At 47.4% G+C, this 72,089-nt stretch overlaps 1 protein-coding gene across 1 annotated transcript; it reads right to left on the bottom strand.

Annotated features, from left to right (window-relative positions):
• Window positions 1–39,188: 39,188 nt before the first annotated feature.
• BMP7 (bone morphogenetic protein 7) lies at window positions 39,189–71,858 on the bottom strand. Its single transcript, XM_069951596.1, has 7 exons — window positions 71,122–71,858; window positions 46,268–46,460; window positions 44,759–44,907; window positions 42,310–42,507; window positions 42,070–42,146; window positions 40,273–40,383; window positions 39,189–39,850 (listed from the first exon to the last, which is right to left on the bottom strand). Exons 1-7 carry the CDS (start codon window positions 71,516–71,518, stop codon window positions 39,701–39,703), a joined length of 1,275 nt encoding a protein of 424 aa, XP_069807697.1. The 5' UTR covers window positions 71,519–71,858; the 3' UTR covers window positions 39,189–39,700.
• Between the last annotated feature and the right edge of the window lie 231 nt (window positions 71,859–72,089).

Below are 72,089 nucleotides of genomic sequence, written 5' to 3'. Positions count from 1 at the left end.
GGCCAGCACCGCCGGCGGAGACGGTCGCCCTCAAGCAGCACAAGTCTGGATGAGGTATTGCGCTCACCATAGCTGCAGCAAACAGAATGGGAAAAAACAGGAGGGATTAAAACCATGTGCACTCAGGTGTCTCCTGCTAATTGCGGTCATGTGGGTCTCACCAGGAGCAGCAATGGTAAGTGTAATACCATATCCATACTTGTGTCGTTTGGGGGCAGCCTTCCCCGCCGGTGGTGCTGGCTGGGCTTTGGTGGGGCTTTTTGGGTCTGGTCCTGTGACATTGGGGTTGCAGAGCCGTTCCATGGCCTCCCTTCCCTGCACGTGCACGCTTTGCGGGGTTGGCGGTCGCTGACCGACACGGTGTGGAGTTAGCGTAGGGACCCGTGTGGACCAGAGGACCTGCGCGGTGGTACACGGGGCAATATGGCTTGATCAATTCATATACAGACACTCTGGTGTTGATTTTTAACATAGGCCTAGCGGCATTAGTATCAGCCATAGATGGGATGTGCAGCCGTTCCATTCTCTCCAGTTCGTGTATAACCACTATAATACTGCTCCTATATACAAGAATATAACTACTATAATACTGCTTCTATATACAGGAATATAACTACTATAATACTGCTCCTATATACAGGAATATACTACTATAATACTGCTCCTATATACAGGAATATAACTACTATAATACTGCTCCTATATACAGGAATATAACTACTATAATACTGCTCCTCTATACAGGAATATAACTACTATAATACTGCTCCTCTATACAGGAATATAACTACTATAATACTGCTCCTATATACAAGAATATAACTACTATAATACTGCTCCTATAAACAGGAATATAACTACTATAATACTGCCACTGTATACAGGAATATAACTACTATAATACTGCTCGTATATACAGGAATATAACTACTATAATACTGCTCCTATATACAAGAATATAACTACTATAATACTGCTCGTATATACAAGAATATAACTACTATAATACTGCTCCTATATACAGGAATATAACTACTATAATACTGCTTCTATATACAGGAATATAACTACTATAATACTGCTCCTATATACAGGAATATAACTACTATAATACTGCTCCTATATACAGGAATATAACTACTATAATACTGCTCCTATATACAGGAATATAACTACTATAATACTGCTCCTATATACAAGAATATAACTACTATAATACTGCTCGTATATACAAGAATATAACTACTATAATACTGCTCCTATATACAGGAATATAACTACTATAATACTGCTTCTATATACAGGAATATAACTACTATAATACTGCTCCTATATACAGGAATATAACTACTATAATACTGCTCCTATATACAGGAATATAACTACTATAATACTGCTCCTATATACAGGAATATAACTACTATAATACTGCCCCTATATACAGGAATATAACTACTATAATACTGCTCCTATATACAGGAATATAACTACTATAATACTGCCCCCTATGGATATACCAGGAGTTGCGTATATCGGGTACACTGTCGCCCCCTGTAGTCTCTGGTCTCTTCCAGGTTGTTGTTTTGCTTTCTTCAGAATGTTAATGTGACAAATCGTCTTCGTAATCAGTTAAGTAAATGTTGTAGATAATTGCCGGGAGGAATTTCTCGTCTTCTCGGTTATGAATGAGACGTCTTTGAGGAGAGAACAATGGTTCGGCTCATACTGGTGAAGTCCCAACAGTCGCCCTTTGTTCCTGCAGGCCCCGGCTTTGTGTCTGCCGCAGAAAGATAGAAAGTTGATCCTCCGCCATCTCTGTGGTCGTCGCTCGGAGTTGGCGCAGAGTCTTTATCGAATTGGCAAATACGAGAATCACCGGCCTGCGGTTATCAGCGTGGCGGGGTGTCAGGTTCACAGGAGGCGAGAGCGTAGAGTTCCGGTAGTGTCACCGAGGTTTCCTCTATGATAACCCGTCATGTGACCTCATCTCCCAGAAATGTCGCCTTCTGTCTATGGGGAAGCTGGGTGGCAGGTGGCTGGGAGCAGTACAGGGGTCTCAGCCAGCTTTCCTGGAATCCTGAATGGTGACTCACTGTATACAGGTAGAACGCAGGGCCATTTTAATACATTGGTGGGCCCGGTGCACAGCCCTCTAGAGTGCCCCCCCCCCCCCCCCCCCCCGACCCAGTGTTATCAGAATGGGAGCTCCACACACAGTATAATGCCCTGAAAATTCCCCCACTCTGTATTAAGAGCCCCAATACATAACGTAGTTACCTTATAACCTTATAAAGATATCACCAATGATACCATTACATAATACCGCCACACCATGACCACTATCACTACAGACCCTATAACAGAGTGCAGTTACATCCATTTACTCACAGGGGGCATCTTCTCTGATCAGAGTCTTTCACCTTTTCTTTCACTCCATCCAGCCTGGGCCACCATGATGTCTCCCCCGGCTGTGAATCTACTCTCCAGAATCTGCCAGAGAAACATTTTAAGCTCCAACACATCCAGTTGTAAGGTCCCCTGTACCCCTGTACAGTAGTTACCCCCCTATGTACCCCTATACAGTAGTTACCCCCCTATGTACCCCTATACAGTAGTTACCCCCCTACAGTGGGGAAAAAAAGTATTTAGTCAGTCACCAATAGTGCAAGTTCTCCCACTTAAAAAGATGAGAGGCGCCTGTAATTTACATCATAGGTAGACCTCAACTATGAGAGACAAAATGAGAAATCAAATCCAGAAAATCACATTGTCTGATTTTGTAAGAATTTATTTGCAAATTATGGTGGAAAATAAGTATTTGGTCACCTACAAACAATTAAGATTTCTGGCTCTCACAGACCTGTAACTTCTTCTTTAAGAGTCTCCTCTTTCCTCCACTCATTTCCTGTAGTAATGGCACCTGTTTAAACTTGTTATCAGTATAAAAAGGCACCTGTGCACACCCTCAAACAGTCAGACTCCAAACTCCACTATGGTGAAGACCAAAGAGCTGTCAAAAGACACCAGAAACAAAATTGTAGCCCTGCACCAGGCTGGGAAGACTGAATCTGCAATAGGCAACCAGCTTGGAGTGAAGAAATCAACTGTGGGAGCAATAATAAGAAAATGGAAGACATACAAGACCTCTGATAATCTCCTTCGATCTGGGGCTCCACGCAAAATCTCACCCCGTGGGGTCAAAATGATCAGTAGAACGGTGAGCGAAAATCCCAGAGCCACGTGGGGGGACCTAGTGAATGAAGTGCAGAGAGCTGGGACCAATGTAACAAAGCCTACCATCAGTAAGACACTACGCCAGTGCCAGGGACTCAGATCCTGCAGTGCCAGACAGGTCCCACTGCTTAAGCCAGTACATGGCCGGGCCCGTCTGAAGTTTGCTAGAGAGCATTTGTATGATCCAGAAGAGTATTGGGAGAATGTCCTATGGTCTGATGAAACCAAAGTGGAACTGTTTGGGAGAAACACAACTTGTCGTGTTTGGAGGAAAAAGAATACTGAGTTGCATCCATCAAACACCATACCTACTGTAAAGCATGGGGGTGGAAACATCAGGCTTGGGGGCTGTTTCTCTGCAAAGGGGCCAGGACGACTGATCCGGTTACATGAAAGAATGAATGGGGCCATGGATCGTGAGATTTTGAGTGCAAACCTCCTTCCATCAGCAAGGGCATTAAAGATGAAATGTGGCTGCTGGGTCTTTCAACATGACAATGATCCAAAGCACACCGCCAGGGCAACAAAGGAGCGGCTTGGTAAGAAGCATTTCAAGGTCCTGGAGTGGCCTAGCCAGTCTCCAGATCTCAACCCTATAGAAAACCTTTGGAGGGAGTTGAAAGTCCGTGTTGCCAAGCGACAGCCCCAACACATCACTGCTCTAGAGGAGATCTGCATGGAGGAATGGGCCAACATACCAACAACAGTGTGTGCCAACCTTGTGAGAACTTACAGAAAACGTTTGACCTCGGTCATTGCCAACAAAGGAGATAGAACAAAGGATTGAGATGAAATTTTGTTACTGACCAAATACTTATTTTCCACCATAATTTGCAAATAAATTCTTACAAAATCAGACAATGTGATTTTTCGGGATTTGTTTTCTCATTTTGTCTCCCATAGTTGAGGTCTAATATGGTGTCAATTACAGACGCCTCTCATCTTTGTAAGTGGTGGAACTTGCACTATTGGTGACTGACTAAATACTTTCTTCCCCACTGTATGTACCCCTATATAGTAGTTACCCCCCTATGTACCCCTATATAGTAGTTACCCCCCCCCCACTGTGCCCCTATATAGTAGTTACCCCCCTCTGTGTTCCCACTTAATAATTAGGTATGCTCTGTGCCCCAATATAGTAGTAAGGTCCATATATAATATAGGCACCTCTGTGCAGCCCCAATGTTAGTATAGACCTGTGTGCTGCCCCCAGTAGTATAGACAGCTATGTGCTGCCCCTGTAGTATAGAAAGCTGTATGCTTCCCCCAGTAGTATAGACAGCTGTGTGCTGCCCCAGTAGTATAAAAAGCTGTGTGCTGCCCCCAGTAGTATAGACAGCTGTGTGCTGCCCCCAGTAATATAGACCCCCTGTGTGCTGCCCCCAGTAGTATAGAAAGCTGTGTGCTGCCCCCAGTAGTATAGACCCCCTGTGTGCTGCCCTCAGTAGTATAGAAATCTGTGTGCTGCCCCCAGTAGTATAGACAGCTGTGTGCTGCACCCAGTAGTATATAGACACTTGTCTGCTATCTCCAGTAGTATATAGACCCCCTGTGTGCTGCCCCCAGTAGTATATAGACCCCCTGTGCACTGCCCCCAGTAGTATATAGACCACTAGGTGCTGCCCCTAGTACTAAAGACCACTAGGTGCTGCCCCCAGTAGAATATATCCCCCTCTGTGCTCCCCCAGTTATATATACTCCCCCTGTGCATCCCCCAGTAGTATATATACCCCCCTGTGCACCCCCCAATATTTATATCCCCTATGCTCCCCAAAGTAGTATATAGTCCCCCTGTGGAACCCCCAGTAGTATATATATCCCCTGTGCACCCCTATATAGCCCCCTGTGTGCTCCCCGACTTATATATACCCCCCTGTGACCCCCCTTTTATATAATCCCCCTGTGCACTCCCCAGTTATATATATACCCCCTGTGTGCCCCCAGTTATATATATACCCCCTGTGTGCCCCCAGTTATATATATATACCGTCTGTGTGCCCCCACCAGTTATATATACCCCCCTGTGTGCTCCCCAAGTTATATATACCCCCCTTTTATATAATCCCCCTGTGCACCCCCCAGTTATATATATACCCCCTGTGTGCCCCCTAGTTATATATACCCCCCTGTGCACCCCCCTTTTATATAATCCCCCTGTCACTGTGTGCTCCCCCAGTTATAAATATACCCCTGTGTGCCACCCCCCCAGTTATATGTTATATATACCCCCCTGTGCGCCCCATCCCCCGCAGTAGTATATAGGCCCCCCGTGGCACCCCTAGTTAAATAGACCCCCCCCCCTTTGTGCCCCCTCCTCCCATATAGCAAGTAACAAAGAAAAACAAACACTTTATACTCACCTGGGACTGCGCATTCCTCTTCTCTTCACCCCATCCTTGTGGCCGCAGGCAGTGCTTTGCCTGCGGTCACAAGAGGCCGATACCACTGCGGGAGAGCGGCCTTTTGTGACCGCAGGCAAAGCACTGCCTGCGGCCACAAGGATGACTCGCAGGGAGGGAGCCAATGGCTCCCGCCCTGTCAGTGCCGCTGCTGCCTGTACCTATGAGCGCTCTATAAGGGGTGGGGGGAGAGGGGGCCATCTATAAGGGGTGGGGGAAGAGGGGGCCATCTATAAGGGGTGGGGGGAGAGGGGGCCACCTATAAGGGATGGGGGAAGAGGGGGCCACCTAAAAGGGGGGGGAGAGAGGGGGCCATCTATAAGGGGTGGGGGGGAGAGGGGGCCATCTATAAGGGGTGGGGGGGGAGAGGGCCATCTATAAGGGGTGGGGGGAGAGGGGGCCATCTATAAGGGGTGGGGGGAGAGGGGGCCATCTATAAGGGGTGGGGGGAGAGGGGGCCATCTATAAGGGGTCGGGGGAGAGGGGGCCATCTATAAGGGGTCGGGGGAGAGGGGGCCACCTATAAGGGGGGAGAGAGGGGGCCATCTATAAGGGGTGGGGGGAGAGGGGGCCATCTATAAGGGGTGGGGGGAGAGGGGGCCATCTATAAGGGGAGAAGAGGGGGCCATCTATAAGGGGTGGGGGGAGAGGGGGCCATCTATAAGGGGTGGGGGGAGGGGTGGCCATCTATAAGGGGTCGGGGGAGAGGGGGCCATCTATAAGGGGTGGGGGGAGAGGGGGCCATCTATAAGGGGTGGGGGGAGAGGGGGCCATCTATAAGGGGTGGGGGGAGAGGGGGCCATCTATAAGGGGTCGGGGGAGAGGGGGCCACCTATAAGGGGGGAGAGAGGGGGCCACCTATAAGGGGGGAGAGAGGGGGCCATCTATAAGGGGTGGGGGGAGAGGGGGCCATCTCTAAGGGGTGGGGGGAGAGGGGGCCATCTATAAGGGGAGAAGAGGGGGCCATCTATAAGGGGTGGGGGGAGAGGGGGCCATCTATAAGGGGTGGGGGGAGAGGGGGCCATCTATAAGGGGTGGGGGAGAGGGGGCCATTTATAAGGGGGGCAACATGCAGTGGGGGCCATCTATATATAGTATAAGGGGGGTCAGATAGCGTCAGGGCTACCCACTAAATGAGGGTGTAAAGGGGACAATACAGATGTGCAGTGTGTAGAGAGATGAGGATGGTGACAGAGCGAGGAGCCTAATATGTCTGTCTGGCAGATTCTGTGGATTCGTGGCTCAAAAAGTTCTTATAATGGCCCAGGGATGATGGAGAAGAAGATGAAATGGGAAGAACTCCGATCAGAGAAGACGTCTCCTGTGGGTCACCTGATGTAACTGCACTGTAATTTATATGGTGTATAGAACCTGTGTGTAGCTGCGTCCACCTCTATATGACTGGATGAGGTGATAGTGATCTGTGTACAGTGGATCTTATTCAGTAGCAGCGGTGGGGTTAGTCAGTATGTGGTGGTATTAATCAGTAGCAGCAGTGGTGTTAGTATGTGGTGGTATTAGTAGCAGTGGTGTTAGTCAGTAGCAGCGGAGGTGTTAGTATGTGGTGGTATTAGTAGCAGTGGTGGTGTTAGTCAGAATGTGGTGGTAATATTTGTTACTTGTTATCTGGTACTGTGTTTTATTGGTCTTAGTATACTGGATTTGGTCAGTAACAATATGGTGGTGATGGTTGTGGTGTGGCGGTAATATTTGCCCCTTGTATACTGGTATTATTGGTAATATTGGACAGGATTTGGTCAGTAACAGTATGGCGATAATATATATGGTGATAATATTTTCTCTTCCTATATGCTGGTGTTATTGGTAATATCAGGGCCCAGGAGACATTAGCTACGCCCCTGGGTGACAGCAAATATATACTGCCTGCCAGAGAGTGCCCAACCTATATACTGCCTGCGCCAGAGAGTGCCCAACCTATATACTGCCTGCCAGAGAATGCCCAACCTATATACTGCCTGCCAGAGTGCCCTACATATATACTGCCAGCCAGAGAGTGCCCAACCTATATACTGCCTGCCAGAGAATGCCCAACCTATATACTGCCTGCCAGAGTGCCAAACATATATACTACCTGTCAGAGAGTGCCCAACCTATATACTGCCTGCCAGAGTGCCCAACATATATACTGCCAGCCAGAGAGTGCCCAACCTATATACTGCCTGCCAGAGAATGCCCAACCTATATACTGCCTGCCAGAGTGCCCAACATATATACTACCTGCCAGAGAGTGCCCAACCTATATACTGCCTGCCAGAGTGCCCAACATATATACTGCCTGCCAGAGAGTGCCCAACATATATACTACCTGCCAGAGAGTGCCCAACCTATATACTGCCTGCCAGAGTGCCCAACATATATACTGCCTGCCAGAGAGTGCCCAACATATATACTGCCTGCCAGAGAGTGCCCGACATATATATACTGCCTGTCACAGAGTGCCCAACCTATATACTGCCTGCCAGAGAGCCCAACCTATATACTGCCTGCCAGAGAGTGCCCGACATATATACGGCCTGCCAGAGAGTGCCTGACATATATACTGCCTGCCAGAGAGTGCCTGACATATATACTGCCTGCCAGAGAGTGCCTGACATATATACTGCCTGCCAGAGAGTGCCCGACATATATACTGCCTGCCAGAGAGTGCCCGACATATATACTGCCTGCCAGAGAGTGCCCAACCAATATACCGCCTGCTAGAGAGTGCCCAACATATATACTGCCTGCCAAAGAGTGCCCAACCTATATACCGCCTGCCAGAGAGTGCCCAACATATATACTGCCAGCCAGAGAGTGCCCACCATATATATTGCCTGCCAGAGTGCCCAACATATATACTGCCTGCCAGAGAGTGCCCAATATATATACTACATGCCAGAGAGTGCCCGACATATATACTGCCTGCCAGAGAGTGCCCAACATATATACTGCCTGCCAGAGAGTGCTCAACATATATATACTGCCTGCCAGAGAGTGCCCGACATATATACTGCCAGAGAGTGCCCAACATATATACTGCCTACCAGAGAGTGCCCAACATATATACATTGCCTGCCAGAGAAAACAGTTTTTTCTAAATTCTCCTAAAAAGAACCAATGAAATGACCTGAAGACACATGACCACCACGCCCCTGCTTAGTACATGAACTCTGACCTTTTCCTCAATTGCAGAAGTCAGGGATAGGTGGTGTGGTGTCACATGACCCCTCTCTGCTCTGCTCATTTGCTGCAGGGGCACCCAGAGGGAGGAGCCTGTCAGTCAATGGATTGTCCCCAAAAAAACAATGTAGCACATTTATTTATCCCATGACCAGATACGCCCCTTTTTTCAATATTAGCATAAGCCACGCCCCTTTTGTAATCACTTGGTAACGATGTATTTAAGCGTGTCTGTAGCCCTGACATACAGTATCCTGTATGTGTCTTTTTCATAGCAATGCTGTAACCTGGGGCAGCTCGATGTTGTGTACCAACAAGGGAGCGGTGTGTGCCCACCCCTGGATGTACTGACACACGGCTTAGAACAGGTGTAGTGCCGGTATAGTGTAGGTATAGGTGGTGCAGGTGTAGTGTAGGTGTAGATAGTACAGGTGCAGGTATAGGTAGTTGCTGAAAAACTACAACTCCCACCATGCATTGCTTGCTGGGCATAATGGGAGTTGTAATTTGGCAACAGCTGAAAAGCCACTGATTGGGAAACAAAGATTTAGGAGGAGAGTTTATTTAGTGCAGTGTTCTCCAACATGTGACTCTCCAGTTGCTGCAAAACTACAACTTCCATCATCCACTGCTGGCAGGACATGATGGGAGTTGTAGTTTGGCAACAACTGTAGAGCCACTGGTTGGTAAAAACTGATTTATGGAGATGATGGCACAATTTATCTAGGGGGGCAGTGGCACAGATTATTGGGGGGCAGTGGCACAGATTATTGGGGGGGCAGTGGCACAGATTATTGGGGGGGCAGTGGCACAGATTATTGGGGGGGCAGTGGCACAGATTATTGGGGGGCAGTGAGAGTTTATTGTGGGGAGGAGGGGCAGTGGCACAGATTATTGGGGGGCAGTGGCACAGATTATTAGGGGGGCAGTGGCACAGATTATTGGGAGGTAGTGGCACAGATTATTGGGGGGCAGTGGCACAGGTTATTGGGGGCAGTGAGAGTTTAGAGGGGGGCAGTGGCACAGGTTATTGGGGGCAGTGAGAGTTTATTGTGGGGAGGGGGGCAGTGGCACAGATTATTGGGGGGGCAGTGGCACAGGTTATTGGGGGCAGTGAGAGTTTATTGTGGGGAGGGGGGCAGTGGCACAGATTATTGGGGGGCAGTGGCACAGATTATTGGGGGGCAGTGGCACAGATTATTGGGGGCAGTGGCACAGATTATTGGGGGCAGTGAGAGTTTATTGTGGGGAGGGGGGCAGTGGCACAGTTTATTGGGGGGCAGTGGCACAGATTATTGGGGGGGCAGTGGCACAGAATATTGGGGGGGGGCAGTAGCACAGATTATTGGGGGGCAGTGGCACAGATTATTGGGGGGCAGTGGCACAGATTATTGGGGGGCAGTGGCACAGGTTATTGGGGGCAGTGAGAGTTTAGAGGGGGGCAGTGGCACAGGTTATTGGGGGCAGTGAGAGTTTATTGTGGGGAGGGGGGCAGTGGCACAGATTATTGGGGGGCAGTGGCACAGATTATTGGGGGGCAGTGGCACAGATTATTGGGGGCAGTGGCACAGATTATTGGGGGCAGTGAGAGTTTATTGTGGGGAGGGGGGCAGTGGCACAGTTTATTGGGGGGCAGTGGCACAGATTATTGGGGGGGCAGTGGCACAGAATATTGGGGGGGGCAGTAGCACAGATTATTGGGGGGCAGTGGCACAGGTTATTGGGGGCAGTGAGAGTTTATTGTGGGGAGGGGGGCAGTGGCACAGTTTATTGGGGGGCAGTGGCACAGATTATTGGGGGCAGTGGCACAGATTATTGGGGGCAGTGAGAGTTTATTGTGGGGAACGGGGCAGTGAAACAGATTATTGGGGGGCAGTGGCACAGTTCATAAGGGCAAAGTTCTTTTTGCACAAAGAGAGGGCCTTATTACAGATTGAAGCCCAAAGGGGCTCACCTACAGATGAGGGGCAGAAAGGAGGCCTGACTACTGATATGCGCACTAAGAGGGGGCACAGCTACAGATAGGGGTGAAGAGAGGAGGCACAACAACAGATGGGATCCCAACCCTAGAATAAGGCATAAAGAAAGGAAATAACTTTAAAGGGGTTATCCAGCACTACAAAAACATGGCCACTTTTCCCCCTACTGTTGTCTCCAGTTCAGGTGTGGTTTGCAATTAAGCTCCATTTACTTCAATGGAACTGAGTTTCAAAACCTGTACCCAAACTGGAGACAACAGTAGGGGGAAAGTGGCCATGTTTTTGTAGTGCTGGATAACCCCTTTAAAGGCACAAAGAGGGTCCCGTTACTGTTGGGAGCTTGTATAGAGGAAGGTGCTGAAGTGCCTAAGATGTTTGTGTAGCAGAGCGGGGCATCTATAAGGGAGCTACACAGAGGGGGACCTACTGTTTTACTGAAGCCACATGAGTGGTCCACAAAGGGGCCCGCTGAGGCTCTGTCGCCCAAGGGCCCACAAAACCCTGGAGCCAGCCCTGATCAGGTGTGCTGGAAAAGGTAAAGTTCTGCATGCACACTCTGATTCAGTGTAGTAGGCAACAAATGGGTCCTGGCCTCCAGGCCAGGCCCTGGACACATCTCCTCAGGAAAACTCTTAATACTCTGTCTGTGGAAAACAAAAACACACACCCATCCAGGAAGGCTAGGATAACCCTCTAGGAAAGGTTGGGGACCACTGAGGTAGCTAACTCAGAAACTGGTTGAGCATAAAATCATCAGACAGTGGCATAAACACATACAGTAAACGCAGTATACAGTTAACCCTTGGCTTGGTTTCTCCTTCAGCCATGAAATATGAAGTGCAAATCACAGTGACATCTGGTGGTGGGAGCAGCATACTACAACTTTCAGTCTCAGAGCATATACACAGACATAGTACCGACCCATACCTGCTCACACAGAAGCACCCGCTCTGGGACACTACAGTTGGGCCTGCACATTGACATTCCTATTGGTTGTCACTAGAGATGAGCGAATTTACAGTAATTGTGGTGATGCCCCGATGTGAGGAGCGACCAGTCACTTGCCAGCTGGTGAAGTGTGACGCCACTCCGGTGGTGATTGGTCGAGGCACAGCTCAGCCAGGTGTTATGTTGTTGGGACGCCAGTGCCGATTGGGCACACAGGTATCCTGGCACACCTGCTTTTATTTTGAGTGGGCTGGCTATACCTTTTCCCCTGTGGACAGTAACCTGCCGGGCTGTTTGGGGGTCCCTTGGGCAATTGTCACGGTGGTCCGGGGTGAAGTAGTGACCCACCCAGACTATTGACACTGCCACCAACAGAAAGGGGAGATAACCCAAGGAAAGTATGATTAATGTGTCGGTGCTTGGTAAAGAACCACCAGAGTCCCGTTAAAAAAAATATACTCTTGTTTACTGTGAACATATTTGATACAGAGAACATATAATACACTTTCGCCTTGATACGTTGCTTTATACTTTAGAGTCCAGATCTGTACTGAGAGTGAAAAGGTGACACAGCCGTGCTGGCTGGGTTGCGTGCTAAGAGATAGACGAGGTTCAGAAGAGTAGAGAGGAGGATGTCGAGAGAGTCCCAACCCAAGTAGTACTGTGCTCTGCTGGAACTTTAGAGGTAGAATAAGTAGAATACTTGAAAGTATAGAGAATACTTGTGCCCGTGTTTTGACTCCTTGATCTTTGCACCACCTATTGCCACCAGTATCGGGTGACCCGTCCTAGAGGGTGAAACAAGCCTTGTAAATATTTCTAACAACGACATCCAGTGGTAAAGCTTTGGTACTGCTACATTACCACTTACTCCTTTAAGTACAAACTGTTGCGCAGGGTGTAACCAATAGCAACACCCGTTGTGGGACACCACATAGTAACTCCGCTCCTCCCTGGGTGCTGGGGAAAGCTGGATACAGTCCTGAGAAACCTCTGCCATATTCCCAGGACTGGATCCAGCTTTTCCCAACCCCCTGGAAGGAGTGGCAGAGCATTATAAGGCAGCAGCTGATGAGCAGCCTGCAGAGATAACGAAGAGCTTCACTTCCTTATTACTGTAACTTCACTCATCTCTAGTTGTCATCCAGCTTTCCCAGTGTCCTGAACAGCGGATGCAGGGATAGAGTGCAGTGACATCTGGGGTTAATAATAGAGGAAGAATGGAAGGGGAGGAGGGGGCTGAGGCTCAGCCGCTATCTTGCCTATTAATTCTTCTTGGGGAATGGCGGACACATCAAACAGCCGGAATGTTTAACAAGCGGAGCGCCTCCCTGTGATCTGTGTGTGACTGGTGTGAGAGCTGGCAGCGCCCAGCCTGTGCGCCTCCCTGTGATCTGTGTGTGACTGGTGTGAGAGCTGGCAGCGCCCGGCCTGGCACACAGCACAAGTCCCCAACACTGCAGCTGGGGATTTTATTGTATTTACATTGCAAAATACTCTGCAAATTAATTAGACCAGATGGTCATCGGCGTAACCATGTACCCATAATAGCAACGGGATCGCCCCGGCCTGTAATATTTACTGCATTATAATGACTGTCAGCACACGGGGGATATTGCCTGCAGAGATGTGGTATCTAAGCTTATCAGGTAGGATACTCCCTGCTGAGACCTACTATCTAAGCTTATCAGGTGTGATACTGCCTGCTGAGACGTAGTATCTAAGCCTGTCAGGTGGGATACTGTCTCAGAGAATCAAGCTACTACCACTATATACAATGTCCTATGTATCCCAGCTGTGCAATATGGCAGCGGCCTGAACCACAGACAGAGCTGTAACTACAAGAACCCTCCTGCAATTTGGACACAACCCCCCACTGATCAGAAAGAGCACGGGCGGGGGGCCTCCTTCCGTCCATTGTAGATAGTGGAGTTTGTGGGGCTGCGGGCGGTGTATGGGCAGCGTTCCTCGCCTGTCTCTCCAGCAGGTGTGAGGAGCAGCGCCAGATTTTGGCTTTTTTTCTGGAGAATATAATAGTTTGCTTTGAAGCTGTGGAGGGGATGATGTCAGCCTCCGAAATGTTCAGCTCATCTGACATGACATCAGAATCTGTGATTCCAGAGCGTTAGACACATAGCAACTCGCCCCGGACCGCTTGCAAATGGCCTCAAAATATTTGTCCTAGAAACTTCCAGCTGTGAAGGCGGCTACGAGTGTCTGCTCTGGGCCACGGTGACTAGATGCTGCACCTCGGGGGCGGGGATGCTGCCCCTCAGGGGCGGGGATGCTGCCGCCTCCTCTCTCACTGGCCTGTAATATGCCTGGGCCCCAGACTGATGTATAATATCTGCACTGACACATTGTAACAAACTGTGGGGAAAGATTTGTCACCCACCTTACCTGAGGGCAATGTCATCTCCCCTAGGGCATCAACAGTAGCTGGATGTTGTCACAGCTAGTGCTATGCAACCCTACACCACCAAGGAAGAGGATATTAACCAAACTACTGCCCTATGGGGGAAGATAGAAAATAACTTATAGTATCTACTGTCCTAGACTACTAGGGAAGAAGACACCAACCCTTCTGCTGTCCTAAACCACTAAGGAAGAAGACACTAATCCCTATGCCGTCCTAAACCAACAGTGAAGTAGACACTAACCCCTCTGCTATCCTAGACCACCAGGGAAGAAGACACTAACCCTTCTGCTGTCCTAGACCACCAGGGAAGAAGACACTAACCCCTCTCCTGTCCTAGACCACCAGTGAAGAAGACACTAACCCCTCGGCTGTCCGGGACCACCAGTGAAGAAGACACTAACCCCGCTGCTGTCCTAGACCACCAGGAAAGGAGACATAAACCCCTCTGCTGTCCTAGACCACCAGGGAAGAGGACACTAACCCCTCCACTGTCCTAGACCACCAGAGAAGAGGACACTAATCCCTCTGCTGTTCTAGACTACTAGGAAAGAAGACACCAACTTATCTGCTGTCCTAAACAACCAAGGAAAAAGACACTAACCCCTCTGCTGTCCTAGACTACCAGTGAAGAAGACACTAACCCCTCTGCTGTCCTAGACTACCAGTGAAGAAGACACTAACCCCTCTGCTGTCCTAGACCACCAGGGGATAGGACACTAACCTCTCCACTGTCCTAGACCACCAGGGAAGAAGACACTAAACCCTCCACTGTCCTAGACCACCAGGGAAGAAGGGACCCCTCTGCTGTCCTAGACCACTAAGGAAGAAGACACCCCTCTGCTGTCCTAGACTACTAATTAAGAAGACACCCCTCTGCTGTCCTAGACCACCAGGGAAGAAGACACTAACCCCTCTCCTGTTCTAGACCACCAGGGAAGACGACACTAACCCCTCTGCTGTCCTAGAGCACCACAGAAGGGGACACTAACCCTTCTGCTGTCCTAGAATACCAGGGAAGAGGACACTAACCCCTCTGCTGTCCTAGACCACCAGGGGATAGGACACTAACCTCTCCACTGTCCTAGACCACCAGGGAAGAAGACACTAAACCCTCTGCTGTCCTAGACCACCAGGGAAGAAGGCACCCCTCTGCTGTCCTAGACCACTAAGGAAGAAGACACCCCTCTGCTGTCCTAGACCACTAAGGAAGAAGACACCCCTCTGCTGTCCTAGACCACCAGGGAAGAAGACACTAACCCCTCTCCTGTTCTAGACCACCAGGGAACAAGACACTAACCCCTCTGCTGTCCTAGAGCACCACAGAAGGGGACACTAACCCTTCTGCTGTCCTAGAATACCAGGGAAGAGGACACTAACCCCTCTGCTGTCCTAGACCACTAGGGAAGAAAACACTAACCCCTCTGCTGTCCTAGAGCAGGCAAAAATACACTAAACCCTCTGCTGTCTTAGACCACTAGGGAAAAAGACACTAAACCCTATGCTGTCCTACACCACCAGGGAAGAAGGCACCCCTCTGCTGTCCTAGACCACCAGGGAAGAAGACACTAACCCCTCTCCTGTCCTAGACCACCAGAGAAGAAGACACTAACCCCTCTGCTGTCCTAGACCACCAGGGAAGAAGACACTAACCCCTCTGCTGTCCTAGAGCACCACAGAAGGGGACACTAACCCTTCTACTGTCCTAGAATACCAGGGAAGAGGACACTAACCCCTCTGCTGTCCTAGACCACTAGGGAAGAAGACACTAATCCCTCTGCTGTCCTAGACCCCCAGGGAAGAATACACTAAACCCTCTGCTGTCTTAGACCACCAGGGAGAAAGACACTAAACCCTCTGCTGTCCTAGACCACCAGGGAAGAAGACACCCCTCTGCTGTCCTAGACCACTAAGGAAGAAGACACCCCTCTGCTGTCCTAGACCACCAGGAAAGAAGACACTAACACCTCTCCTGTCCTAGACCACCAGGGAAGAAGACACTAACCCCTCTGCTGTCCTAGACCACCAGGGAAGAGGACACTAACCTTTCTATTGTCCTAGACCACTAGGGAAGAAGACACTAACCCCTATGCTGTCCTAGACCACGAGGGAAGAAGACACTAACCCCTCTGCTGTTCTAGACTACCAGGGAAGAGAACACTAAACCCTCTGCTGTCCTAGATCACCACGGAAGAAGACACTAAGCCCTCTGCTGTCCTAGACCACCAGGGAAGAAGACACTAACCCCTCTGCTGTCCTAGACTACCAGGAGAGAGGACACTGAACCCTCTGCTGTCCTAGACCACCAGGGAAGAACACACTAACCCCTCTGCTGTCCTAGACTACCAGGAGAGAGGACACTGAACCCTCTGCTGTCCTAGACCACCAGGGAAGAAGACACTAACACCTCTCCTGTCCTAGACCACCAGGGAAGAAGACACTAACCCCTCTGCTGTCCTAGAGCACCACAGAAGGGGACACTAACCCTTCTGCTGTTCTAGAATACCAGGGAAGAGGACACTAACCTTTCTATTGTCCTAGACCACTAGGGAAGAAGACACTAACCCCTCTGCTGTCCTAGACCACCAGGGAAGAAGACACTAACCCCTCTGCTGTCCTAGACTACCAGGAGAGAGGACACTGAACCCTCTGCTGTCCTAGACTACCAGGGAAGAAGACACTAACCCCTCTGCAGTCCTAGACTACCACGGAAGAAGACACTAACCCCTCTGCTGTCCTAGACCACCAGGGAAGAGGACACTAATGCCCCTATTCCACGAGTCGTTTGGAGGAGCAAACGAGCGCTATTAGCGCTCGTTTGCTCCTCGTTCCTCGCTCGCTGCCGCCGCTATTCAACGCGGCTGCAGCGAGCGGGTGAGTGCGGGAGGGGCTGCTCGGAGGATCGCTGATCGTCCGGGCAGCCCATAGGATATAGCAGCATCTGCTGCCGACGCTCCTATTCGACGCTCCTATTCAACAGATCGCTGCTATATCAGTCGCTTGTTTTTCAACATGTTGAAAAACAAGCGACTGCAACGATCAGCCAACATGAACGATGTCGGCTGATCGTTGCACTCTATTCCACAGGACGAATATCGTTCGCAGCGGCCGATATCGGACGAATACGAACCATATTGCACCTTTAAACGACCCGTGGAATAGGGGCTTTACCCCTTTAGTGTTCAGCCAAAGTCAGGACTGGACTATAAACAGAGAACATTCCTGGCTTTGTCTGAAAAAATCTGTTAAATAGTCAGACATCTTTTGGTGTAATAGGGCTTTCACCCCTCTACTGTTCTAGTCCACTAGGGACAAAAGAATAGACAGTGCTCCATAGCATAAATCTGACAAATAATTTAGGTGAGTTAAAAGTTTTGGAGCTTCTCACCTAGTTGAGTTGTGCTAACTGCAAGGCACAACTCTTGTTTGAGCACACAATCCAGACCACTGCCACTCCCATGTAATCCTCATAGGATCAAGCAATAGACGATACACCTCCAGTAGTGTCTGATTCCTCAATGTCTCATGTCTTGACGCCATGACATGATGTCTGACAAACTTGTTGTCAAGTACTTTAATGGACCTGCGCCGGGTTGACCCATATTTAGAAGGGAGGTGTATAGTCCACTAGGGAAGAAGACACTAACCTCTCTGCTGTCCTAGACTACCAGGGAGGGAAATACTAACCCTCCTACTGAACTAGACAACAACCTTCCACTACCCTAGCCCATGAAGGAAGAAGCCATTAACTCTCCGCTATTCTAGATCACCAGGGAAGATGCCATTTACCCCTCCTGTATTCTATAAGAGAAACTAAGGCATAAGCCATTACTACTTCCTGGGTCACCATGAAATCAGTCACTAGCCAGTCCATTTTCCCAGACCACATGGGAAGAAGGTAAAACATTTAGGGGTCATCTATGGTCATCCGAGAACTAGGCATTTTCCCGCTCCTCAGCATATTGCTGTCACTTTTACACGGGCCGATTATTGGTCGTAGGAGCGTTTCTACCAACAATCCTGCCCGATGATCGTCCCGTGTAAAATGCCCTTTAGGTAAATACCTGTGGATCCTGACTGATATATAATGGCTCAGATAATGGAGGGCACAATCCTACAGATAAAACTTAAGTTGAAAGAATTTCTTTTTTTTTTCCTTAAAACTGAAAAATATTTTCAAAATGAAAAACAGAGTAAAAAAATGTAGAGGAGGTGATAAGGAGGGAGCTGTGCGGAATGTTTGGCCACTCCGAACCTGCCCGGTTACTGGCAAAGACATGGAGGTTCTCAGCAGAGCGAGATAAGCGATTAGATAACATGAGCCGTGTATCTGGGGAATGGAGTCTGTGTCCTGAGAGAAGAGGTGATACTGCTGGCAATCTGTCAGTATCTAAACCAAAGCTCTATAGAGGAGTTGGCTCAGAGGCCTTAGGGGGCGCTCTGCCAGGCCTGTAAGGCACTGTTTTGACTAAACCCCTTGGGAACAGCAAATCTGGTAGGTGTCAAGTCATGGAAGGTTTTTGGCCCATTGCCTCCTACTGGCCATCATTGATGGCTATCTCAATGATGACACGACTAGTTTACCTCATGGTGGTTTTATATCTGACATTGTTCTCGTGTCACCTCCTGGAGCCCAATTTCTTCCCTTGCCTTATAAACAAACCTGCTTATTGGCTGCTCATAAAAATGACCCTGCTGGGCATTACTGGGTCCTGGAATGGTGGGCAGTGATGGTTCCTGGCATGGTGAGCAGTGATGGTTCCTGGCATGGTGAGTAGTGATGGTTCCTGGCATGGTGAGTAGTGATGGTTCCTGGCATGGTGGGCAGTGATGGTTCCTGGCATGGTGAGCAGTGATGGTTCCTGGCATGGTGAGTAGTGATGGTTCCTGGCATGGTGAGTAGTGATGGTTCCTGGCATGGTGAGCAGTGATGGTTCCTGGCATGGTGAGTAGTGATGGTTCCTGGCATGGTGAGTAGTGATGGTTCCTGGCATGGTGAGTAGTGATGGTTCCTGGCATGGTGGGCAGTCATGGATCTTTGCACAGTGCACATTGAGAGGACTAGTCATAGTTGTGGCCATTAATGGTCTTGGTACAGTGACTATTGATTGGTCCTGGAATAATCAGCATTGCTAGATTTAGGCAAATCAGCATTTATGAGTACCGGCATAGTGTTCACCTTTGGGTCCTTTAATAGTGGCCACCAATACGTCCTAACAAAGGGTTAATTAATTGGTTCTGGCACAGTGGGAATTGATGGGTAAAGGCATAATGGGACATGGCATGGCAGACATTATTGGATCACGACCTAGTGGACATTGATAGGTTCTGACACAATGAAGATTGATGGGTACTGAAATAATGGGCATCGATATGTATTGAAATAGTAGATATTGATGTATCCTGGCATAGTGGGGCATTATTGGGTCTCTATTTAGTGGTCGTAGAGGGATCCTGGCACAGTAAGCATTCATGGATCCTGGCACAGAGAGCATTGATAGATCCTGGCACAGTTGGCACTCATGATTGATGGCACATTGGGTATTGGTGGATCCTGGCACAGTGAGCATTGATGGATTCTGGCACAGTTGGCACTGATGATTCATGGCACATTGGGTATTAAAAGATCCTGGCACAGTAAGCATTTATGGATCCTTGCAAAGTGGGCATTGATTCATAGCACAGTGGGTATTGATGGACCTGAAAAGATAAAAAGCAAAAAAACACAGAGGACTGTGGTATTTGGTACAGGTCCATGTGAATAAGTAGGACTCTCACAGTGTAGCCACTTGGGCCTTTTGCATATCACCCCAATAAGGGGGTACAGTGATCTTAAGAGGGGTGGCCGGCCGGAAGGTCAGATGTTCGGAAGGCTCCCAAAGCAGATGGGTCCCGTCCAAAGGTCTCTAAATGGAACAATGTGCCCCAATGACCCTTTTTCTACCTTAGAAAGGTGCAGAGGTGTTGACCCTCAACATACAGATGACATTACCGCACATGGGCTGGATAAAAAAGAAGAAAATAAGTCCTCACAGTACTGAAGTCTGCCATAAGTCTCCCATGTGATGGAGCCTTGTACTGTTTTCTACACTTGGCCTCTTGACCTGTAGTAAGGAACAAGGCCAAACATGAGCTATTTTCTTACCAAGCTCTGCTACGACTGGTCCCCCGAGGGCCGGAGCTGGCCGGTGATTAACATGACAAACATGTATGTTCTGACGGAGGAGAAAAAACGTGAGGTGTTTATGGCTCCTCACAATTTGCAGCCTTTTGATCAGTGGCGTCCATTAAGGGAGTTCTACAGCGAGAAGTTGTCAGGCGGGTCACATATCGTCTTAGAAGTTCCATTTAATTTTGCCAAATTTACACTTGTTTATGGCTGCGGCTCGTGACCCGTCATAGATGCTCAGTGCTGGAGCCACTTAATGCAGCTTGTTCTGCACCTTCTCACTTAGAGGAAACATTGGGCAATAGTGCTGAGCGGAACTTCTCCGAACCCGAAGTGTTTGATTCCTGGCACCTGGAGAGGTTGGATGTTGCCCCAGGGCTGCCAGGAAAACATGGATTAGGCCATAGGCTGTATCCATGTTTTATATGACTCCCTAGGGCGACATCCAACCTCTCCAGGTGCCAAGAATCAAATCTCAACACTATTGGGCAACCATTGCATCATCTTTGAGCCACGTCATGATTCGTATAGGATGTATAGTCATTCTATGGCCAGGTCGTCTCTGAGTAAGATACATCCAACTAAGATGTTTCGAAAAGCAGGAATCTTATAATCACTGGAAGTTCAGGGTACCAGACTAACTGCAGGCCTTCCTTTTCCACCAGCTTAGACCTGAAGGTGAAGATGATTGAGCCTCCATTCCTGAAATGGTTCATATAGTTCTCCATGAAGCTCTGAGATGTTTGTTTCAAGTTTGGCTAGCAAATGTCCCTAAATCGTAAGCCCTCGCAGGCAGGGTCCTCTTCCCCATGTACCAGTCTGCCATTTGCCTTCATGTAATGTGTTTTGATCTTGTGTTGTTTCTGCTCGTTACCCCTATCTATTGTATAGCGCTCTGGAATTAAGGGCACTCTATAAATAAATAATAATAATGGAGTAGAGTCCATGCAGAAAGCCATAAAAGTCAGGGGACCAAGAAATTCTTCACTCACTGGAAATCTTTTATAGAGTCCCATTACCGACCACAAGAGATTAGAAACTTAGTTTATCCATTCAGATGTACGGAATGGTAATGTAAAAAGGACTTAGCTGATAAACTGGGCGCTCTATGACTACCTGCTGCTAAGCGATCTGTGAATTGGCAATCTGTCTTGAGCGTTTATGAAACTATGATTGATGGTTGCCATTTGTCATTGCCCCAACTAGCCAGAATCCTGTTCCACACTGATGTTTCCTCATTATATTATCCTGGGTTTTGTAGTTTGTAATTGTTGCTGTTTATCTCGGTTTATTTTTGCTGCACGTTTCTCTATTTTAGTTTACTGTTACAGCCTTGCTTCTGATAGGGTGAATCAGTGACAAGTTTTCCATAGGGACATTGCAGGAACAGCGAGATTAGTTGTATAGAGATCGGATAGAGTTCAGGGTAAGATCTAGGGAAAGATTAGGGACAGTAAGGCTCATTCCTTGTATTTGTTGCTCTTTGTCATTGTTTGCTTGTTGGCTTTTTAAACTATTCTACAATAAGTCCTAGGAGTATCTGAGTACTGGAGGCCACTCTTCGCACCCTGGAAAATCGACTGCTATAGATGAAGTCAGTGATGATTTAGCATTGTTCCACCAAGCAAGTAGCCAATCAATGACGCCTGAGAGTTTAAGGGCTAAGATCGGGGAAATTCCTTAGACTTTGTACCTTAAGTTTGTCAACTCCAAACCAACTGCGTCTCAAGGATCCGCTTCTTCTGTGAGGACCAAAACAGTGGTCACTGAGTGATGTGAAAAATATGTCTAGTGTGGACAGCAGTGGAATGGTGGATGAACCAAGACCAAGCTCGTAAGCCTGGAAGGGCTGGGGCCGCTGAGGGAAGACTAAGCAGTCTCCCAGCCAGTCCTAAGTGTCTGATAGGTTTCAGTTTCCCCATATTCCCAATATTTGTATAAACCTCACGAAACATCAACCACTTCAGACTGGTAGAGGTTAGTTGCACCAAACCATGACCATGTGACCAACTTGGAGATAGTTCAAACCATCGAACATAATCCTGGCTGCTTTCTTTAAAAAAAAAACAGCACCCCACATTTCCAGGGCTGTGACCGGAATTGTAGCTCAGTTCTATAGATGTGGATGGGGCTGAGATGCAATACCACACACAGCCTGCCGACAGGAGTGGCGCTGTTCCCACTTCAGTAGATTCTCCAGCACCAGTACAACTGGTTTTGGTTGTTCCTTTGATCTTTGTATAATTGTGAGATAAATGTAAGACGTCCTGTTTAGCCGAGGTAACAACGTCCGCCCCCGATCCTCCCCTACAACTGTACTAGAGTTGAATAGGAGGTGACTTCCTGTAGGACAGCTGTTGTGTGTTTGACAGACTGCGGGTGGCACAGGATCACTAATGTAAACCAGATTGTACAGGGCGGGTGACACACAAACAAACCTTTAAATAGAATCTGTGACCCAGTCCAGCGCCGCACATGACATAATGGCACAGTTCACGGTGACATCATAGTCCCAGATGTTCAGCTAAGTCAAGGCTGAGACGGCGTTTAATGGGACCGCGCCGGGGTCCTCTCTGGGTTATTTACACAGCGACGCGACATCTGCTTATAGAATAGGTGGAAAAATAAATTGCGCAGTGATTGGGCCATAATAATGGGGAGAATATTGTAATTATAATGTCACATTTCTTAGGCTGCCCCTCTTCATAACCCCTGGATGGGGCCCTAGACAAGCAAAGCAGACCTGTTTAATGGGCCCCGGGAGGACGTAGAATCATTTGAGGGCTGAATAGTGACGCCATGTTCACCAGTTTGTGAAAAGGCTCCATAAAGAACATGTTTTCATGTCCGGGAGCAGCGCCATCTGGTGGTGAAAGTATACTATAGGAATGTCGATCACGGATGGGGAACCTTCGGCCCTCCAGCTGTTGCAAAACTATCATTCCCAACATGCCTGGACAGCCAAATCGAAGCTGGTAGTTCTGCAACAGCTGGAGGGCCGAAGGTTCCCCATCCCTGATGTAGATGATGGGATCTATGGCTTTGCGGGTCTATGTATGAGCAATTATGATGTATGTCTGCATAGTGCTGCTATGCGATTCCAGTGCCCCCTGAGTCTCCTGGCACTCTGGAGAGAGATCTCCATGTAATTACAGAGTCCAGGGAGACGGTTTACTCTGCTGTTTTGTTTCTTTTAAGAACTGTAATTTGCCTGACTCTAAGGCCGTAACCCTGAATGACCTTTACGTCTACACGTCTCATTACATGAAGGTTAAGGAGAACGTTGTCTCTGTCAGTGCCTGGATAGCAATGCGTAAAACAAACCACCAGGTTCCACCATGTAAGAATTAAAGGGATGTTACGGATTCCTTTATCCTGTCCATGTGGAACAGCGTCTGTAGTAAGGCATCATTCACATCAGTTTTCCCTTTCTGTCAGCTGTATACCAACAACAGAAGGCTGCACATGTCCCACTGTAAAGCCATGTAGTGGGATACATTATCTGCACCCAGAAGGGAGCGCACATGGTGTACACTGCATTCAGAAAGTCTTCAGACCCTTTCATTTTTCGGCTACATTTAAAAACCAACGCCAGGATGTTGGTATATAATTTCATCAAACCATATTGCCCATATTGGGGGGGGGGGCACTTTGGGTTTGGTCCTGTGACATTGGGGTTGCAGGGCTATCCCATGGCCTCCCTTCCCTGTTTGTGCACGCTTTGCGGGGTTAGCGGTCGCTGACCGACACAGTGTGGAGTTAGTGTAGGAATCCGTGTGAACCAGGAGACCGGCACGTGGTACATGGGGCAATATGGTTTTAGTTTTGGTTTTAATATTAGTGTCAGCCATAGGTGTGATGTGCTCCTTTTTTCCATGTCGTAACCAGGGAATGAGCCTGTGCTGAACAGTGGTTATCAGAGTAACCATGGAATGAGCCTGTGCTGAACAGTGGTTATCAGAGTAACCATGGAATGAGCCTGTGCTGAACAGTGGTTATCAGAGTAACCATGGAATGAGCCTGTGCTGAACAGTGGTTATCAGAGTAACCATGGAATGAGCCTGTGCTGAACAGTGGTTATCAGAGTAACCATGGAATGAGCCTGTGCTGAACAGTGGTTATCAGGGTAACCATGGAATGAGCCTGTGCTGAACAGTGGTTATCAGAGTAACCATGGAATGAGCCTGTGCTGAACAGTGGTTATCAGAGTAACCATGGAATGAGCCTGTGCTGAACAGTGGTTATCAGAGTAACCATGGAATGAGCCTGTGCTGAACAGTGGTTATCAGGGTAACCATGGAATGAGCCTGTGCTGAACAGTGGTTATCAGGGTAACCATGGAATGAGCCTGTGCTGAACAGTGGTTATCAGGGTAACCATGGAATGAGCCTGTGCTGAACAGTGGTTATCAGAGTAACCATGGAATGAGCCTGTGCTGAACAGTGGTTATCAGGGTAACCATGGAATGAGCCTGTGCTGAACAGTGGTTATCAGGGTAACCATGGAATGAGCCTGTGCTGAACAGTGGTTATCAGAGTAACCATGGAATGAGCCTGTGCTGAACAGTGGTTATCAGAGTAACCATGGAATGAGCCTGTGCTGAACAGTGGTTATCAGAGTAACCATGGAATGAGCCTGTGCTGAACAGTGGTTATCAGAGTAACCATGGAATGAGCCTGTGCTGAACAGTGATTATCAGGGTAACCATGGAATGAGCTATCAGAGTTAGGCCGGGTTCACACTGAGCAAAACTAGCGGAATTCCGCGGAATGCCGTTAGCCTCCCTCTCATAATGGCGCTCTGTCAGCGCTGAAGAATGAACATGTTCATTCTTCAGCGCGGAGAGACGATGTGAGAACAGCAGCGCGCGCCTCCCATAGACTCACATTATGAGAGGGAGGCTAACAGCATTCCACGGTGGACAATTCTGCCGAGGAATTCCGCTAGTTTTGCTCAGTGTGAACCCGGCCTTACCATGGAATTAGCTTGTGCTGCACAGTGGTTATCAGAGTTATTATGGGATGAGCTTGTGCTAAACAGTGTTTATCAGAGTAAGGACCCTGTAACTAGAGATGAGCGAACCCACCGGATTTCTGGTTCGTATGAACCAGAACTCTCAGCATCTGATTCCCGCTGTCTGCAGGCTCCTATGGGAATGCCTGCAGACAGCGGGAATCAGACGCCGAGAGTTCTGGTTCATACGAACCAGAAATCTGGTGGGTTCGCTCATCTCTACCTGTAACATGGCATATTGTGAGGCAGGAAATCAGCGAAATAAGCACTCTTTTGGGCTATAAATTGGGCAATTCAATGCAAAATTCAGATTCCTTTATCATGTCCAATTGTCCATGTGGAACAGCGTCTATATACAGTAAGACTTCACTTACATCACCTTTTCCTTTTCTGATGGCTGTATACCAACAACAGAAGGCTACAGGAATCCCACTGTAAAGCCATGCAGAGTGCATGTAAAGCCATACTGTTTGCACCCAGAAGGGTATATGTAGAGGTCGAAGACGGCACTCTGTCCAGTAGTGGTGCTCGAGGTAGCAGGTACATGGTAGAGGACGCGTTTCAGCCTATAGCCTTCATCAGCTAACTTCATCTCACTTTAATAAAAGAATCATAATTTACTTGCGAGTGCTGGGGTTCTTCTACTGCACCCAGATGGGGGCGCACATGATGTACAGTGCATTCAGAAAGTCTTCAGCCCCTTTAATTTTTTCACTTTTGTTTTGTTGCTGTCTTGAAACAGCGGCTTTCAGAGTTCTTATGAGATGAGTTTGTGCTGAACAGCAGTTATCAGAGTAACCATGGAATGAACCTGTGCTGAACAGTGGTTATCAGTTATTATGCGATGAGCTTGTGCTGACCAGTGGTTATCAGAGTAACCATGGAATAAGTGTGTGCTGAACAGTGGTTATCATAGTAACCATGGAATGAGCCTGAGCTGAACAGTGGTTATGAGACTTACCATGGAATGAGCCTGAGCTGAACAGTGGTTATCATAGTAACCATGGAATGAGCCTGAGCTGAACAGTGGTTATCACTTACCATGGAATAAGCTTGTGCTGAACAGTGGTTGGCAGAGTTATTATTGGATAAGCTTGTGCTGAACAGTGGTTGGCAGAGTTATTATTGGATAAGCTTGTGCTGAACAGTGGTTATCAGAGTAACCATGGAATGAGCCTGAGCTGAACAGTGGTTATCAGACTTACCATGGAATGAACTTGTGCTGCACAGTGGTTATTAGGGCCCTATTACATGGGACGATTATCGTGCGAAAAATCATTATATTGTTTGAATTTAAACGATAATCGTCCTGTGTAATTGCAGGCAACGATCCAAAAATCATTTGTGTGTCATTGATTTAGATCTGACCTTAAAATGATTGCTCGCTAATTATTTGCTGTATTTCCACATTCATTTGCTGTAGTTCCGCATGTGTTCACTAATTGTTCAGTGTAATTGCACATTGTTAATTCTTTTGCTGGGATCAGATAAACAAATCAAAATAATGATCGCAGCAACAATCGTAACTAACGACCATCGTTCTGTGTAATATGGTGAACGATTTCAGGTTAACGATAAACAATCTCATTTGCGATTGTTTCTCGCTGGTCGTTGAAAATCACTTGGTCTAATAGGAGAGTTACTGTCTGATGAGCTTCAGCTAGACAGTGGTTATCAGAGCTACTGTGAGATGAGCTTGTGCAAGACAGTGGTTATCAGGGTTACTGTGAGATGAGCTTGTGCAAGACAGTGGTTATCAGGGTTACTGTGAGGTGAGCTTGTGCAAGACAGTGGTTATCAGGGTTACTGTGAGATGAGCTTGTGCAAGACAGTGGTTATCAGGGTTACTGTGAGGTGAGCTTGTGCAAGACAGTGGTTATCAGGGTTACTGTGAGATGAGCTTGTGCAAGACAGTGGTTATCAGGGTTACTGTGAGGTGAGCTTGTGCTAGACAGTGGTTATCAGGGTTACTGTGAGGTAAGCTTGTGCTAGACAGTGGTTATCAGGGTTACTGTGAGATGAGCTTCAGCTAGACAGTGGTTATCAGAGCTACTGTGAGATGAGCTTGTGCAAAACAGTGGTTTTCAGGGTTACTGTGAGGTGAGCTTGTGCTAGACAGTGGTTATCAGGGTTACTGTGAGTTGAGCTTGTGCTAGACAGTGGTTTTCAGGGTTACTGAGGGTTCTGTGTGTGCAGTGGTTGTGATTTACTATGGGAAAAGCTTATGCTGACCAATGGTTATCAGAGTAAACATGGAATTTGCATTAGATTAACAGAGGCTTTCAGTTATTATAGGATGAGTTTTTGCTGAACAGTGGTTTGCAGAGTTTGGATATGTTCACACCGAGAAATGGGAAAGGAATTTGAAGCAGAATCCGCTCTTAATTTCCGCTTGAAATTCCTCCAGTAAAATATGAACAAAGCAATGTCCCATTGTGTTCAATGGGATTTCCGCTCCGTTGTTCACACACCAGAATTTTCAAGCAGAATTTCCTGCCGCGGTTTCACTTTCCATCCAAAGAATTGACAAGTCAATTCTTTGGGCAGATTCTGCTTGATGAATCCTATAAAAGTCAATGGAGCTTGAATTCCGCTCTAAGGGCCAGTTACACTGAGTAAATTTGGCGGAATTCCACGGCAGAGCTCTCCGCCATGGAATCCCATCTGGCTTAGTGTCAAACAGCATCTCTATGGGAGGGCTTGTGCACCTCCGCTCTCAGAATTGACATGTCAATTCTTTGAGTGGAGGAGAGCGAGCCCTCCCATAGAGTCTCCATTTGACACTGAGGAGAGCTCCGCCGCCGAATGTACTCAGTGTGAACTGGCCCTAAGGGTGCATTCACACTGAGAAAAAGAGGCAGAAATTCAGAGCGGAATTCCCACCGCCAACTAATCATGGAAATCCGCCTGCCTCACTGTCTCATTGTTAAGAATACGGTGATACTCTCCGCTGAAAAAATTGACAGGTCGTTTATTTCAGCAGAGAGCAGTGTGCATGCACCCTAACCATAAAATTAGCTTGTGTTGACCAGTGGTTATCTGGACTCTTTTACTTGCCCAAATATGAGGCAGCAACTCTGCGCCAATCAGCGAGATTGACACTTTACATAGCTCGATTAAATGTGTGGCCAGGCCAAACAAACAGTTGCTAGATTCTGTGTCCAGCCAATGAGCTTGTTCTCTACCTTGTGGCATACTGCTCCCCCCTCAGCCCCTACCAGGCTGCAGCTCCATCTCCATAAGAGGTTAAGTGGTTTCCAGGAGGAGAGTAAAGTATACGATTCTACGAGTCTGGTCCCATGGCCGCGGCCAGAAACCACACGCTGCACAAACATAGCCGGGCCTTTCCCACACCACATCGGGCTACACATGATGGAAGCAGAACCGCAGTGACCTCTGGATGAGGACAGGATCACACCCACAAGAAGCCAATCCTCACTGACCTCCGCAGGACATTATATTATATAATCCTCCAGTCCCCACCAGCACAGAGCAGGCAGAGTCCTGCTCATTGCTCCCAATGATGGGGGATGTAGTGATATAGTGACAGCTCAGCAGCCAGTATCACACATAATAAGCTTAGATACGTGATGTGCTATACTTAGCTCCCATGTATCGCATGCAGCTCTGGAGGCTCGTTTTGTCCAGGGTTAGTTACAGTGTAATATGATAGTGTAATAGATTAATATGTAATGTGTGGCCTAATAATATTCTGTTCCCATATAATCCCTGACCTGTTATTGCATCAGATTCCAGGGCTGTAATGTAAGACATGGGCCGGGGTATCAGATCTGCACCCCAGTATACAGACCTTGCCTTAAAGGGGTACTCCAGCTATGGCTGGGGAGGGGGTGGTTATAGATGGCGGCGGTCACTTACCTCCCCGGTTCCAGCACCGGTCCTGAATCGTGCCGCCCCGAATCAGTTGCTTCCTGGTGTGAGCTGCGGCATGAGACGTGACGTCTCAAGGCAGGTCAGTCATTCAGCGGCCAACGCGGGACTCCACCGCCCTCTATAACCACCCCCTCCCCGGCCATAGCTCAAAAATACCCCTGGGCCAAAGTACCCCTTTAAAGGGGTACTCCATTGGGGAAAACAAATCTTTCAAATCAACTGGTGTCGGAAAGATCCAGAGCTTTGTAAGTTACTTCTATCATAAAATGTCCCTTCTTCAATACTTATCAGCTGCTGTATGTCCTGGAGGAAGGGGTGTATTCTCTTCAGTCTGACACACTGCTCTCTGCTGCCACCTCTGTCCATGTCAGGAACTGTCCAGAGCAAGACAGGTTTTCTATGGGATTTTGCTGCTGCTCTGGACCGTTCCTGACATGGACAAAGGTGGCAGCAGAGAGCACTGTGTCAGACTGCAGAGAATACACCACTTTCTGCAGGACATACAGCAGCTGATAAGTACTGGATGACTGGAGATTTTTTAAACAGAAGTAAATTACAAATCTCTAGCAGCAGCTGTAAAACATGTTGGTGAACACCCCTTTAAGGTTGACCTGTTCTTACTAAAATCCCTGCCAAAACATTGTCTGTATAGTGAACAAGCAGGGACTTGTATACAAACACAAAATCTGCAAAATTTCCCAAGAGAGCAGTGGTCCTACCCAGAGGCTTTGCGGCTGCTCTGAGACCATGCATGCTGGGTGTTGTAGTGATGCAGCATATTTTGTTAGTAATAGAGATAGCAGCATATTTGCATTCTGGGCTATGCACTTTGTACACTAGGCTCTGATATTGTTCAGAAGTCCATGACAAAGCCGTACAGCAGGGTGTCATATTTTATAGCTTCTCTGTTAAAGGGACACTGGTGTCAGAAAGTTATATAGATATGTAATTTGGAAAGCAGCTGTGCTGTGACGTCATGCTTCCAGCGGCAGCGTGACTTGGGATGTCAGCTGGTCCGGAGTAACCCTTTAAGCTTATGTGAAGAGTAACCTTTAAGATGCGTCTGGCTTCCGCATCATGGGGATGTTAGCAGCAGCATCGATGGCACGAATTGTTTCCTTTTATAACTACAAAAATGGAAATGGTATTTCTGACTGACTGTTCTGGCTTCCATGAGTCTAAATATGTCCGAGCTATGCCAAAAATCCGGGGTGCCCCTCTAAATCAAATAAACTGCTGGGTTACACAATGCAGAACATACGTGCTTACAAGTGCGGCCACAAACACCAGTGAGGATCCCACTGTGGAAACCGTACAGACAGGGAGGACCGACTGCACAATGCTGGCACAGATACACATGGTGGGAAAAAGAAACATTTCTTAAAGGGGCAGAGCTAGAAAATTCTCTGCAAACTAAAGCGATGAGTAAGGAAGCCATCTATTTTGGTTACCTTGTATATAACGGGGAAATTAAGTATGCAAATAAGAAGCCCTCTCATCCAATCAGAAGGCTGGAGAGAGATGACAGGATAGTCATTCACTGCTGCAAACATCACAAGAATCCTACACGTCACATTCGGGGGACAAGAAGAACTTTACACTGCAGTTTCACTGCCAAACTCCGTCCTACTGGTTAAAGGGATTGTTCACCAAATTTATTTTCTTTTAAACCAACTGGTGCCAGAGATTTGTAGTTTACTTCTATAGAAAAATCTCCAGACTTCCAGTACTTATCAGCTGCTTTATGTCCTGCAGGACGTGGTGTATTCTCTCCAGTCTGACACAGTGCTCTCTGCTGCCACCTCTGTCCATGTCAGGAACTGTCCAGAGCAGCAGCAAATCCCCATACAAAACCTCTCCTGCTCTGGACAGTTCCTGACATTGGACAGAGGTGGCAGCAGAGAGCACCGTGTCGGACTGCAAAGAATACACAACTTCCTGCAGGACACACAGCAGCTGATGAGTATGGGAAGACTGAAGATTTTTTCAAGAGAAGTAAATTACAAATCCCTGGCACTTTCTGGCGCCAGTTGATTTGAATGAAAAACAAATTTGGTGAATTACCCCTTTAATTCTTGACATAAGGTGGAATACAAATAGCTGGCCTTACCTTCACATCATGTGTTACAATAGTCACAGGCAGAGCTGCAGTCACATGGTACAGGCTGATTATTATGGTGCTTGACAAATCTCTAGACGGTGATCCTTTTTTTTTCTCTTTCTTCTCCTCCTCATTTTCTGCAATTAATACAGCCCAAACCACTTTGCACACAGACTCCGTTCAAACTGCGTTTTGAAGCCCTCAGTGAGGACAGGTGTTTCTGGATTCAATCGGATTTGTCCTTTATAAGAAATATAGGTTTAGAGACTGAAAATTCCCCATGGAAATGAATGGAGGAATGTCTAGGAATTCAACATTAACCAGCCAATCACTGCACTAACCAACCAATCACAAATCACAGCCCTAACCAGCCAATCACAGTCCTAACCATCCAATCACAGCCCTAACCGGCCAATCACAGCCCTAACCGGCCAATCACAGCCCTAACCGGCCAATCACAGTCCTAACCAACTAATCACAAATCACAGCACTAACCAGCCAATCACAAATCACAGTCCTAACCAGCCAATCACAAATCACAGCCCTAACCAGCCAATCACAGCCCTAACCAGCCAATCACAAATCACAGCCCTAACCAGCTAATCACAAATCACAGCCCTAACCAGCCAATCACAGCCCTAACCAGCCAATCACAGCCCTAACCGGCCAATCACAGCCCTAACCGGTCAATCACAGCCCTAACCGGCCAATCACAGCCCTAACCGGCCAATCACAGCCCTAACCAGCCAATCACAAATCACAGCCCTAACCAGCCAATCACAGCCCTAACCAGCCAATCACAGCCCTAACCGGCCAATCACAGCCCTAACCGGCCAATCACAGCCCTAACCGGCCAATCACAGCCCTAACCGGCCAATCACAGCCCTAACCGGCCAATCACAGCCCTAACCAGCCAATCACAAATCACAGCCCTAACCAGTCAATCACAGCCCTAACCAGCCAATCACAAATCACAGCCCTAACCAGCCAATCACAAATCACAGCCCTAACCAGCCAATCACAGCCCTAACCAGCCAATCACAGCCCTAACCGGCCAATCACAGCCCTAACCGGCCAATCACAGTCCTAACCAGCCAATCACGGCCTTAACCAGCCAATCGCAGAACACATGCAAATAGCTGAAATGTAGCAGCCTGTAGAAACTATCAGCTCCTTCACTCAATTCTTGACAACATCCGCGCAGTCACATGTCCCCTATTGGACAATAGAACATGGCAGCTCCATACCATTTTGCCTCACTGATATAAATACAGATTTCACAAGATCACGGTAACCGACCAATTTTCTTTACTATTATAGGACTGCTATGTATGTCATTGTATGGACCAGTATCACAGTCACTCTTAAAGGGCCAGTACTGAATTCACTCTTAAAGGTCTAGTACTGAAATCCCTTTTAAACTGCAGGTTTAAAGGGGTACTCCAGCGTGGGGGCACTTTTGCGCTGGGACCGGGGACGAGGTGGCCGAAGGAAAAGACGACCACTTACCTCCCCAGTTCCAGCGGCGGGTCCCGCATCGCGGCGCTCCGGTTCCCAGCCGCTTCCGGGTTTCTGACGCGGGCCCAAGTGAAGGACGTGGGATCTAAGCGGACTTGAAACGTATCCAGCCTCCTTCACTGACTGGCTGAGCGGACCTGAGACGTCACGTCTCGGGCTCGCTCCAGACACCCGGAAGCGGCCGGGAAGCTGGCACCGGAGTGACGCGATGCGGGACCCGCCGTTGGAACCGGGGAGGTGAGTGGACGTCTTTTCCCTCGGCCACCTCGGCCCCGGTCCCAGCGCAACAGTGCCCCCACGCTGGAGTACCCCTTTAAAGTTTCTATTAAAAGAGCACTCATTTTCTGGAAATGCACACCTAGTCCTATCGGCAATAATACCAATACAAGATCTTAGCAGAGATGCCATAAAGCCTGAGCCTTGGGATCCTCATCAATCTCAGGCTTCTGTCTAATGGCAGGTTTACAGAGTACATATAGCCGAATATGCTCTATGACTGTGATCTCAAACCCACAAAGAATTCCTATACTAAAAACATATGAAAGTCCCAGCGGCTGAATGTCCCTGTTATACAGTGGATGAAGCAATGTGGAGACTTCTCGCTGGATCCTGGGAGGCTGCTATCACCCGTGTTTATAAACAGGATATACGTCCTTGTGAGACGCACTAAGTGCTTAATCTATGTTTAAGGAAATCTTGGCCGTGTGTTTAGAAAGTCTGCAGTGTGAATTCCTGCCTAACTGGGATGGCAGCCACACACTCTCATACCTGGGATACCATTAGAAGAGATAACAGGCCGGCCGAGGAGAACTCTATTATTTTAGGCATTTCTCTGAGAAGCGGATATGGGGCCATTTAGTCATCACTCGCCACTCCGTGTGTCAGCGCCAAACATTTATTCCATTTACCTCCAGATCTGTGATACGTCCAGAGCCGTATTCTGGGTCCCCAGGGACAGAGAGAGAGATGGTGGCCAAATTATTATCAGCTTAGTTTTGCCCCAAGGAAACGAATATATACTGCGCCGCTCACTGCTATCACCGCCTACACAATGTGGTAAAGGGCAACACTGCACACAACTGAGAGTATGAAGACAGGTGCAGGAACAGGAAAGTTATACAAGGCTGAGATTTTATATATATGTTTGTATATGATAGTCATTCTTTCTCCAGTTATCCTTCTAAGATACAGAATTCATATTCTGTCTATTCACCCTGCAGAGCTGATTTATCCAGGAATAATGTACAAATGTACTGCACAACTATTATCTATTACTATACTGCCCCCTATGTACAAGAATCTAACTACTATAATACTGCTCCTATATAAAGGAATATAACTACTATAATACTGCTCCTATATACAGGAATATAACTACTATAATACTGCTCCTATATACAAGAATATAACTACTATAATACTGCCCCCTATATACAGGAATATAACTACTATAATACTGCTCCTATATACAAGAATATAACTACTATAATACTGCTCCCTATATACAGGAATATAACTACTATAATACTTCCCCCTATATACAGGGATATAAGTACTATAATACTGCTCCTATATACAAGGATATAACTACTATAATACTGCTCCTATATACAGGAATATAACTACTATAATACTGCTCCTATATACAGGAATATAACTACTATAATACTGCTCCTATATACAGGAATATAACTACTATAATACTGCTCCTATATACAAGGATATAACTACTATAATACTGCTCCTATATACAGGAATATAACTACTATAATACTGCTCCTATATACAGGAATATAACTACTATAATACTGCTCCCTATATACAGGAATATAAGTACTATAATACTGCCCCTATATACAGGGATATAACTACTATAATACTGCTCCTATACACAGGAATATAACTACTATAATACTGCTCCTATATACAAGAATATAACTACTATAATACTGCCCCCTATATACAGGAATATAACTACTATAATACTGCTCCTATATACAGGAATATAACTACTATAATACTGCTCCTATATACAGGAATATAACTACTATAATACTGCTCCTATATACAGGAATATAACTACTATAATACTGCTCCTATATACAGGAATATAACTACTATAATACTGCTCCTATATACAGGGATATAGCTACTATAATACTGCTCCTATATACAGGAATATAACTACTATAATACTGCTACCTATAGACAGGAGTAGACCTTGTGGTCACTATGGAGGTGCAGTTTCCCCCCATCCTGGTGGGGCAATATCAGAAATACCCTGTGTGTGGCCCCCAACCCCTGGAGCCTGTGATATATTTGCCATGACTGTATCTGAGAAGTATTTGTGCAGTAAACACAGCTCATTTACCCCCCTCGCCTCCTTCTCCTCCAGCAGCTGCTGACATCTGTAATTCAGGAACAATCACTAACTTTCCTTCCCTGCGTCCGGCTGTAAACACATCACAAATCAGCAGCCAGAGACCCCAGGTAGATGCCCCCCCTAACAGTGATATTGGGCAGACATCCCCCCCAACAGTGACACGGGGCAGACATTCCCCCCCCCCAGCAGTGACACGGGGCAGATAATTCCCCCCCCCCAACAGTGACACAGGGCAGATGTCCCCCCTCCACCCAGCAGTGACACGGGGCAGATATCCCCCCCAGCAGTGACACGGGGCAGACATCCCACCCAGCAGTGACACGGGGCAGACATCCCCCCCAGCAGTGACATGGGGCAATGTTACCATTTACATAATTCAATTATTTTTAAAGAGGAACCCCGCCTCCCCCAATCTGCAGTCTATAGCTCCTGTTCTTTCTAATTTCCCGACGCGTTTCACTTGTTTGCATCCTGAAGCTTCTGGGTTTCTTGTGCAACCTCCTGAGACACTGCCTGGGTATTATATGGCTAATATAGCACCAACATATGCTGCAGCGCTGCATGGTATTCTCACAGCCACATCCTCTGCTTCTCAGTCCCGGGCCCCCTCCATCACACCCTGTACACTGCCTCTCAGTCACTTTGGTGCGGCAGTAGCCGGTGGTCAGAGGCGGCCATGCAGCAGAGGAGCTGTCTGAGGGTCCTTGCTCTGCTGCCCCCATGAAGGGGTTAACACAGTATTTCCTGTCATGAGGGGAATCAGTGGTCCGTGGAAGTCGCCTGTGGATAATGTCACTTTGTATTAGTTCCAGAGATGTGGGCTCCCAGCACCGAGAGGGGTCAGAAGGGGGGAAGGGGGCAGAATGGAGGTGCCGGATCCTTCTACATATCTACACAACAGCTGGAGAAGAAATCTGCAGAGGAAAGGCCACATATAATACGGTCAGGGGTAGTGATGTCCAGAGGGCCCCCCAGCAGAAGACGGACCACCATCCTCTACCCCAGCAGAAGACGGACCACCATCCTCTACCCCAGCAGAAGACGGATCACCACCCTCTACCCCAGTAGAAGACGGACCACCATCCTCTACCCCAGCAGAAGACGGACCACCATCCTCTACCCCAGCAGAATACGGATCACCACCCTCTACCCCAGCAGAATACGGACCACCACCCTCTACCCCAGCAGAAGACTGGTCACTGCCCTCTACCCCAGCAGAAGACTGGTCACCGCCCTCTACCCCAGCAGAAGACGGACCACCATCCTCTACCCCAGCAGAAGACTGGTCACTGCCCTCTACCCCAGCAGAAGACTGGCCACCGCCCTCTACCCCAGCAGAAGACGGACCACCATCCTCTACCCCAGCAGAATACGGATCACCACCCTCTACCCCAGCAGAAGACGGACCACCATCCTCTACCCCAGCAGAAGACTGGTCACTGCCCTCTACCCCAGCAGAAGACGGACCACCATCCTCTACCCCAGCAGAAGACGGATCACCGCCCTCCACCCCAGCAGAAGACGGATCACCACCCTCTACCCCAGCAGAAGACGGATCACCATCCTCTACCCCAGCAGAAGACGGATCACCGCCCTCCACCCCAGCAGAAGACGGATCACCACCCTCTACCCCAGCAGAAGACTGACCACCATCCTCCACCCCAGCAGAAGACGGATCACCACCCTTTACCCCAGGAGAAGACAGATCACCACCCTTTACCCCAGGAGAAGACTGGTCACTATCCTGCACCCCAAGTGTAAGTGCATCATTATCCTGTACCCCACATCTCAGAGTGTCATGGTCCTGTACCCCACACATCTCCTATACCCACAGTACATGATTCTCCTGGTGGTCGGCTATATACTGTGGTGACGTCTGGGCAGTGCAGGAATGGAGTCTTTGAGATGTAACCCTGCCCGGCTGTATAGGCTCCGTCTAGTCCATTGGGGACACAGCAGACTGAGCGCAGTTCTCAGGTCTGAGGGAGGTGAGGGCTCAGGGGTCACATTTTACATTCTTTCCTAAAGCATCTGGTGGAGATTTAGGGGTCACGGAGCAGACGTTATTTCCAGCGTCACCTTACCCCGTCATCCATCATTATTACGTGGCTCCGTGTTGGAGGATTAATCCAGAGGTGGGTAATCTACGCCAATGGGGACCTGCAAGGGTCAGCCCAGCATCTAACCTGCCCATTACTCATGTCAGAAGCGGCAAGTGTAAGGAAATACCTCCTCAACCTTCCTGCATCTGGATTAACCAATGAAGTGCTGCCCCAAGGTACAAGCAAGGCCCTAAAGTGTCCCAAGGACTTTGCATTAGGGAGTGAAGATGGAGACTGACCATGGCAAATGGAGGCCAATCTCGGGGAATGGGGACTGAGCTCAGCCAATGGAGACTGACCTCGGGGAATGGGGCCTGACCTCGGCCAATGGAGATTGACCTCAGGGAATGAGGCCTGAGCTGGGCCAATGGAGACTGACCTCGGGGAATGAGGCCTGAGCTGGGCCAATGGAAACTGACCTCAGGGGATGGGACCTGACCTCAGCCAATGGGGCCTGACCTCGGCCAATGGAGACTGACCTCAGGGGATGGGACCTGACCTCAGCCAATAGGGCCTGACCTCGGCCAATGGAGACTGACCTCGGCCAATGGAGACTGACCTCAGGGGATGGGACCTGACCTCAGCCGATGGGGCCTGACCTCGGCCAATGGAGACTGACCTCAGGGGATGGGACCTGACCTCAGCCAATAGGGCCTGACCTCGGCCAATGGAGACTGACCTCGGCCAATGGAGACTGACCTCGGCCAATGGAGACTGACCTCGGCCAATGGAGACTGACCTCGGCCAATGGAGACTGACCTCGGCAAATGGAGACTGACCTCGGCCAATGGGGCCACACGCCTCTAAAATCACTGCACTGAATGTAAGAAACCACGTGTTTACTTCTGATTCCAGATGTGGATTCTTCATTGTGTAAACAGAACTTTAATAGGGCACTGCCACTGAAAATCAGACATGCCAAAAGTTATGGATCACAGCGGGTCTTGGACTTGTATGAGAAAATATTGATGGAATATTTTGTGGCCGGCTGAAGAGTAGATTGTGCTGCGACCATCTCTCCTGGGCTATATCTTCTGATCAGAGCGGGTGTCAGCAGGGAGATCTGCTGTGATGTCTGATGACATGTCAAAGGTCATTGTTGCTGTCCATGGTGAGACTAACAATTCCTTCCATACTTGTTATTATATATTTAGTCTTCTTCCCCCAGTTCTAAGCTGCTGCTTTCTGCTAAAGACTCAAAAATCTGTGTGTGAGCTTTTTTTCTCCCTCTGCCCCCTTCTGAGACAGCTGATGTAAACAAGTCCCTGGCTGGCTGTATCTGCAACATTGTAGCTTCTTTGTAATACTGGGAGGTTCTGCGGTCAAATACATGACATCACTTTTATGCTGCTTAAAGGGATACTCTGAAGATCTTTTACTTTTAAGAACTATACTATAGTTATGCCAGGCCATCAATAAGATCGGGGGGGTGCTGGCTCCAGACAGCCCTGTAGATGCTACCAGCACAATACGTGAGCTGATCAGCAGGGGGTCCTGGGAGTCAGTAGGCACAATATACACTTACAGGATAAAAGAAACACCCTTGTATCCTGTTTGGCTTCTGCCCTTCCTGGTAAATATCGACTGACTGCAATGCTCCTCTTGCTAGGACACCAACCATGAGCAATACCCTTCATCATGACCCAATGAGCCAATCTCCTAGTTATGTTGTGGAACCTTCCTGGTCTAGAACTAGGACAGGTTCTCGTCTCAGGGACCATCAGCAGTGACACCTTGGGATCCACCACCTCCAGGATGTTATGCCAGCAAGTCTCCCACAGGAATCTTGGTGACACAACTCCCTGCCTGTTGCAGACGTCACCCTTCCCCTGTGATGGTCGGCACATCCACATAATGTAAAGGAGACCGTTTTATTTCCATTCTGTACAAGGAGATAATGTTGCAGATTTGATGGGGGGTTTGCTGTAAAATAGTTTTACTTTATTACTATCTATCCCATCTTAACGACCGCTCCGGGCAGGCAACGGCAACCTGACAGCAGGACCAAAGTCAAACGTCTCCGTCATTGTCCAAATCCATCTTGTGTCGGCAGCTACCGATCCTATATATCCACATATAACATCCAATCCAATATAAAAGCTGACGTTGTAGAATGTTCCACCTCCCGGGCTGTAACCTGCACTGGGTATTGTATAGTACGCAGAAGGCTTAGGGAGCAATGGCGGCACAGTGACAGCAACGCACTGGATCCTCGCCTATAGTGTGATGGATTCCAGGTCCACGATGAGTAATGGGACGTGGGTGGACATGTACTCACATGATGAGTACTGGCCGGAAGAATGCATCATGTGGTCCTTGCCCGACTGGATGGTATATGATTGGGGAACTGGAGGACCATCAGTATTAATGACAGCCGCAGGTCCTGACCACCATGTTCCTGTATTTTTTAAGTATCACATTGGAGCTGTCATCGAAATAGAGAACAGATATGGCGGTGAGCTGGGTGGGGGCGCAGCATGGCTTGGGAACGGTGTCCGGGCTGATAAAGTGGACCTGTATGGAGATGGAAGAGCAAGCTTTGGTTATGAAGGCAGCGTCCATATAGCGAGGCATGTTCTCTACAACAGGACACATCATGGTTATATCATGGGCACAGACGCCTTCTAATTCACTTAGCGGAGTCACAGGTAGGACCTAGGGGAGTCATCAGAAGCTTAGGCTGTCCACCCCCCCATACTTTACACTGCAGAGCTGCCAGCTCAGGAGGGAGTCAGAAAGAAGGTTATGTGACCAATGGGGATTTAGCAGGGATACCTACTAGAAAGTCTTGTTCTCTTGCAGTCACAGTGCCACCCCTGTGCACAGGCTGTATGTAGTACTGCAGCTCAGCCCTCGGCAAGAAACCAGCTATGTTGTCCTAATACAGCCTGCCCCTCTAACGCAGTGACATCATACGGATATAGAAGCTCTCTTACCAGTGTCTGTACGATGGCGTGGTTTGTTGCATTCATGTAGGAATTTAAAGGGAAAGCACATTCTCCTTCACAATAATACGCAGCGTAACCTTCAGGAGCGATGATCCAGTCCTGTGTGACAAGGAGAAGATCATATACACTGAGTAACATGTATTTACAAAGTCAGAGGCTCACTTGGTAAAGTAAAATTCTGTCAGTAGTGAACCATAGTGAAGAGTTGGATTTGGATTAGTCCCACTGATCGGGGTTAGTCCGTGTCCAGGCGACTTGTGCGGATAACTTATCAACGAAACAACACTGACTACAACATGGATTTCTAATCTTCCTCTATGGTTCACATTTATCACCTATTCAGGGTGATATGTGTAATGATCTGGATTGCCAAAGCCGTGCCCCCCCCCCCCCCATTACCCTGGATGAAGGAGGCTTATGAGTGGAGTTGAAAACAACCAAAGAAAAAGATATATGGAATTGACTGGAACAATATTGGAAAATACAAAAAAAAATATATCTATAGTTTATTAGATATACAGAAAAAATCACAATGGTATAAAATGATAAAACAAGCCTTAACCCATAAAAATAATTAAAAGACCCTGAGGAAGTCCAGTAGGTAGACAGAACGCGGGGGGTTCTTACACCCCATCCTGGGTCACTCGGTCTGATTCATTTGGTCATTTCTCGGTTTCCCCCCTTATATAGTTATTTGTACATTTTTTCTTTTTTTGGGGTCATTGATGTATCTTTTGGTGCACATAGTGTTTTTCACTGTGATTCCTTTGGTTTAGGGGGACAGTATACCTTTATTATTTACAGCTAGAGACTGAGTGACTGTTTATACATATTTCTGTTCAGGACGGTATGGGAGAGGGGTTACAGCCTCTACTCCTGTATGAGGGTCTTTTAATTGTTTTTTGGGTTAGGGCTTGTTCTTTCATTTTATACCATTGGGACTTTTTCTGTATATCATATATATATATTATATATATATATTTTTTTGTACTTTCCTATATTGTTGGAGTGCCAGCCAATTCCCTATATCTTTTTCTTTGGTTGTTTTCAAGTGTGTTCTAATATGGGGACTGTGAACCCAATTTTGATTAAAATAGCTGTGCATGCTATATTTTTGTTCTTGCATATGAGTGGAGTTGTATTTATGACGTATCGTGCAGCTCCATTTAAACAGGAACTATCGGCAGGTTAGACGAATCTAACCTGCAGGGTGCCCAATACTGCACATGGGGTGCTGAGGAGGAAGGTGTGTATGTTACCTTCTTCCCCAGAGTTCCTGTGCTGTTAGCAGTGTAATCCTAAGTCTGGATCACCGTTGGGAGCCCTGCCACACCTCGTCGCACGAGCCGGCCCATCCGCTCCATTGATTATCATTAGAAGGAGTGGGGGGCTCAAACGATGAAGGCAGGACAGTGCTCCTAATGGTGCTCCAGACTGAGGTTTACACTGCTAAATGCACGGGAATGGCGCCCAGGAGGAAGGTAGAGACATACTTTCATCCTCAGCACCCCGTGCACAATAGGGGGCTATTAGCAGGTTAGATTCATTTAGCCTGCTGATAGTTACCCTTTAAGGTCTATGGCAATGGCAGAAGCAGAGGAGAGCTGCATGAACTTATCCCCTGTGGCCTGCAAGTCATGTCCCTCCAACAGTTTGGGTCCCAGCATGCTTTGGCAGTCTACAGTCACATGCAGCATAAGGGACTGCCAACACTTGGAGCCCACGAGTCTCTTACTCCCCCCAAAAAATGTAAAATAATGTCAATATTTCTCAATATGATTCTACCTGCCATCCAAGGTCCCGAAAACTGACATATAACTCGTGCTTCTTACAGGCCTGCTTCTGATCCGTGCTGGTGTTCTCTACAGAGGAGGAAGCAAAGGACAAAGGGGATTTTAGGCAGGATTGATGCTCCCCATCTGCTTAATCACCCAATCCCCTTATTCATCACCCAGAACAGGCAAACTCTGCTGGATGAACCCTGAATGGGTCAGAGGGAACATTCTCTGTAGCCGTAGTCTTTACCTGCTACATTCGCCACCCTCAGCGCCTCCTGGTTCTTTGGTGCTTTGGATCGGTTTTGGTTGCGCTGTTTCCCACCCGTTGATCTGATACTACGTAGATGAATCTCTGTAGCTTTAAAGAAGGCCACCATGAAGGGCTGCTTATTGTGGGGTCCATTGGTCCCGACCAAACCAGCCAGCTTAGGGTTAATGCTCTGACCTACAAGAAACACAGTTATTGTTATTGGTAGAACAAAAAAACACAATTTGGATGATAAAGATAGATAGATAGATAGATAGATAGATAGATAGATAGATAGATAAATAGATAATAAGATGTAGATAGATAGATAGATAAATAGATAATAAGATGTAGAGATAATGAGAGATAAGATACATATGAGAGATAGAGGTAGATGATCTCTGCCATATTCCTGTGTGTGTGTGTATATATATATATATATGTATATCTCTGCTCTTAGTATATAGTTGTTACACATCCTCCAGCCCCTGCATGTCAGAGGGATCAGTCACCTCTCCCGGGTCGTGTACGGTTAAGTCAGGTAATAAATAAAGCCCCCCACCATCTCCCCCATCACTCCTTCTTCAGGGTTGTACAGAGTTCACCATCCTTTAACACCAGAGAAACCTTCCAACCCCCGAAAACACTGTAAAACCCAAAAAAAGGGTCGATAGAAGTATACAGTGCGTCCTCAGGAGAATCTTAAATTCCAGCCTCAGGTAATTTATTCAGTGCAGAAAACAAATACGGCCTGTAAAATGTGTTATTAGATTGTGTGAGATAGGCGAGGATAAAGGGGGGCGCTGCGGCTCAGGAGCGGGGTGCAATCACACCAGAGAATGAGGGCACACTGGGCACTGTCATTCCATACAGCTTAGAGAGCCAGGAGAAGAGCTCAGCTAAGCACTTCACTCCCTGGCATTTTCTGTCTCATTGAAGGAGATGGGTTTCTTATATTTACAATGGAGACAGCTACATGTAAAAGATAGAGAGCCAGAGAGTGAAGTGTGCGACCACATGCTTTTCCCAGCCAACAATCTGTCTGTCAGCCCAGACCATCCCATCAAAACCTCTGACGTCTCTAGAAAATGGCAGGTATTTTTAAAGTGACAGGTGCACTATAACCTGTCTGTCAGGGCATGCTGGGAATTGTAGTTTGGTAATAGGTGGAGACCAATCCTCTAGGTATAAGTAATGAGTTACCATTAAGCGGCTATTAACAGAGATTGTATGAATAAATAAAGCTGTCCTGTCCCTTTAAGAGTGCAGCTGATGAGGCTGGTAGTAAAGCGAGTGGGGCTTCCATCCTGTGACATCTGCAGCCCAGAGAGCAGGGGATCGTGCAGTACAGCGTCTGCCCGGGACACCAGGAGGTTAGGACACGCATGGAACATGCCGGCCTCATTATCCCTGTGTTTTTTTTTGCTTTTTTCCTGGCATTTTTTTATGGGTAAACTTCTTCCGGATGCCATTTACTGATACTATCTGCTGCGGTTTCCGTGGGATGATCACAGGGCTCCGGTCAACTGGAATATCCAGAACCTGATGTCTTAAAGGGCCGGTAACCAAAAGAGAGAAGCCACTGATAATATATGGACAGTTTTCAGCACGGACACCAGAGAGGATTCTGGGAGTCCCGTCACTCATCTTATTGAAGAACTTTAGTCAGCTTCTGCCCAGCCTGAGGCAGCCAATAAACATAGGAGTAACAGACGGCATTCACTGTTACCACAGTCAACCTCAGTCTGTCCTCACATAGCTTTATACCAGGGATGGGGAACCTTCGGCCCTCCAGCTGTTGCAAAACTACAACTCCCATCATGCTGTCCAGGCATGATGGGAATTGTAGTTTTCCAACAGCTGGAGGGCTAAATGTTTCCCATCCCTGCTTTATAGCATAAGCCCCTTTTCAGGTTCACGTATTGCACCCCATGGAGACTACTGACCTTAGGCCAGGGCTGCGTAATTTGGGCTGTGTTTGGTAAGACTTCATTGCAGTATATGGTAATAAATGTGGTTGTGATGTGGCCCATGTGATTCGGCAGATTATTGCTCAGTGTAATAGGGCCCTGAGGCTATTGGCTACAACCTGTTTGCAAATTTTGTTCCTTTTTTACCGCCAAATGACAAATGTAAATTGTGGCGCAGACAAATTTCACAATTGTTGTGAGCAAATAATCTGATGTTGGTGCAACCAAAGGCTAGGTCAGGTGGTCTCTTTAAAGGGATTATCCAAGATTAGAAAATAAACAGCTACTTTCTAACAAAAACAGCGCCACCCCTGTTGTGTGCAGTAATACAAATAAGCTCCATGCAATTTAATGGTTATGACCTACAAAACCCTGCACCTAAACTGAGAACAAGAGTGATGCTGTTTCTGGACAAAAGCAGCAATGTTCTTCTAAGCCCAGAGAACCCCTTTAAGAACACGTCTTGCTCTATCACTCACCGTTGTTGCTCTCCACAGACAGCTGCAGGCCCAGATTTTGCTGCGGGATGAGCACCCAGTGATTGCTGGTAGCGGTGATATCGAAGACCAACCAACCTTCTTCAGCTGCCCAGATGGTCCTGGAGTCGAGCAGGAACAGGTCGGAGTCCCTGGGGAGACATGGAAGATTAGGTGATGGGCAGGGTACACAGCAATCATTTTACTGAGAATAAGAATTGGCTTCATATAGTTATTTTTTACTTTTGTTCCAGTAATTTTATATCCGATAATGAAACCTGTTGGAAAATTTTGGAAACAAAAAAAAGCTGTAGGATTTTTGAGCATTTCCACCCCCCTCCCCCCACAGGTCGACTGTGCAGTCCCGTACATCAGACGTGGAGGGCTGAAGGTTCCCCATCCCAGTTTTACATCCTTGTTTATTGAAATTCATTTTGTGCTGGAAAGAAAATAACTCCTTTGCCTTTCTACGTAAAGTTTCCGACCTCTTAAAGTCTTGTCAATCCCTGGAAGAAGTTTTTGGTGTAATGACCTGCACAGGGGCCTGGAGAGAGCCATAAACGCTGCTCATAAATGGGGGATCCAGGGCCGTGGCCGCAGGCGGAGGGGAGCAGCGCAAACATTTATTGAAATTCCTTATGCACACGTGCCCTCTGTGGGAGCCGTAAAACATGGCCGCTGGAGATGGACTGCAATGCTAAGCATCCCGACACCCGCAATGTAACTGGTGAGGGGTCAGGGAGGTGCCGCAAGTAAAGGCAATAAAAGCTGAATTATTCTGAGTGGATCCCAGGAGGAGGCGGCCAATATGTAAGTAACACTGCATCTATCATAGGACGAAGTAAAGACGTATACAACACTCTGAGATACAGGTGGGGGGGAAGAGGACAGAATATATCCAATATATATGCTGCACTGGGGTCACTGTGTACATACATTACTGATCTTTTATTATACTCCAGAGCTGCACTCACTATACTGCCGGTGGAGTCACTGTGTACATACATTACATTACTGATTCTGAGTTACAGCCTGTATTATACTCCAGAGCCGCACTCACTATTCTGCTGGTGGGGTCACTGTGTACATACATTACTGATCCTGGACTGATCCTGAGTTACATCCTGTATTATACTTCAGAGCTGCACTCACTATTTTACTGCAATTTGCGCTGATGAGAGCAGACGTACCGTCCTCCAATAGTCTGAGCCGTCTGCTCTCCTGACCGCACTGTTAAATATCTCTATGACTATCGGTCAGGTGATGTCACAGGGATCTGTAGAGGACATGATGGCGCCCATATTGTTTCCACTGTGCAGACAACTATCAAAGGGATCCTCCCTGTATGATAAGTGCTAGATATCAGTTTTAAAGAACAAATAAAGAACCATCAAACCCAACTAAGGAGGAATTGGTGAGCAACATGGCCCATATGTACCAGGACACTGCAGGGGTCCTAGCTGACAGACCCCACCCCCTATCATGTCACAGGTCTCTCAGGGGTTCACTTACTTTCCTTGATGTTCCTGCAGAACTTGATAGATACTGATCTGGAAGGTCTCATTGTCAAAGCGTTCTCGAATATAATCCTTATATATCCTGAATTCTGCCGCTGTCACCGCTTCGCCTTCTGGGATTTTAGCGAGATCGAAGCGGAACTCCCGGTGGTGACGTCTCCGATGGAAGAATTCCTTATCGTGCTCCACTACAAGAAAAGAGAGAAGACACAATGTCAGGGGGACACCGCATATTCTGGTTATAAGGAACACAGACACAATAAGGGCCACTCATGTCCTCAGGTTGGGTGCAGGGTTCTGCAGCTCAGTTCTATTAAAGTGAATAGAGCTGAATTGTAATACCACACACAACCTGAGGACAGGGGCGGCGCCGTTTTTTCCAAGAAAGTAGCTGTGATTTTTCCCCAATCCTAGATAACCCCTTTAAGGGTGGGATTCAGAGCTCCATATACAACATTGAGGCTAAAGGGTCTCTAGTGTCACAGCCTTCCCTTTCATTGCTTTTATCAGCCTGCTCCGTTGCATTATGGGTAATGTAGTGTTTTCTCTGTCCCAATACAGGGCCCAGCTTAGCTATTAGGGACAGCTCTGTCACCATCAGCACCGGCAGCTTTGAAGTAACAACCATCCAGTCCTCTAGTCCTATAATTCTCAACCTCTGGCTCACTAGCAAAACTACAACTCCCAGCATGCCTCAATGGCTTTTATCATAACATGTTCTAGGATAGATCCCCCAGCGGCTGCAAAACTACAACTCCCAGCATGCTGAGAGTGGGAGGAGCCATAGGTTGGAGAGCCGTGCTCTAGTCCCATGCGAAGCTGCACTCCCCTGACAACCAGGTCTGTTGTCTCTAGGAAGAGACCGCCAACTATGCTCTAGCCAAAATCAGAAATAATGCTGCTTTCTTCCACAAACAGTGCCACCCTTGTCCTCTGGCTGCATGAGGTATTACACCTCAGCTCCATTCACGTCAATGGAGTTGTGCAGCAATACCACACATAACCTGTAGACAGGTGTGGCGCTGTTTTTTGATGAATCAGCCACCTTTTTCTATTCCCAATGGAACCTTTAGGTCTCACAGATACAGGCCAAACTATTTATGGTGTTGTGTTATTTCCAGTGTTCTGTGTTATTGGAGTTCCTGAGCCTGGCACCCCGGTCAGCCTGGCATGGCTGCTCCCCGCCGTCCTGACTGATGGAAGCTCCGATATGACGGCTCTGGCAGGGTCCTTCCTGTAATAATGTTGTGCTGGTGACCTTGGCTGGAGTCCCTGGAGCACATCAAAGCCTCGCACCCCCCGAACAAACAGCTGCCCGGGCCCGCTGCCGCTCTGCCAGTCTCCTGACGTTTACTCATTTATCCATGGCTAGACACAGAAGCCAAGCCCCGAGATCCGCTCCTTATTTATGGAGGGAGTGAGGTGACCTGGAACCCTCCACGTGTGGGCAGCGCAACAAGATCCGCAGCGCAACAAAGAGACGCTCGCATATACCAGAGCAGTTTATTTGGCTGCAGCTCCCCAGCATGCTCAGACAGCCCTGGCATGATGGGTGTTGTAGTTCTGCTCCAGTCAGAGGTACACAGGTTAGGGAACACTGAGGCAGGGTAACAAACACGTGGCAGATGTGCTGCAGGAACCATCATCACATACAACAAAATATATCAGCAAAATCCATAAGGGAAAGACAGTTTTTATAAAGTGTTAATTAAATTGAATCTGTCAGCTGTCATTCCTGCTGACCCAGTCAGATGCGGTCAGGACAAGGAGACATCTGGTACCTCTCATATATCTGTCTGTGCTTCCAGAACATAGAAAAGGCTTTTATTCTATAGTACAAAGTGTCAGAGAGGTGTTCCTGAGCTCCGGATCTGCTGTAACACTCTTTGCTCCCCCTTCCATCCCTGACCCTGCTTGACTGACAGTCAGCTAGGCACCTGCCCACAATGGGGACATTTATCAACACTGGCGTACACGTAAGGCAGTCTTAAATAAAGCCCCACACCCCTTTTCACGGCCGGACATACCAAGAGGCACTCACCTCTTAGTACAGCCTTGCCTTGCTGGGGGATACGGCTGGCGTACATCGGGAAGAGGGGGCAAATCATCTTTTCTGTGGCGTACGCCAAGGGGGGCATGTTCGTAAATGTCACCCAATAGGTGCACAGTGCAGGGATGAGATTTGGAAACAGGACTCCAAGCTGTCAATCAGGGCCAGGGATGAGAGGGGGAGTGAGGAGGCAGTATACCCTCATCACCTCAGGGGCTTGGATACGTCCCTTTGAAACTTTGCACCAGAGAATAGAAGCCTCTCTCTACGTACTCGAAGCACAGATGGATATATAAAGGGCACCATGTGAAGACAGGTATATATAGAACATTTATCACCACACTAGTGACTATATAATGGAAGCTTTGTAAGGCGACTGATGACGTTTCGACCCTAACCAGGGTCTTTCTACACGTCGCAATGTGCTGGGGAACCTCTCCTGCTCTGGACAGTTCCTGACATTGGACAGAGGTGGCAGCAGAGAGCACTGTGTCAGACTGGAGAGAATACACCACTTCCTGCAGGACATACAACAGCTGATAAGTACTGGAAGACTGGAGATTTTTAAATAGAAGTAAATGACACATCTGTATAACTTTCTGACAGCAGCATTTTTTTTGCCAGAGTTCCCCTTTAAGGTGTATAGATCTGCGATGATGAGTCCCAATTTGCAGCAGACAGAATTGTGAATGCAGCTCTGGAGATATCGGGACTGTGATGACTCTAAGATCTTGAACTTTCATCTGGAGATGTAATGTCTCATTCTCTGTCACTGTCCTTTGCCTTTAAACTTCCCTCTCCTAGGGATAGGATGTTATTAGCCGGTTACAATTACCATCAATGCTGTCATCTAAGCGGAGACCGCTAATGACCGCGTGGATTTACGTGGAACGGGTTAGTTGCGCAATCCAGCTCCAAATGACCCTATTAACCCCATGTGCCCATCCCACGTAGCAGCGTATCCATTATGAGTCAGTCGCCCTAATGAGCAGATGTCACAGAGAAGGGCAGCAGAATAGGCTTCAATGTAAATGAAAGGCATAAACCTCCACACATGTGCCGCTCCTAAGCAAACAATCAAAGCTTTGTAAACTGGAAAGAAAAAAAATCCGGGATGGATTCAATTAGCCTGCGGGCCGGAGGATGGGGGGGGTATGACTCCATGTTTACCAGTGCTACCTATTATTGCTGCGATGTAATAAGACATCCCTGACTACAGCAGACCTCACTTCTGGAGATCCGTGCTGATGGATCGGGCTATTCAGGGCACAGATGGTTTCAAGTATTTCAGAAGTAAATGAAATCAAATGAGAATTTATAATCCATCCTGGAGTCTGGATTCCATCATCCTGAAATCATTACACAGCAAAGCGCAGGTGCAGGAGGACGAGAGGTCCCTGCTCTCTACACATAATCCTGCTGATCCCCATCTCTATCAGAGATGTCACAGGTACGGACGTCCCTTAAAGAGGTACACACCACAAAATGTACACAGGATGAAGAGCAAGTATCACTCCTCCTGGGTGAATATATCACTTATATATATAATACTCCAGAGCTGCACTCACTATTCTGCTGGTGGGGTCACTGTGTACATACATTTTATTACTGATCCTCTATTATACCCCAAAGCTGCACTCATTATTCTGCTGGTGGGGTCCTTATGTACCCCCGCCTGGAATCCTGTACTGATCCTGAGTTCCATCCTGTATTATACCCCAGAGCTGCACTCACTATTCTGCTGGTGGGGTCACTGTGTACATACATTACATTACTGATCCTGAGTTCCATCCTGTATTATACTCCAGAGCTGCGTTCACTATTCTGCTGGTGGGGTCACTGTGTTCCTGTAACAATAACGATACATCAGTGAAGGTAAAACACATCAGTCCAGAGTCCAGGCTGTTCAGCTCACAGAGCATTGTTCAGACTGGACGTAACTTGGAGAAAGGTTCTTGTGTGACCAGGAGGGGTCAGATGGGTTTCCATTCTCTAGTGTATTAGAGCTTTATATTATATGATGATCCCCACCAGTCCTGTATATAATGTACCTGTCTATACACATAGGCTGATGGCTGTATTTCAGAGTCCCTTCCTCAGAGCTGAACTCCTCACTGCATGTCCCTACACCTCTCCATGGCTTACAGACAGTGAAGCAGAACATGTACACAGCCGCACCTTCCTCGCTCGGCTGCGCTGAATGTGTGTTACATAAGGTAAGGACCTTATAGCGAGTTTCTCCGGCTCCACATACCAGAGCCATGACGCCCGTCCCGGGTAATTATAGGTAATGTGAACGCCGGCCTTGTTCTGGAGACACAGCTGGTGTCAGCAGTCCGAGCAAAATACAATGCCATACAGCAGTCCGAGCATAATACAATGCCATACAGCAGTCCGAGCAAAATACAATGTCATACAGCAGTAAGAGCATAATACAATGCCGTATAGAAGTCCGAGCATAATACAATGCCATATAGCAGTCCGAGCATAATACAATGTCGTACAGCAGTCCAAGCATAATACAATGTCGTACAGCAGTCCGAGCATAATACAATGCCGTACAGAAGTCCGAGCATAATACAATGCCGTATAGAAGTCCGAGCATAATACAATGCTGTACAGCAGTCCGAGCATAATACAATGCCGTATAGAAGTCCGAGCATAATACAATGTCATACAGCAGTCCGAGCATAATACAATGCCATACAGCAGTCCGAGCATAATACAATGCCATACAGCAGTCCAAGCATAATACAATGCTGTACAGCAGTCCAAGCATAATACAATGCTGTACAGCAGTAAGAGCATAATACAATGCCATACAGCAGTTAGAGCATAATACAATGCCATATAGCAGTCCGAGCATAATACAATGCTGTACAGCAGTCCGAGCATAATACAATGCCATATAGCAGTCCGAGCATAATACAATGCCATATAGCAGTCCGAGCATAATACAATGCTGTACAGCAGTCTGAGCATAATACAATGCCGTACAGCAGTCTGAGCATAATACAATGCCGTATAGAAGTCCGAGCATAATACAATGCCATATAGCAGTCCGAGCATAATACAATGCCGTACAGCAGTCTGAGCATAATACAATGCCGTATAGAAGTCCGAGCATAATACAATGCCATATAGCAGTCCGAGCATAATACAATGCTGTACAGCAGTCTGAGCATAATACAATGCCGTACAGCAGTCTGAGCATAATACAATGCCGTACAGCAGTCTGAGCATAATACAATGCCGTATAGAAGTCCGAGCATAATACAATGCCATACAGCAGTCTTGCAGTCTGCTGATCACTACACTACAAAAAGTATTACAGTCCTATACATTCCCTTTTACTTCCAAACCCCAGGCCATGTGGGGGCTATATGTGCGGGACCCCAGACCATGTGGGGGGCTATATGTGGGGGACCCCAGACTGTGTGGGGGGCTATATGTGCGGGATACATGTGTGTGTGTGTGTGTGGTTGTAGATGTGCAGGACACCAGGCCATGGGGGGGGGGGGGGGGGGAGGGGGGGGAGGGGGGCTATATGTGTGGGATACAGCAGGATACAAGACAATGTGTGTGTGTGTGGGGGGGGGGGGGGGGGGGGGGGGGGGGGGGGGGGGGGGGGAGTGTGTGTGTGTGGGGGGGGGGGGGGGGGTGTAAATGTGCAAGACACCAGATCATGTGAGGGGCTATATGTGTGGGATACCAGACCATGGGGTCAGCATAAATCAAACATGGGCTCCATGAGGGGTGCATTATGTAAAACATATTCAATGTGATGGAATCTGGCTGGCGAAGAGACAAAGCACACCACCGCTACATTCTTCTGATCGCTCGCAGAGAGCGCCCCGCTGAGCCTAAACAAAACTTGCAAAAGGCGTCTTTAAGTGTAAAACCACAAAGACAAAAAGAAAGAAAGCAGCAAAAGACGAGCGGAGGGGGAGAGAGGGGGATAACTAATACACAACTGGATAGGCCTAGTGCTGCTCACACCACTGTACTCCGCTACAGTGTAGGGATCATCATACACAAAACCAAGGTGTCTCATTGCAGAATTAAATCAGTGCCCTGGCGTCCCAACAGGTTTCTGCATAACTGACATGTCTGCATGGGAAAAAGAGATATGTAGGAGGTGATAACCATATCCTCCTGACCGCAGGATATCTACAACATGCTACCCAATAAGTCATTGGAGGTAAAGCCACAAATAAAAGTGGTTCTCTGAAAATCTTATCTGACTGACCCTGGGACCCCCTGGCATTTCCCCTCTCCCTCCACCCACAGAGTTTTGATGACATGAAAATGCCCAACCTGGCTGATAGACAGTCCGCTCAGCCAATCAGTGACTGGAGTGGCGTCCACAGCACCCTGGCAGTCACAGACTGGCGGAGCGGGCTGTCAACTGGCCGAGTTGAGACGTCAGCTGAGAAGATGATCCTGGAGGCTGGCGGGTTTCCCAGAGCGGTGATCCGATGCTGGGGAGGCACAGGGACAGGTGAGTAGAGTTGTTTATTATGTCCCGCCCGCCCATTGTTTTTCCAAAAAATATAGCAGCCCCGGACTACTACTTTAATCAACTACATTGCTTTGTGTAATAGGATGGCTGATGATTTTTCAACTTGTTGAAAGAAAACAGACAGACAACCATGGCTCACTTCTCGGCTGATCGTCATCTTTATTACACAGGGAGATATCTGCCTGATTCGGCAGAGAACCGCCCCATATAATAGGGCATTAAGGGACAATAAAAACCGGCAGAGGGTGCAGGAACATGAAGTATACGTACCTATCCTTGTGTCCCATAACGCTGCTTTGGGTCCAGTTGGTACAGCTTTAATATCATGTACCTGGCTAAGCAATCAGTATAGTCAGAGACTGGCTGAGCAGGCAATTGATCAGCCAGGCCCGTGACCTGGATACAAGGTGAAAATGACAGCCAATGGCCGAGACCCGGGAGTGAGGAACGAGGACGGGTAAGTATACCAGGTTTATTAAGTTCCCCCACCCCCCTGCCTGTTTTAAATTTAACAGGACTTCTCCTTCTCTATTAAGAAAAATCTTATTACTAAGGCCACATTCACACATCCGTAATTTCTGTCAAGACTAAAGGCCCATTCAATTAAATGGCCCCATTCACGCGCCTGTAGGTGTTAGGTGGCAGTGATCTGTACCGCATAAAATGCAGACCGCAACTGCGGAACAGGTCGCCGTTCACCAATGGGGTGTCCGGACAGCCTTACGGACGTGTGAATAAAGCCTAAAGGCTGTATTACATGAAGCGATTATCATTTAAAAATACGCTAAAATGATTGAAATGAACGATTATCTGTCCGTGTTATAACACCCAAAGATGAAACAACAAATAAAAAATTATTTATTCTGGTCTTTCAACATGTTGGAAAAATTATCGTTGGTAGTTTGCCAATCGTTCGCATATTTTTTTAGTGTAATAAGTCGTACGCCGATGAAACATGTTGCGTGGGCTGTCCTGAGGAAAGATTAGTGACCGTATAACGACGTGAAAGCGATTGTTCATAACAATAATACATGACTGTAATAACATCAGAATCATTCGCTAAAAAATTGCTAGTTATCGCTTGCGAACGATCGTTATAGCGAATCTTTGAACGATAACCGCTATGTGTTATACTTCCTGAAATATGGAATCCCGCCAATCAGCTTCTCTTGCCACAGAGCGGTAATCTGAGATAGTCTGGTTGCCAGGGAGACATGTGAGGAAGTCCAGTTGCCAAAGGAACTGCCGAAAAACCACCGTTTTTACAACGTGCTGTCAGGCAGACCACCAGATTTCTTTCACCTTACGTCGGTCTTCTGCCACTGGACAAGGCAAAACCATATTTAACCACTTCTCCCCAATATAATGTATATACATAATCTTTTTTGCCTGAACCTGGGAGAGACCTCTGTGGCCTCCCCGGAGATGTGACCGCGGGCCAAGTGAAGGATTCATTGTAATCACATGCAGATACCGCCATACAGTGCGTGAGGGAACAACGCGGGGAGGAAAAATAATTCCTGGGCCTGGATTTAATGGCTGGCAAGTTAAAGGCAGCCATTGCTATATAAAATCCCCAGCTTGGCAGGCCTCGTCCCTCCATGGGAACAAATTAAAATTGGCATAGCAAGCACAGGAAAGTCGAAGGAAATGAGAAACACGAGCGGGGTTTGGCCAACCCTTTGAAATCCTGTACAGTGCTACTGATGTCAATTAATGACAAGCCGCGCTTTGCTGAGAGGGCCTGCTTGGAAAACACATTAACACACGTTAAACATGTTTGCACAAGCCGCAGATTAGAAGTATTTCGGGTTCCAAAACAATAAAGCCATTACGCTAAAACCTTGTACTCTCTCCGGCTCGCTCTTAATTCAATCCACTCATTTGGGATGAATGGAGAGGATTTTCACCGGGAGGGATGACACGCAGGGGGCAAAGGGGACCATCGCAGCTGGTGGATTAACCCCGACTATACTGAAAAATAGTGGCAGAAGCTACACAGACACAAGATAGTGAGCTGGGTAGACATTGAGACGGATGCCAGGACTGGGAGCATTTGGAAACACTTTCTTATATATAACTTTTCTCCATGCCATTCCCAATTTATTAGGAAATACATTTTACCATTAATGACTACTTCATGATCAGCTTTAAGGTTGTGGCCACTAGGTGTCTCCCTTCCCTACAATCTGCCTTTCACTGCCTGTTGTTAGAGGAGATCTGTCTCTAGAAACAGCTTCAGCAAGACAGACACAAGGCTTAGTGTATCTCTTTGTGTTGGTTGTGATGCTGCTGGTTATTTTATTGTTGCTTACAACCCTTTGCAAAGTCTGTGCATCAGTTAAGTCCTTCCTCCTACTTATCCCACCAATAGTAGTGTATTATATACCTCCTTCTCACACCACCTATAGTAGTCTATTATATAGTCGGCAAAGCCTGTGCATCAGTAACTCCCATCCTCCTTCTCATACAACCTATAGTAGTGTATTGTATACTTTAGAGAGCCAGTGTCTCAGTAACCTCTTCTCTCCCTATGAAGAGAGTGTTAGTCAGATCTGTATTTCTTTTTTCAAATACTCCACTTCAAAAGGTCAAAAGTCTAAATCCTGCCACTGCAGTATACTGCCAACAGCGGACTACAGTGCTCAGCATGCCCCGGAAATCACTAGATATTTTACTGTATATTAACAACCTTAAAAGGGGTAGTCTTGGGTGGAAAAAAGTTTCAAATCAATAGGTGCCAGAAAGTTACACAGAACTGTAATTTGCTTCTATTTAAAAATCTCCAGTCTTCCAGTACTTATCAGCTGCCGTATGTCCTGCAGGAAGTGGTGTATTCTCTCCAGTCTGACACAGTGCTCTCTGCTGCCACCTCTGTCCATGTCAGGAACTGTCCAGAGCAGAAGCAAATCTGCATAGAAAACCTCTCCTACTCTGGACAGTTCCTGACATGGACAAAGGTGGCAGTAGAGAGCACTGTGTCAGACTGGAGAGAATACACCACTTCCTGCAGGACATACTGTAGCTTTTTTTACAATAGTAAATCACAAATTTCTACAGTCGATTCAAAAGGGAAAAAAAATCACTTGAGTACCCCATTAAGTAAAAATATGCCACCTCAATACGTGCATCACCATACTGTCAAATGTTCACATATACTACTTGTGTGCTTTAAACTGACTTATGGATTGTCTATATTCCTGTATTACTGTTAAGAAACTACAATTCCCGGCATGCTACGACAACAAGCTTCCCACCAGCTGATATATCGGCACCATACACTGTCATTCATGGCATCTTCACCACAAAGAAAAACCTAGAAGAAAGTCAGATTGGAGCTTGTGCACTGGAAAACGCATTACAAGGTGGACTTTTGGATATTACAACCCAGAATCACAGAACATAAAGCTGAATCCCTGTGAGGTAATCAGGGAAAGAGTTTCTGATGAGTAACAGTGTTATAGGCTCTCACTCCCATCACCCATCAACTAGAGAACTATTTCATTTGACAACTTCTGCTCAGCATCTGTGTGATACACCCCAGATGTCAGAGCAAAACGCTGAAGCGGGAACGGCCATTATAAGATAAAATTGGACTTATTATTTTTGTTTCCCAAAATAATAAAAAGAAATATAAAAGGTATAATTAACTGTGGTGCTTGGCGCCCGACCAATCCATCAGGTCAAAGACGTCACCAGATCTCCCCTCGCAGTTTTACAAGGCACAGAAATATATCACGAATACAGCAAGATTACACTCTATCCAGCAAGACTAAATAATGTACTGCTATATACAAGAAAATTACTATAATACTGCCTCCTATATACAGGAATATTACTAATATAATACTGCTCCCTATATACAGGAATATAACTACTATAATACTGCCCCTATATACAGGAATATAACTACTATAATACTGCTCCCTATATACAGGCATATAACTACTATAATACTGCTCCTATATACAGGAATATAACTACTATAATACTGCTCCTATATACAGGAATATAACTACTACAATACTGCTCCTATATACAGGAATATAACTACTATAATACGAACTGGAGAGAATGGAACGGCTGCACATCCCATCTATGGCTGATACTAATGCCGCCAGGCCTATATTAAAAATCAACACCAGAGTGTCTGTATATGAATTGATCAAACCATATTGCCCCGTGTACCACCGCGCAGGTCCTCTGGTCCACACGGGTCCCTACGCTAACTCCACACCGTGTCGGTCAGCGACTGCCAACCCCGCAAAGCGTGCACGTGCAGGGAAGGGAGGCCATGGAACGGCCCTGCAACCCCAATGTCACAGGACCAGACCCAAAAAGCCCCACCAAAACCCAGCCAGCACCACCGGCGGGGAAGGCTGCCCCCAAACGACACAAGTATGGATATGGTATTACACTTACCATTGCTGCTCTCACAGAATGGGGAAGACATAGGGTCCAGACATGTGAGCACAGACATATCCTGCTAATTTTGGTCATGTGGGTCTTATAAAGGAGTGCTAGCTGTTCAGAGAGGGAGAATTGCAAAACACGAACTGGAGAGAATGGAACGGCTGCACATCCCATCTATGGCTGATACTAATGCCGCCAGGCCTATATTAAAAATCAACACCAGAGTGTCTGTATATGAATTGATCAAACCATATTGCCCCGTGTACCACCGCGCAGGTCCTCTGGTCCACACGGGTCCCTACGCTAACTCCACACCGTGTCGGTCAGCGACTGCCAACCCCGCAAAGCGTGCACGTGCAGGGAAGGGAGGCCATGGAACGGCCCTGCAACCCCAATGTCACAGGACCAGACCCAAAAAGCCCCACCAAAACCCAGCCAGCACCACCGGCGGGGAAGGCTGCCCCCAAACGACACAAGTATGGATATGGTATTACACTTACCATTGCTGCTCTCACAGAATGGGGAAGACATAGGGTCCAGACATGTGAGCACAGACATATCCTGCTAATTTTGGTCATGTGGGTCTTATAAAGGAGTGCTAGCTGTTCAGAGAGGGAGAATTGCAAAACACGAACTGGAGAGAATGGAACGGCTGCACATCCCATCTATGGCTGATACTAATGCCGCCAGGCCTATATTAAAAATCAACACCAGAGTGTCTGTATATGAATTGATCAAACCATATTGCCCCGTGTACCACCGCGCAGGTCCTCTGGTCCACACGGGTCCCTACGCTAACTCCACACCGTGTCGGTCAGCGACTGCCAACCCCGCAAAGCGTGCACGTGCAGGGAAGGGAGGCCATGGAACGGCCCTGCAACCCCAATGTCACAGGACCAGACCCAAAAAGCCCCACCAAAACCCAGCCAGCACCACCGGCGGGGAAGGCTGCCCCCAAACGACACAAGTATGGATATGGTATTACACTTACCATTGCTGCTCTCACAGAATGGGGAAGACATAGGGTCCAGACATGTGAGCACAGACATATCCTGCTAATTTTGGTCATGTGGGTCTTATAAAGGAGTGCTAGCTGTTCAGAGAGGGAGAATTGCAAAACACGAACTGGAGAGAATGGAACGGCTGCACATCCCATCTATGGCTGATACTAATGCCGCCAGGCCTATATTAAAAATCAACACCAGAGTGTCTGTATATGAATTGATCAAACCATATTGCCCCGTGTACCACCGCGCAGGTCCTCTGGTCCACACGGGTCCCTACGCTAACTCCACACCGTGTCGGTCAGCGACTGCCAACCCCGCAAAGCGTGCACGTGCAGGGAAGGGAGGCCATGGAACGGCCCTGCAACCCCAATGTCACAGGACCAGACCCAACTACTATAACTATAGTACAACTACTATATACTATAACTACTATAATACTGCTCCTATATACAGGAATACAACTACTATAATACTGCTCCTATATACAGGAATATAACTACTATAATACTGCCCCCTATAAACAGGAATATAACTACTATAATACTGCCCCTATATACAGGAATATAACTACTATAATACTGCTCCCTATATACAGGGATATAACTACTACAATACTGCTCCTATATACAGGAATATAACTACTATAATACTGCTCCTATATACAGGAATATAACTACTATAATACTGCCCTGTTTGTACCAGAATACAACTTCTGCCTCTTATGTTTATACACCGTGAAGGGTAGAGAACCTGGGTAGGTTCAGTGTCGTAAGATTAAGAAGGCAGGGGCAGCGGGGAGAATAATAAATCTCACCTCTCCCCGTGCCTCTCCAGCGCAGAATTGCAGCTTCGGGGTGTCACCTGAGCCAACGTCATCACCCAGTTGATAGACTGGCACTCAGCCGGTGACAGCGGCTGTGACTGTGGATGCCCCTGCAGTCACTGATTGGCTGAGCCGGTTGTGCATCAGCTGGGTCAGCATTTAACACCTCGTCATGACATTATCAAAATGCAGGGGGAAAATTCCTTCCGGTCCCAGAGTCGGTCATGTCGGGGAGAGGTAAGTGGTGCTTGGTTAATATGTTCAGCGCTGCCCCTGTCTGCTGTAGAGTATTTGAAGTGGCCAGACTTCTCGTTTAAGGATGGGATCTATGGGGATGTATTAAGCATAGCAGTGAGGAGGAACACACAGGTGATTACATTGTATGGCTGTGTTACGGCAGTGTGATATCCTCAGATGGGCCGTGCATACATCCCTTTCTGTAGTCACCATCCAGCTCTGCATTGCTGTCACACTAACTAATGTAACTCCATAGACGCCATCATTGAGATCCCCACAACCAAGGAATCCTCTGTACAGATGTCGACAGTTATCTAAAGTAAGGGCCCTATTACACAGGATGATTATCGTGCGAAAAATCGTTCGAATTTAAACGATAATCGTTCTGTGTAATTGCAGACAACGATCGAAAAATCTTTGTATGTCGTTGATCGTTGATTTAGATCTGAACCTAAAATTATCGTTAATCAATTGCTGTAATTCCACATTTGTTCGCTCAAGTTCCGCATTTGTTCACTAATCGTTCAGAGTAATCGCACATTGTTTATTGGTTTCCTGGGATCAGAAGGAATAAACAATTATAGTAACGATCGCAATAATGATCGTAGTAACGATCGTAACTAACAATTATCGTTGTGTGAAATATGGTGAACGATTTCAGGTTAACGATAAACAATCTAGTTTGTGATAGTTTATCATTAGTCGTTAAAAATTGCTCTGTGTAATAGGACCCTAATCCTCAGCATCAGCACAGGATCAGCACTGCAGGCAGTCTATGGCAGATCCCCCACTACAACTCCTCAAGGAGCAGACACTCCCTGTAACAGATATACTGATAGGTCTTTACACATATCTATAGCTATCCATCTATATTTTCAGGATATCTGCGTGCGGTATCCAGCGCAGTCAATAGACAGTGATCGTGAGCTACAATGTACCTGCTTCTCAAAAATCACTTCTTAAAGGGGTTGGCTGATGCAGTAAAAATAATTAACAAGCTATACTCACCTGCCCTGCTCCTCCGCTGCTGCAGTCCTGATCCTCTCAGCTCTAATTACCAGCTGAGGCAGTACACGGCCAAGGCCACTGGTTGGCTGACTCGGGCAGTTCTTATATGGTCTTGACTTCTCAAACCCCAGGAAGAAGCCAACAGCAGGGGAAACGGCAGAGGCAGTGGAGTGGGACGGGTGAGTATACATCATTCTTGGAGAAGTCTTACAGCCAGCAGAGAAGAGAGCAGAAAGCTGCAGAACTTCCTATGGAGTGATGAAGCTTTATTTCCAGCAGGGTCTATGAGCTGTCTCACTCCTATCCATATTATAGGCTCGGCATGCAGAGAATAAAGCGCTGTGACATCTCAGTTAACCTTTGGCAGATCACCAGCAGGATTGGAGGGGGGAGCCCTGTAGCGGGCTGGAATGTGCACCCCCTTCCAGAGAGAACGACTTAACACAAGCCAGGTTACAGCTGCAAATGCCTGTAACCAGCACTGGCTTCATAATCCATGGCCCCGGAGGAAATGTCTCGGCTCTCACAGAGCCGTATTCCTGGTGTCCTGCAGGGTTATAGCAGCGAACCACCCTCACTCACTTCAAAGAGGCTGGTGGAGGTGCGGAGTCCACACTCACTTACAGTATAATACAGTTCCATGGGGCCCAACCAGACATAGTGCGGAGCCGGACGCGCACTCACTGCTGTGCGGGAAGGATGGAGTTGAAATCTGGAATCTGCAATTTTGTTGCGGAACTGAGTTCATTTTCCCTGGACAACCTCTTTAAATTCGAACGATATGGCAATTTTTTTTGCCCGAAAATCTTTTGGGGCCAAAGGGCCTTTAGATATCCGGCTCAGCAGGTGGCTTTACGTAGGATGAGTTGATCAGAAAGCATCACACACAATAGGCTTAGATACATGAGCTCAGCCAACTGTTTCATACAAACTAGGCTTAATACACTTAACGGACTGTATCACACAAGATAGGATTAGATGCAGCAGCTCAGCAGATAGTATTACACTGGTTAGACTTAGATACAACAGAACAGTATTATACATGACAGGATTAGATACAGAAGCTGAGCAGTATCACACATAATAGGCTTAGATACAGTAGCTTAGCAGTACAGTGTCATACACCATGGGATTAAACATAGCACCACATAGGCTTAGGTACAGTAGTTTAGCAGAATGTATCATGCATGACAGAATTAGATACAGCAGCTCAGCATACATATACATGACCTCAGCGGCTCATAGTTTCTGGGCTGAAGTCCGCTGTGGATTATTGGTGGTCAGACTGGAGGACTCTTGTAGACCTGGCGGTATAATTGCCAGCTTTCCGCTGTTATTCCTTATAATCTCCTGGGTGATTATTATAATCAGCACCAGGGTTTGTTTACCAGGCGCCCAAAACCTCAGGCCACCAGGAATATGATAACCGGCTACAGCAAGAGCCGCTCGGCTAATCGCCTCCACGGATGCCCCTATAGGGGCTGCATGATATTTGTCCACTAGGGGTCCTGCACAAGGCAGCTAGAAGGATGGGCATGTGGTGCTGTACTCTGTGCAGATAGAGGACAGAACATGCAATATACTGAGGCTTCATTCACACGTCTGTTGTGGCCAGTGTTATTCAATGGCCCCGATCCATGCTGCAACCAATAGGACCTGCTTGCAGGCTGCACTACAGACGTCAGAATGTAGCCTGAGATCTCACATGCCCAATGCCTGAGTACAGAAGCCACGACTACCTGCCTCTTGAAGGGGATCTCCATGAGAACCACTAGCTTCTTCATTGTTACAGTACAAGAAGAAAAGATTTATAAGCAACTTGCAAATAAACGTGTTTCTTAATGTCTGGCTTTGTGTCTACAGCTCCTATGCAGTTATGTCTGTCCACAGTTATAGGCTATAAACATATCCCGGTAACTTACCTAATACATGTTCTCTATGTATGACACATAGCTCTGCATAGACACCAAGAGATAGGAGGTTTAGACTACTTGTAGAATGATTTGGCTTCTCTACATTGCACTGGAGCATTACATCTCTCGAGGCATGAGGGGAGTTGTAGTTTTGCAACAGCCGGGGGGCCACAGGTGGGGAAGCCCTGCTTTCTAGATCCCTCTGACGGTAGGTTGCCCAGATTCTTCCTGTGAGCATCTGACGCATTAAGAAACAACAGAACTACAATGTTTCCTTCCCTGCTCCATCTCTGTCACCAGCATTGCCTAAACAGGACGTATAATTATGTACAAAAATAAGCGCTGAAGCTGAGAACTGAACAGGAACGCTGGGTGCTATAGTACTAAAAGGCTAGAGAGTAAACCTACAGTGACATCAGAGGTAGTGTCCATAGTGACCATGACGGGGACCTCATACCATAACATAGTGATATCACAGGTAGCGTCCATACTGACCGTGACGGGGACATCATAGGTAGTGTCCATACTGACCATGACGGGGACATCATAGGTAGTGTCCATATTGACCATGACGGGGACATCATAGGTAGTGTCCATACTGACCATGACGGGGACATCATAGGTAGTGTCCATACTGACCATGACGGGGACATCATAGGTAGTATCCATACTGACCATGACGGGGACATCATAGGTAGTATCCATACTGACCATGACGGGGACATCATAGGTAGTATCCATACTGACCATGACGGGGACATCATAGGTAGTATCCATACTGACCATGACGGGGACATCATAGGTAGTATCCATACTGACCATGACGGGGACATCATAGGTAGTATCCATACTGACCATGACGGGGACATCATAGGTAGTGTCCATACTGACCATGACGGGGACATCATAGGTAGTATCCATACTGACCATGACGGGGACATCATAGGTAGTGTCCATATTGACCATGACAGGGACCTCGTACCCTAACATAGTGACATCACAGGTAACGTCCATACTGACCATGACGGGGACATTATAGGTAGTATCCATATTAACCACAACGGGGAACTAGTACCATAACACAGTGGCATTACAGGTAGTGTCCATACGGACCATGACAGGAACCTAGAAGTAGCAGCAGCTGCTGGATGGGGAGTGGTCTGGAAGATGATGATGTCATGTTGTGGTTCGCAGGAAGTCCACTGTCCCAGGACAGACCGCTTCCTCAGCTAATGAGCCGAGGTGGTGAGGTTCGGCACCTTGCTGTTCAGTGAAAAAATATGTTTTCAAATCAACTTGCGTCATTTTTAAATTGCGAGATTTTTAAATTACTTCTATTTAAAAATCTGAAGTCTTCCAGTACTTATCAGCTGCTGTATGTCCTATAGGAATTGGTCTATTATCTCAAGTCTAACACAGGGCTCTCTGCTGCCACCTCTGTCCATGTCAGGAGCTGTCCAGAGCAGCAGAGGTTTTCTATGGGGATTTGCTGCTGCTTTGGACAGTTCCTGACATGGACAGAGGTGGCAGCAGAGAGCACTGTGTCAAACTTCAGAGAATACACAACTTCCCGGAGGACATACAGCAGCTGGTAAGTACTGGAAGACTGGAGATTTTAAATAGAAGTAATTTACAAATCTAAATAACTTTCTGACAATGGTTGATTTAAATAAAAAACTTCTCCGGAGCACCCCTTTAACTTATAAACATGTTAACACTTGGATATTCTTTTATGTTGAAGATTTCCCATATTGATCTTGTCCTCCTTGAGTTCTGAGGCTTCTCTGTGTCCTGTTTCCTGACGTCTTTCCATCCATCTTGTCCTCTGCCATCTTCCGTTACTCTTCTCACATAGCACATGATATCCAGAGTAGAATAAAGTTTTGGTTGGCTCATCTGATTTGCTCGCTCCTGTGTCTTGTTATAACCGTACACCGCCATTTCACTCCACAAGGTGCCGACACTTTGTCACTCCCGTTCGTTTGAATCCATCATTATATCTTGATCTTTTTTTTTTTATGTCTTTAGGTTCCAATTGATGCCCTGAACAAAAGCCGGTCCATCTGTGATCATCTGAGAAGAAGCCTAGATGTTCATGAAGACGCGGCTGATGGAAACAAGGTTTTCTTTTTAATCCCAAGGACAACCAATAACTTGTACGATACAGATGTGATCATCCACTGTATTAAATGTTGCAGACTTTCCTGTTTTATTTCAGATGCACATATTGTGTGTTTTAGACCATTTTTGAGGATAACTGTCAAGGGGGCGTGGTTTAATATCAAAAGGCTTGACTTCACTGGATGGGTCATGGCTCAAAATTCTACAAAATGCACCAAAAATACCTAGATGACATATTAGTAAAGTAATCACCAAATGTATGATACAACAAGAAACTGTTATATGGTGCAACTCCAGATATCCAAGTATAAGCGTGGTCCTCTCCCGGCTCCCTGTCATGTCGTATCAGTCAGGCTCCATAGACTTACATAGGCAATCAGACTGATCATATGACAGAGAGCCTAGAAAGGTGGCTTGAACGCTCAGACCCGGAACAATCAAACTTTTGACATGTCTTGATGATGTGTCAAAAGTTTTAACTAATGACAGGTAAACTTTAAAGGGAATGTGTCACCTATTTTTTTTTTCTTTGACTGATTAGAGTCAGATACTTATACTTGTTATTTTATTCTAATCTGTTTCTATTTTCTGTAATTGTTATTTATGTCACTGTTGGTAAATTGTTATGGGGGCGGCCATATTGCCTGGGCTGTTTTTAACAGAACTTAGGGGCATGCTTTACAGCAAGACTCATGGATATAGACGACAATAGACATACTCTGTCCCCTTGAGATGAATGTGAAACACGCTCTGTGACCTGTGAAGAGGTCATTCCTCAAGGAGTTGCTGTTGTCCCCTTTATTTACTGGTGTCACATGATGCTGCAATGCTGTACAGATCACTTTACAGCAGCCTCCTCTTATCACCAGACACAACAGGAAGTCTCAGCTTAGTTTTAGCCCCAGTGGTGAAAATGAAAACTGCAAGATCTCAGGATTATTTTATAATATAGATAGAAAAATGGAAAATTAGAAGAAATGTCACCAAATATTGTTTAAAAATTTGTTTAACATAAAAAATTATTTATACAATAAGTCATTTGCTGATGACACTGTCCCTTTAAGTCTACGTTACCTAATGTTGTCCAGGACGAGCCATCCAGGTAACATGTATGACTAAAGAGGGCAGTAGGATGGGTATGCTGGATTCCAACACCCTGCTAGAAGAGTCTGGATGAGACAGAAGTCTAGCAGCCCCCCCCCCCCTTCTCTAGATTGAGAATACATGCATGCTTAGTCTAGTGCGGTGTGTATACACATGATGGAAGCTGGAGAGACAGCTATATGTAATGTATGGCCATCAGATAGGACAAGTGACCTCACCCCATTCTACTTTACATCCCAACACATGATGCAGCTGAGGGTTTGTGACATTTGCCTAGCTGTAGGCTGGATTGCTAGGAGGCTGACCGCAGGGTTGGGAAGGCAGCTCGGCAGCACATGCCAGACCCCAGCTTTATTAATCAGAATATGATGGAGGAGCTGCCACCGGGGTGGGGTGGTGATACATATGAGCCGTACACTGGGACAGAACAAGGTAGGTAATGGCAACGAGCCGGCGCCACCATCACTCCATCCTGTCTTTAGATTAACCTCTTCCCTGCCAGGGACGCCTCCCTACAGCGTTTTGCCAAGTGCTCCAAAAGCGCGTTACATGGAATAATTGAGTCATTTTGTACCTCTCAGATACATCAGGGATGAGACCTCAGCAATGACTCATATTCAGCCTTTCAGCAGAGGTGGCTGTAAATAGCTGGAGTAAAATACAGGCTTAGGTGTTCACGTGTACCAAAAACACTGCACCAAACTACAACTCTTATATTGTAAGCCTTCCCTACGATCCTTGAAATCTGAGTGGTCGCTAGAGGGAAGACTAATCATTCTACAGTCCTAGATGGCCATTACAGTACTATGGCCTTCTTCTACAATTATTGTATGTGATCACAGGCTAAGGTGAGAACTATACATGGTTAGGACTACCTATCTCTCATTTACTGTAGTTGTTCTCTGTTTGGGCATCACTATCATCAGTGACTCCACCACACTGACCGAGATCTGCTGTCTCCTGTCTGCACAGAGGCGAAAACTGCTGCCCAGGTCCACCTTGCTTTACATGGCTGCTCTACACAAGCTCAAAGCGGTGGAGCCTGGAAGCTGAGGAGGAGCAAGGCAGGGGGGAGGAGCCTGGAAGCTAGGAGGAGCAAGGCAGGGGGGAGGAGCCTGGAAGCTAGGAGGAGCAAGGCAGGGGGAGGAGCCTGGAAGCTAGGAGGAGCAAGGCAGGGGGAGGAGCCTGGAAGCTAGGAGGAGCAAGGCAGGGGGGGGAGGAGCCTGGAAGCTAGGAGGAGCAAGGCAGGGGGGAGGAGCCTGGAAGCTAGGAGGAGCAAGGCAGGGGGGAGAAGCCTGGAAGCTAGGAGGAGCAAGGCAGGGGGGGGAGAAGCCTGGAAGCTAGGAGGAGCAAGGCAGGGGGGGGGAGAAGCCTGGAAGCTAGGAGGAGCAAGGCAGGGGGGGGGAGAAGCCTGGAAGCTAGGAGGAGCAAGGCAGGGGGGGGAAGCCTGGAAGCTAGGAGGAGCACGGCAGGGGGGAGGAGCCTGGAAGCTAGGAGGAGCACGGCAGGGGGGAGGAGCCTGGAAGCTAGGAGGAGCACGGCAGGGGGGAGGAGCCTGGAAGCTAGGAGGAGCAAGGCAGGGGGGAGGAGCCTGGAAGCTAGGAGGAGCAAGGCAGGGGGTAGAAGCCTGGAAGCTAGGAGGAGCAAGGCAGGGAGAGGAGCCTGGAAGCTAGGAGGAGCAAGGCAGGGGGGAGGAGCCTGGAAGCTAGGAGGAGCAAGGCAGGGGGAGGAGCCTGGAAGCTAGGAGGAGCAAGGCAGGGGGAGGAGCCTGGAAGCTAGGAGGAGCAAGGCAGGGGGAGGAGCCTGGAAGCTAGGAGGAGCAAGGCAGGGGCGAGGAGCCTGGAAGCTAGGAGGAGCAAGGCAGGAAGAGGAGCCTAGAAGCTAGGAGGAGCAAGGAAGGGGGAGGAGCCTGGACATCAGGAGGAGCAGAAAGGCAGGAGCCTGAACATCTAGAGGAGCAAGACAGGGGGAGGAGCAACAATAGAGGGAGGAGCCTGTACATCAGACAATAGAGGGAGGCGTCTGGTGACCAGGAGAAGCCACAATAGAGGGAGGAACCTGAGCATCAGAAGGAGCAACAATAGAGAGGAGCCTGGACACCAAGAGGAGCCACAATAGAGGGAGAAGCCTGGAAAGCAGGAGGAGCAGCAATAGAGGAAGAAGCCTGGACACCAGGAGGTGCCACAATAGAGGGAGGAGCCTGAACATCAAGAACAGCAGCCATAGAGAAAAAAGCTTAGACACCAGGAGAAGCAGCAATAGAGGGAGGAACCACAATAGATAAAGAAGCCTGGAAAGTAGGAGGAGCCAGCAACTGAGAGTCAGGAGACTGGAGGCGCAGCAGATGGAGCATTAAGAAAGGAGAGGGAGATCATGCAAATCAGATGGAAGGGAGACTAAGAAGAGCAACAATAGGGGAGGAGCCTGGAAATCTGTAGGAGGGGCAATAGGTGAAGGAGCCTGGGAAACAGGAGGAGCGGCAGCAGTATTATAGGGAAAAGCCTGAAAAATCAAAAGCAGCAGTACTAAGGGGAGGAGCATGGAGATCAAGAGAAGCAGCAATTGGGGAGGAGAAGCAAATAGGGTGGAGCCTGGAGATGAGGAGCAGCAGCAGTAAGGAAGGGTGGGGGGGGGGGGGGGGGGGGGGAATAGCAGCAGTCATCTAAGGATGTTTTTGTCAGACATCTTTTTTCGGAAAACATTTTAAATGAAATTATGATTAATCATGACGGCTGTAGAAAAAAACTCTGCTACATTACAATAATTCCACAGTGACTCATATCGCTGTGATGTCACCATGTTAACTCCTCACAAGGTAAACACAAGTGTGACTCATCAGCGGACACAGGTTGTGGACAAGTGACATCACCGGAGACATGTCATTTGTGGACATTTCAAGTAATAAAACCTCAAATGGCAACTTTACAGCGCTTAAAGGGGCCCTCACCATGCCGTCCCTCTTCCCTCAATTTGCTGTTGTGAAGCTATTGTTCCACGTTATCTACCACTGTGGTATGGGGGAGGCAGTAGGGGTGAGTGATCTGGCCCCCAAACCCCCATTAACTCTACTTTTATTACATAATTATGGTGATAAGATACATTTGCATCATATGTGGGACCGACATCTGCTCCTCTTAAAAGGTTGATCCACAAATGTTAGCATTACCGGTCCTCCTGGAAAAGTACCGCCCAAAATACTGTGTGTAAACATGGCCTAAAGCTAGCCAATGACTGAATGATTTGGCCTTTACCACAATCTTCTCAAACTTCTGATTTCACAGTTTGGGAGCCACGACTCTCAGCATGCGGACAGCTGAAGACCGTCAAGGCATATGGGAAGAGCCACTGGTCGCAGATCACTGCTGTAAGGGTTAATGATGAAAACTGGACAATAGGGGATACTGGGAGTTGTAGTTTTGTAAGGTCTGCCTGTAGCTTATGTTCCCTGTATGTCTCCATTGCATCTAGAAAACTTCACATAATTGTTATTAAAAGCCGCCACTTAGTTTAGAAACTTGTCATATATAGTAAGTGGTCTAAAGGGCGACTCCAGAATTACACAGAAAGACGAGTAAAGGTATAATCGTACAGATTATACATATGTATGGTCTGGCTGATTTAAGAGAGCAGAAGAAGCTTCTCCAGCAGGGCAGGGGTCTGGCAGGCAGCTTGAAGGATGTTATTATGTCGCCTAATGGGTCTGTGTGTCCATTTGCGCTTAGTGTTGCAAAGTGAATCACTGAGGGCTGTGCTTTGAACTCGGAGCTTCCTGCTCCCCTCTCTCATCCTGTACAGTAATTGCTACTTCAAAGAGAAAGCCGAAAACCTGTCGGATCATGTACAATCCCAAGAAGCTGCTGGGTCGGGGCCCTTTTTTTTCGAGAAGACACATGCACCTGAAGAGCTTTTACCTTGGCAACATGCTCCAGTCAAGATTCCACTCATAGCCCCCCACCCCCCCAATCACCACCAGCAGTGAGAGGAACCATGGGAAAGACAGCAGAACTATCTAATTTCTGAGTAACCTTTAGGCCAGGGATGGGGAACCTTGGCTCTCCAGCTGTTACAAAACTACAATGTTACAAAGGTTTAGCTTAGGCTTCAAGAGTATCATCTACAGCAGTGATGGGGAACCTACAGCCCTCCAGTTGTTGCAAAACTACAATTCCCATCATGCCATCATCCCATGGACAGCCGGAGCTAAAGCTTTGATGGGTATTGTAGTTTTGCAACAGCTGGAGGGCTGCAGGTTCCCCATCCCTGATCTAGAGCAACCTGAGATACAACTCCCAGCATACCTTGTGATCCTTCAGCTGTCAGGGCATGATAGGAGTTGTAGTTTGCCAACAGCTATCCTAAAATATTATCAGACAGGAACATTGCATGGGGTATTAGAATAATAATTGTATTTCTGAAGATATTACACAAAAATCCATTTCAGAGCACACAACTTGGGCTGCGTTTACACAGTGCGATTTTAGCACAGGTCAGAGATAATAGCACATGCGTTTTCATTGTGAATCAATGCCGTTTTGTATTGCTTTTTTTTTATTTTTTACAGTCACATCACTTATAGCACAAGCGCCAATTTACAATGCACTTTAAATCTCTGACCATCAAAACGTGATAAAAACTGCAGCATGTGAACCCGACCTGAGCAGAATACACAGATGATTTCGATCCCCGATCAGGGCTGCGATCCCACATTGGCCGTTTTCATTGCGTTTCTTTGTTGACGTACTTAGAAGCCAAGGCGGCGTTCTCATATTGCTGCTTATAAAGTCAATCTACAAAACGCATGCCTTTTTTTTGCAGTTTTCTCAGTTCTGTATTTTTAGTTAAAACCAGGAGTGGAACAAAACAGAAAATCCACCATAAAAGATCTGCACCTCCTCTGTGGACCCACTGCCAGTTGTGGCTAAAATACTGAATATATGTCAACTGAGTTCTTTTACACACACAGATTATCTGGCAGATTATTGAAGCCAAAACCAGGAATGGATTTGAAAAGAGAAATCTCAGTCTTTCCTTATGACCTGTTCCCTGATTATAGTCTTATCCTGGCTTTGGCTTCAATAATCTGTCAGATAAATCTGTAGATGTAAAGGAACCCTTAGTGAATCCCCCCCCCCCCCCTCAAAAAAAAAACTATTTATATTTTAGACAATCAAAAAAAAAAAAAAAAGTTAAGCCCCACTTAACTGCAATGTGTGAACACAGCCTTATGTATTGTTGTGTAGTTGCCATGCTGCTTTTCATGTTCTGATCACTTACTTTTTAGTAACCAGGTCTCTACACGGTAAAGTCACGGCGGCTCAGTGGTTAACACTTTGCTGCACCAGGGTCCTGGTTTACATTGGGACAACATCTTCCTAGGCTTCCATACTACCCCCTGGTTACAGACACTATGAGGAACCCTAAACACCCAGGATGGGTTGTTTTCCTGGTTCACACCTCAGTCCTCACTGACTACATCATTGCAGATATCATTGCTGTGTATGTCCCTTTAACAAGCGATGTCCTGCAATTGAAAAATATCAAAAAGCAATGCAAACACCAGGGCCACAACACCTAGCACCTTCACCACCCTTAACCTCAGAGAGTCCCCCAAAGCCATGTTATATGAGGACAGGGTCCCCCTCACTACTCACCTAAGTTGACAAAACTCATGACCATATCAGCGTCATTGAGGAAGTTGCTGTCCTGTTGACTAGCCAGTGGCGGACCCTGCGTGGTGAAGATGGGCTTGTACGGATACGAGAACCCTTCAGCCTCCTCTTCCTCCACTGTCATGGCATTGTACAGATCCAGCATGAACATGGGGGCAGAGTTCTGTTTGCCATACAAGTGTGGACGCGGTCTATGCGGCAGCCCCAAGATGGACAAGATCTCTCTCTGCATCTCCCGGCGCTCCTGGCTCCGTAACCTCCTTTGGATAAAGCTGGAGTGGACCTCATTGTCCAAAGTGAAGTCGGCCAAGATGGTCCTTAACAACAAGTAGCCGCAGATGAGAGCGGAACACGTCTTGTTCCCTAAGAAGACGTTCATTTCCCCTGGATCTGTAGGTGACGGCTTGTAGCACCTGCACTTCTATTTATGAGCTCCCCTCGGATAGGAGAGCATTAAATAAGCCAGTGCATCTATGGAAGTCCCAGGGATGGCTAGAGGGAGTCCTGCAGGTCAGCTCAAGCCGCTCATGGCTGGACAGACAGTGGAGCCTGGTGAGGATGAGGAGGGTGGACGGCTCCTCAGGGTCTCTCTCCTCTTCTGATATGTCTTCACTCTTTCTCTTACAAAGTCTATGTGCTGGTTTGTGAAGGCAGCAGCGGCGGCCGGAGCCAGCAGGAGGCTGAATGTGATGGGAGGAGCAGAGCCCGGGAGGAGGGAATGGAGCGGGGCAGAGAGAAGACAGAAGTTTGGAGCAGGGCTGCTCGCTCCTGTCAGGTTGATGGTTGTGGAGATGTTGGGAAGGGACTAGTATAGCAGAAGGGTGGGCCCAGTCCTGCTGGGTAATGTAAACAGATTAAGGCTTGTCTGTGTGTCTTCTGCTGCCTGCTATTGGGGAAAGGGGGAGGCAATTACCAGAGCTTTCATCTGCTGAAAGAATAGGAGGTCAACA

This window comes from Dendropsophus ebraccatus, chromosome 14 (genome assembly GCF_027789765.1).
Source record: "Dendropsophus ebraccatus isolate aDenEbr1 chromosome 14, aDenEbr1.pat, whole genome shotgun sequence".
NCBI classification, from domain to species: Eukaryota; Metazoa; Chordata; class Amphibia; order Anura; family Hylidae; genus Dendropsophus; species Dendropsophus ebraccatus.
The sequence above is the reverse complement of the archived record's forward strand: the minus strand, read 5'-3'. Positions and strand labels throughout refer to the sequence as shown.

Excerpts from the sequence above, each read along its gene's own strand:
- BMP7 (XM_069951596.1), bottom strand. The coding sequence starts at position 71,518 with ATGAACGTCTTCTTAGGGAACAAGACGTGTTCCGCTCTCATCTGCGGC. Across the intron at positions 44,908-46,267 it reads CTGCAGGAACATCAAGGAAA|GGACTCCGACCTGTTCCTGC; the intron begins GTAAGTGAACCC and ends ATGTCTCCCCAG. Across the intron at positions 42,147-42,309 it reads GAGGGTGGCGAATGTAGCAG|AGAACACCAGCACGGATCAG; the intron begins GTAAAGACTACG and ends CCTCCTCTGTAG.